The 72,089-nt window shown below is 40.6% G+C and overlaps 2 protein-coding genes and 1 long non-coding RNA gene across 5 annotated transcripts in view; 1 reads left to right on the forward strand and 2 right to left on the reverse strand.

Annotated features, from left to right (window-relative positions):
* Positions 1–7,815: 7,815 nt before the first annotated feature.
* Positions 7,816–10,674, reverse strand: LOC111221306. Its single transcript, XR_002665086.1, has 3 exons — positions 10,525–10,674; positions 8,120–8,187; positions 7,816–7,980 (listed from the first exon to the last, which is right to left on the reverse strand). It is a non-coding gene; the product is annotated as an uncharacterized LOC111221306 (long non-coding RNA).
* A 19,506-nt stretch (positions 10,675–30,180) lies between these two features.
* LOC111221300 (solute carrier family 41 member 1-like) lies at positions 30,181–56,164 on the forward strand. 2 transcript variants are annotated; one of them, XM_022744653.1, is made up of 11 exons: positions 30,181–30,475; positions 31,580–31,935; positions 40,021–40,128; positions 41,572–41,643; positions 41,810–41,954; positions 43,439–43,585; positions 44,757–44,901; positions 46,043–46,122; positions 49,697–49,831; positions 50,466–50,614; positions 52,165–56,164. In XM_022744653.1, the coding sequence occupies exons 2-11, from the start codon at positions 31,624–31,626 to the stop codon at positions 52,336–52,338; spliced, it is 1,467 nt and encodes a 488-aa protein (XP_022600374.1). In that variant the 5' UTR covers positions 30,181–30,475; positions 31,580–31,623; the 3' UTR covers positions 52,339–56,164. The 2 variants fall into 2 exon arrangements, with proteins under 2 accessions (XP_022600374.1, XP_022600375.1); XM_022744654.1 differs by having other exon boundaries at positions 30,181–30,298.
* Positions 56,165–61,824: 5,660 nt separating this feature from the next.
* LOC111221304 (carbohydrate sulfotransferase 11-like) overlaps positions 61,825–72,089 on the reverse strand; it is an 18,727-nt gene continuing 8,462 nt past the window's right edge. The window contains exons 2-4 of one of the 2 annotated variants that reach the window (XM_022744660.1): positions 66,921–66,997; positions 64,387–64,548; positions 61,825–64,130 (exon numbers count right to left, since the gene is read on the reverse strand). In XM_022744660.1, the coding sequence (XP_022600381.1) occupies positions 63,447–64,130; positions 64,387–64,548; positions 66,921–66,997 (923 nt within the window). In that variant the 3' untranslated portion in view covers positions 61,825–63,446. Of the gene's footprint in view, positions 64,131–64,386; positions 64,552–66,920; positions 66,998–72,089 lie in introns of both variants that reach the window. The other variant, XM_022744659.1, reaches the window with a different exon arrangement.

The following is a 72,089-nucleotide window of genomic DNA, read 5'->3' on the forward strand; positions in this document are numbered from 1 at the left end:
AAAAGTATCTAGGGGATGCATATCCAGATTGTTTCTGTTAAGAAAAAAAAACTATTGGCTGATTCATCATAATCAGATTTTTTTAAACTTCAGCCTCTGTATCAGTCAGACTGCACTTAAGGAAAAATGCATTTAGTCGCATTCAACCACTGGTCAGTCGATCCATCTGTCTAACACGTGTGCAACATGTTCCAGAGCTTCCAGAGACGTCTCAGCAACTACTGGCCTGAGAGCCATTACATTTTGTATGAATATTCACGGTCTCTAGAGGATGACTGTTAATCACTTTGGTGACCTCTGAACTCTTCATCCAGTGCTGGCACGTCAAAATTTCCCTTTGACCATTGCTGTCTCTGTTTTAAAATAAAAAGGTTGCTTGATTTCAGTACAGGTTCCTGTTCGGTCCTTAAGTTTTGGGTCACCCTTGACATTTCCCCTAGTGCTGTCATGAGTCATAAATTCCCACTTGTGTACAAGACATTTCAAAATCCAGTGGGCAGATTGCCATGAAACTCACTGAGCGCATTCACAATCCTCTCACAACAACCTGTCTCAACTTCTGTCACCCTGTGAGCTCTCCTCTTGTGCCATCCATGAGGCAGATTGCCAAGACGTTTGCTGAGCACAGTAAACCCATCACGATTTTTAAACCTCTTTCTTTCTTCTAACCAATCAAGCAAACTTTACCTGTTTAGCAATTGTCCACAATTTGTTTGTTCCACATTGTTGGATGTCAGGATAATTGCAGAGCATCGAATTGAACCGCTATATAAACATCCAGGCAACAGCTACGCATCCAACTCAAGTCAAAGTGCTGAGTAGGACTGATTAGAAAGTCATCACATCCTCGTTCTAAACACCATTCGGGCTCAACTGCAACGGCACACAAGCCAAGCTATTCCAGTCATTAAAAATAAAGCAACAGTTAATTGCATCCTGAATGGCTGCCATTACTGCTGCACACATTTTTTTTTTCTGTTTTTCATACAGAGATCCTGCCATTATTCTACCATATACATTCAACATCTGGTTTCTATTTGTGTTGTGCGGAGAAGATGGTGATTGTGGTTCCTGTCAGCCGAGCTTTTTCCTCCTTTGTGTCTTTATTTCTTTGGTTTCTATTCAAACCTCTACATAGAAGTGTGTCTGTGTGTGTGTGCGTGCGCATGTGTTTATGTGTATGTGCGTGTGTGCGGGAGAGCAGAGGAAGAATGACAACAGTGTAATGCCTCTATCCTCTGCTGGCAACCGCCACAGAGAAGAAGAAAAAGCTGAGGATACTGTGGATACTTAATTCAGCATAGAACAAAAGATACTTTCATCATAATATTTCTCAGCTTTTCTGTCTCCATCTGCTGAAACATGCTGCGCTGCTGCTGCCATAAAAACACACACACACTCACTCAAACTTGCCAGCTTCGCTTTATTCCGAGGCCATAAGACAAATATACAGTAAAGAGGAAAGAAAAACAAAGAGACATGAGACCGATTTACTCACACAGATTAATGATCTTGTGTCTTATGTAACTGCACCATTTTACATTCCTGACTAAAGTCATTTTACCCTAAACTGTGTTCCACAGGAAGCAGGGAAACAAGATCACAGTCCAACAGATGATCCCCCCTTAGATTATGAGGGCAGTCTGGCCGATTTCAACACTCACCAGTATCTGTAACAGTTTAACAGACGTGCAGTGTGTGGTTACTACACGCACACACATCACACACTGAAAAATAAATTCATGAACACACATTTGAAGGTGTACTACATCAGAGCCGTAGCTACTCTAGACAGACATTATTGAAAATGTTAGGAGTTGTTGTATAATAATAATAATAACTCGAAAATTCCTGAAGAAATTTTGAATGCGCCTGCTGCTCGGTGCGTATCCATCACACACGTTTCGATCTCTACAGAGGAAGTGACTTTGAGTTTCATTCATGTTGTAGGGAATTATCCTAACTCTGACCTCAGATAAATAAAAACACTTCACGGGAAAGTAAAACCAGGAAATATATTTTTTTAAGAAGGGACTCAAAGGAGGTATTACTGATTGTTGTCCAAATCAGATATTAGTTTCCACTAAAAACATTACAGAATGAACATGCGATGCTCACATTTGAATTGAGAACTGCAGGCTTCAATATTTGTTGAGTGGAGTCATGTTTTTGTGGCCAAGTAATCAGTGGCAGTGATAAAGGAACCTGTGTATCAGCATCAGTCACCCTGTCTTCAAGAAATTATATTCATATAGCCTACTGCATTTCGCTGCTTTATTAGTAATGTAATATCTTTTCAAAATTATTATTATTGATGTATTTTTCCACAGAATGAGAATATATTTTGTCCCTATCAACAGGAGGAATGATTATAGCATGAAAAATCTCCGCCAGCGTTCACATGGGCACCTCAACATTAACACACTGAAGACACACTGTTAGTGAACTTATCTGCTGTGTTTACTGCCTGTAAGTCATTCATTTTTGCAACAATGTCCACTAATTGTAACATTCAGGGTTTAGTAATGTGGTTCTTCTGTAATGCCAATTAGCACCACAAGGTGGTGCCTCCCTCCGTTTTGATGTGAGCCGAGCGCAGAGCACACTGATCTGATCGACATCTGCCAGACTGACATGTGCCTCCTCTGTAACGAGCCGGTGCGGGTTATGGTCAATGTTCAGCACTGCAGTGTTGATTTCCTCATTCAGCTGTTGTCAGTCGACTCTCTAAGCTAACTGGCTATCCTGCGAACTTTATGCTGCTTATTTATGGTTAACCTTAGGCAGTGGTGATCCTATGGGGGGGCCAAGTAAAAAAGCCCATCGAGACCTATTAACAAACCCCCCCCCCCCACCCCCCCAAATGCAAGACTATTGCCAGAGTGTACAATTTTCAGATGTTCCCTAAACGCCTCACATGCAGGAAATGGGTAGATGCTATAGCACACATTATCAGGGCCCCCCACGGCAACAGCAGTGTACTGTATAGTGTCTTTGTGGGGGTTTATAGATAAATATACTATGTGAGGGGCCATCGCGGGCCCCCTTTGCAATTGGGGACCCCAAGCATTTGCCTGGTTTGCCTCTCCTGACGTTGCACCTTTGTGCTTAGGTACTTGGTAGGTTGGGGAAAGGTTTTGGTCTTGGTCAGATGTTGAAAAGAATTGAACAGCGGCTTAAAACACGTGACAAATTCACTTTTTAGACACTTAACCAAAGCCACAATCTCTCCGTGATCTATGTGTTTTTGGTGCTTTAACCTAACCTCCTGGAGGACTCAGGACAACTTGTGTGCAGCACAAAACAGCCGTATTTAATTCGTTTGAAAAAATATTGCCACTAGACATAATCCAAGCATGATCCAGGTTTCCCATTAAGTGTAACTGGCAAATCAAATTAGCAGTATGATTTGTAGAAGACAGGTTAACATTGTTTGGCAGCGAGTCTTACCTTGCTTTCACACCAAATGGTAAAGTGTGACATTACTCAGCGTAAGGCCGTTATTAAGAAAGTAGTGGTGACACTCTCTTGGCCTGCTGTACAAACCACAGCTACAAGCACAGCCCTTATTTTCCACCAGGTTTTGCGGCTTAAGTTCAACTAAATTCACTGATCTCCAAGGCATTATGGTATTAGAGGGAGAGGCAGACAATAAGGACTATGCCAGTGTCAATGTAGAGAATTTTGGGGTGTCCTGGTGGCCTACAGGTTTAGGATAGTGACTGTGTGATTGCAACATCCCTGATTCGAGCCTGGCTCTGGACATTTGTGCATGTCATTGCCTTTCTCTCCCTTTGTCTCCCCAGTTTTCCTGTTTTTCTCTACTGTGTCTGAAAGGCAAAACTTGCCCTAAAAACGGCAGATTTTTGTGCGTTGCTGAATTTGTAGAGTCATCAGATCAGGCTGGAAAGAATAGTGACGCCAGGTTACAACATAAATACTGTGATAGTTCCTCATACTTATGCTCTGCAAGCTGTGTCTATTCTTTTGCATTTGGTTTGGAAATGGTGTAAGGAGGAGGGTCAATGTGAATGGATGGGTGCATATAATATCTGGCTGAAAGACCAGAGACCAGGTTCTGTGTCTTTTATCCATAGAGACAATCCAAGCCTTCGACTTCTCTAATCTTAACTTAGTCCGACTAATGAAAGGTAATTTGTTAATTCATGTTGTGAAATCCTGGTTCCGTCCTTTGTTGTTTTCTCTCATCAAATGAGATTATTTATGCCTCCTGCTTATATAACTGAAGCTCCAATCTGCTGCCAGTACGTCATGTCAACAGTGTTTGTCTAGACATGGCTTACCCAGAATGCTCTCTGGCATTAATTGCAGTGTTTCGAAATGCGGTCCGTTGGTTACTTTCCTTTTGTTTGACTTTGTTTGTTCATGCTGTGCAGGCGCGAATGAGATTTTATGTTTCACTAGTCAGGGTTTCATCAATCATTCATCAGCTCTGTATTTTGTAACCATGAACACAACATCAGGCCAGAGAGAAAATCAGAGAGAGAGAGAGAGAGAGAGAGTAATTTCTCTCAGTTTAAGTGAGGTTGTGTTTTTCTTCACAAGCACCATATCATTTGTCCTGGAATCTGAACATCTTTGACTCCTCTTGAGGGTAGAAAGGCTTGTATTGTGGCTGGGGAGGAATGGCCGGAGGAGGAGGGAGGAGATGTGATGGAGGCTAAACAAACAAAAGAAACAGCAGAGGGAAAAAAAAAAACATCTTCAGTGTGAGTGCTCATAAACAGGAGCTTTCATAAAACTACTGAGGAAAGACTTTCATAAGAGTGGCTACTGTTCTTTTCTATTCTTTGAGTTTTGCTGCATCTCTCTCATCATGAGATTTTTTTTTCTTTGGTTTGGAAATGCTTTGAGCATTAATGGCATCTGCAGAATGTCCTGCAGACTGCAAAGCATGGGGAATACCATGTATCTTCAGACTGAGGAAGGTCAATAAATATCACAGAGAGTCACAGGAATAAAATATGAAATGTGAAAGACAGTTTCTGCCTCCCTTGGTGGTGATAACAATCTGTAAACTGACCATCAGAAATGCCTCCGATGCTGCCTAAAGCACTGGATCAGGAATTGGTGTGTGCGCAAGTCTTTGCACCGATCCGATTCCATATAACCTGCTGATAAACTGAAATCAATTCTTCATCGTTCTAAAACAGAAGTGTACACAGGAAGCTTCACTGAACCACTGGTAACTGCTGTTATAGAGCGGCGAAGAAGAATTGACTTCCAGTAAACTCACTAATAGTCCAGGTCCATACCCAGATGCTGTCCTATCCAGACCTAGACCTTTTATTGACAATCATTACATTTTGAGTGTTTCTGTTTTAACTGGTACATGTCACTAGTCACATAATGAGACGAGAGACAGTTGGAGAAATAAGTCGGAGAGCCTCAGCATTATGACAGTTTTCAATTTTAAATTCTTTTTCCATATGTTGTCATGTATGAAAGAACTGAAAATGAATATTGTAAGCGGACTTTTGCATTTGTATAGGGACGATTTTCTCCCAAGCTTTTTGATCCATATAAGCAGTTTAAAGATTCTATGACATTCAAGTATTTGTTCATGTTTTACAAAGGATTTGACCTGAGTCCTACAATGACAGCAGTCACGTCAAATCCATACGGGGCTTTTCCAACTCATTGGTATCCGGGCGGTACTCAGATATTGGCCGATATAAAAGTTCAGGTATCAGAATCTGTATCAATACGGACAAAAATTGAAATCAGAACATTTCTACTTCTACACCATGTCAATGACGCATTTCATTCACACCTATAACGAAGTTGTCAGAATGCTTCAACCGAAGCACTTGTGGGACGATCGAACAGCATCTGAAACCACCTGTTCCAAGGTTTGATCTGAAAGTCTGGAAATTTCCTCACATACTGTAACAAACGAAAAGGGGAACACCACTGATTTCAAACATCAAAGTCTATTCCGAGGTTTTGGGGAGTGCTAGAAAGTTAGAAAGAGGTGAACTTACCAGACCTCTGTGCCTCTGCCTCATCTCTGCTCGAGGCTACAGTAAACTGCTACCTGCATAACACACCTGAACCTGTATGTAGGTGCCAGGTTTGGATGCAGGGAATTACAAAGATATTAAATCTGATTCTGCTGTATCAGTGTTTATACTTTTGCTAAATCAGGGGGAGAAATTGTTTAAGATATCTTTGCTCCCATCAGCACACACATGGCTTGTATCTAATTATGAACATTCACTGAGTTGTTTCAACTTGTCATTTGAGAAAACGTTGCCTTTTTTTTTTTTAAATGTGCAGTTTAGATAATGTAATCTCTATGAAATATATCTGACCAACTTCAGGATTGTTGCTGCCTGTGTGATTGTCTGACCACATGTATTTGTTCCCTACTGGACCTATTTTTAGTATTGTTGCTGCATTCCCAGATCTCAGCAATTATTTTGATTAGTACAGTGCTATTCTAACCGATTGAACTGGTAGATGTCATAAATATTGGAGGTTAAGAGCTTGACTTGATTAAAGAAAAAAGTGCCACAGGAACGAGTCCTATATTTTAGCACATCCACTTCCCTTGTCCAGAAGTCGATGTGTTTTTTGGTTAGATGCCTGAAATAAGGTCTGTGGTTAACACAAGCTCAAGTGTTTTATTCTACGACGTAAAGTGCGTCGGTAAATACACCAGTCTTGATTTTTTCTTAAGCTTTTGTTTGTCTTTAAAAAGGCTGGTCGGTAGCAAGTGGCTAAATGCAACTACAGAGGTTGTAGGGGACCGTTCAACGTCATCATGCCGAACACGAAATCTGATCAAACCACCAGTCCACCATTATAGCTCCATTGTGTTTATACAAACTATTACTATATTTCTAAGAGGAAATGCTTTTGTAGAAGAGGTGAGCACTAAATAAATAAATTCTATGGTATCACTGAGATGTTTTCTTCTCAAGTAACAAGTTCTGTGACGTCCTTAGATGTACTCTCCATAGAACCTATATTCCTGATTGCCCCCACTCCCTGAGGCGTGTTGTTGGAGGCACCCTGCGGGGCATGTCTGAGGGTGTCTGGTACCAAGTGGTTGACCACAGAGAGTCCTGCCAAGCCATTGTAATGTTAAAACAACCACTGCATTCCTTGCACTGCAGTACAAGCACTGAGCCCGGCTTGGAAAGTTACCGACTTGGGGCCCATGATTTCCCAAAGCTCCTTGGACCTCAGATAATAGCTGCTCTGTAGTAAAACTAATAGATAAAGATTATCTTTGGGAGAAAAGGACTTTGTGAACCCAGAGTTTTGATTTGGTTCAGAAAGAGTACAGTAGGATAACACTGGAAGGCATCAGATTGAGATATAAAAAACAACTTTGACACATGGGTATGATCCTGTATTAAACCCAAATCTCCATGTATTCTAGGATTGAGAAGACACGACCAAATAACTCGTTTTTTATCATCCACTGAGTCAGTTTGCCAAACCTGCCGGAAAGCCAACAAGATTTAGAATAATCTTCACCTCAGATTGTTGGATTCTTATCCAACCCAGGACTCTGAGGTACAGCACTTAATAATCTTTCAATTATCAAAATGATGATGGTGACAGGGGCTATATGTAACAGTGATGATGGCTATGGTAATGGTAACTGGTGATATTGCTGTTATATATAGATATTTTAGTTGGAACAGTTTTCTGGGGCCAGCGTGGTGGAACAGTCGCCTCACAGCAAGAAGGTTGTGGTTTTCGAACCTGCCGGCCGGCTGGGGCCTCTCTGCTGCATGTTCTCCTCCTGCCTGTGAGGGTTTCCTCTCGGTCGTCCGACTTCTTCCCACACTCCAAAGACATCTAGGTTTACGTTAATTGGTGACTCTAAATTGTCCGTAGGTGTGTATGTGAGCGTGAATGGTGGTTTGACTCTATATGTCAGTCCTGACTGGCCACTTGTCCAGTGTGTACCGCGGCCTCACCCAGTGTTAGCTTCCCGTGACCCTAAAAGGATAAGTGGTATGCCTAATGAATGAACTGTGTTTTATTTTTAATGTCAAGCACCTTAAGCTGCATTTTGTATATGAATAGTGCAACACAAATAAAATGTATTATTATTATTATCATTATTATTATTACCCACCTTTCAATTCAATTCAATTGAAAAGGCACATAAAACACACCAGATATACACAACCAGGGCAGGACAACCTGTACATATTAAGAAATTAAAAAAACAAACAAAACAATTATAATGACATGAAAAAAAACATCAACAATGGTGCAAAACAATAACCTGTAATATTATAATGAGAATGACAATAACATGAGAGAGTGACATTAATAGTGCAACTAAATAACAATAACTTCCCATTCACAAATAACTGACTAATTGACTGTACACACATACGACTGTATATACATGTGTGTTACATATAGTGTAGGTGCATATTTGTCCTATGAGTTATACTGTATTGGTAAGCCTATGAAACATATGAAAGAAAGGAAAGAGCAGCCCTCTTGCTGTTTTGCTGACTTTGTGAGTTGTTTCTGCCTATTTAGCAGAAATCATAGGAGTGTGGTGTGAACTCATGCATCAACACTTATAATAAAACAATTTTTCTCAGTAACAGTATCATTTTACAGCCATTAGGCTACACTTTCAAACATAAATTGGAGACTTTAAAGTGATTATGATGACTGTAGGGGATTCATTTCTCTGGTGCATTCTGGTGGAGAAAAATGGATCAGCACTGGAACATATTGTAATGTGTGTCTGTAGTTTGTGATGGTATAATATAATTTAAAATCAATCTTAGCTGTATAAGTTGTTTTTGTTTGCTGGGTCAAATTGTTCTAAAAATGATTTGGTTTTAAAGGAGGAAAAGTTAAATTCACCCTTTGCCTGAAGGCCCACAAGAAAACTTGCCAGTGTGTCATTTGTAAACTTAAAAACACACACACACACATACACACACACTGGCAAAGAAACACCTTCTGCTGGCTGAATAACTGTGTGTGTGTGTGTGTGTGTGTGTGTTCTCCATCATACAAGTTCCTCATTAACCTGAGATCTGAACCTGTGACCTCCTCAGTCACATTTCCAGCCCCCTGTGCCAGCCCTCTCAGCTCAGTGCCCAGTTGACTAACAAACTCGAGCCGATTCATTATTAACGCCGCTGGCAGCGGCTCCGCGGCACGCAGGAACCTGGAAACTAAATATCTCAACCTGAAGCTGTTTTACGTATATAGCGGCATTTATAAGCCACCAGTGGAGATTTTACTGTAGCTTTTCTATTCTGTTTTGAATCATATGCTCTGTAGTAGCTCATTAATTTTCCTGTAGTAAAAAGGTCTTTGTCAGGCCAATGTGAACACGTTCTGCTGCCATTTTATTTTCTATCCGCACAAACATACAGTCACTCGACCACATGCATTTGATTTGCATATAGCTCGATCTCTAAACACATGATTTGAATGAATTACTTTGGACTTTAGATAGTGCCAATCTTAGACCTGTAATTGGGCTTAATTTCCTGCATGTTGTCCAAATCAGATACTGCAAGTTGGACATTACACACACAGTCAGAAACCTGGCAGACACACAGCGGTACTTTGTGTTGACTGTGAGTCCTGGTACAAATCCCACTTCAGATATCAGTTTGGGGCTCCTGCTGTGTCAAACAGAGCATCTTTCAGTTACAAAAAAAAAAAAAAGGGGTGGATAAATATTCGTATTCTCTCAACACATCCACAGACACAAAGTCCATCCTTTATCTTCTCCCGTTTCCCTTTTCTCTATCATCTTCCCATCTGTGTCCCATGTCAGACGAGCCCTTCAGACTAGGCCACACACTCGCACACTCAGCCCATTCACCAGATTAAATTGAATCTTTTTTTCTTTTTTGCGTAATTGCCGCAGTGCCGTGTACTGCCAAGTGTTTGTTTGAATTGGAGGGGGCTTCTGGTGCGTTCAGTGATAGGCAATCTCATCGTGCCTCCTACTCCCAGCCTGTCTCCCAGGCCGAATCCCCAACCCACTCACAACTTAAAATATATATAACAGAAATGGCTTCAGTTCTACAACAGAAACATGCTATGTCCTGGATGTAATAGTGTCATTATAATGTATTGCTAAAACATTTTTTTTTTTTTATAGGTAAGCCCACTTTCCAAAGATTCATTAATACACATAAACACATCAGAGGAGAAAGTGAGGATGAAAATGCTGGAGCTGAGTGTTAATGGAGGCTTGAGGGTTTTTAACGCTGGGTGAAATGACCAGTTGTTTCCATTTAGGGTTTGGCTTCTGGGGTAAATCAGTCCGATTAAAGGGGGCAAGGAGCAGCCATTCCGCCTTTCCACCCTGCTGCCTTCAAGCAGAGCTTTGTCTCGACCATCAATCTGATTCCATTAGCTGCTCCATCCAGCTGACAGATTCTTATTTAACTTTACTGGATGTCCATTTAAAAAAAAGGGTGTGGACTAGGGGCTCTAAAAGCTTTTCATTGCCCTGGAGCCTGCATGAAAAATAGACTAGTTTCTTACCCCAAGTCTCAAATAATTCCGAAGTCATTCAGCGAGGCCTTCACCAGACGCAGGCCTGCAGTCCTTCTTGCATTCTGGGCATCAGCAACGAGGCTGTCAGCTGCTTAAAAAGACTGTCACTCAAGCAGGAAACCTGGACTCAGGCCACAGTGTCAGCAAACATCCTCTCTGCTGAAGTGTCAGTGAGTAAAACACCAGCTGCATCTGAACTCTTTCAGTCTGTGTCGTAATAAAAATGAAATTCGACACCAGCGGTGCAATGCATGATGGTGAGCAACACTGTCACTGTGGTGATGCTAACCGCGTTATAATGAGTGTTACACCGCGTTCACATCACACTGCAGACAGTATAGCAGTATGGCCATTAAATGTGGGTTTCATTACCTTGAATGATGAACTTTGACTTGAGGGAGGCGTCTATATACTTTGCTTATTCAGGCACATCCGTATGGTTAAGCACTAAGTCAAATATATTGGACTTTTCCAGTTGTTTTTTTTACAGTGCAGTCAGAAAGTTTCCAGACCCCTTCACTTTTTGCATCTATTGTTATTGTGCAGCCTCATGCTAAAATCATTTAAAATCAGTCTACACTCAATATCCCATAATGACGAAGTGAAATCAGAATTTTAGAAATTTTATCAAATTAGTGAAAAGGAAAAATTATAATATCACAATGACATAAGTACTCAGACCCTTTACCTTTACTTCTTCTCTGCTGATCCTCGGATCATCGGTGGGCAGCCATTTTCAGGTCTCTCCAGACTTGCTTCCATTGAGTTCAAGTCAGGGCTCTGGCTGGACCAGTCAAGGACATTCACAGAGTTGTCCCTAAGCCGCCTCTGCATTGTTTTAACTGTGTGCTTTGAGTCATTTTCCTGTTGGAAGGTGAACCTTCAGCCCAGTCTGAGGTCCTGGGTGCATCTGGACAGCATGCCTTCCTCTGTCACCACCATGCTTCACTGTTGGGATGGTATTGTGTAGGAGCCGAATTTTTATATCAAGATATCGTGCAAATGTTATCTTATGTTATCTGTAGTGTAGATATGATGATAGATGTCATATATTCAGTGTTGTAGTTACAGGGCTGTTGTGATGGAATATACTTTATTCTTATAATAAATATAGTTTAATTTATAAATATAATATAAATTAGTTTCCTTGGTTGTACGGCAATTAGGAGCACGCCTAAGTGCACGCATCATACCTGGAGCCTCCGGGCAAGTTTGGATTGCAGGATTCCCTTTACGAGCATTTCCTCTGGAAATGAAACTCAGAATTGAAGACAAAGGGTTCAATCTTGGTTTCATCAGACCAGCGAATCTTGTTCCACACAATCTGAGAACCTCTGAGCAGCCTTCATTTATCTTTCACTGAGGAAAGGCTTCTCTCTGGCTGCTCTGCAGTCACTCTGACAGTGCTTCAGAGTGGTCTGGCTGTGTGAGACTAATTAGCCACTGATGAGACACACCTGGGAGATGCCAGCAGAGCAACAGTGGAAATGTTGAGTTGTACCACACTGAGACCATTCAGAGAGGGTGAATTGTTTGATTTGTTATTTTTTGACTGTGCCATTGAACTTTTCACATAAAGTAAAACTTTAAATGCCAACAGCAAGAGGAGCAAAAGGCAGAGGAGAACTACGAGCCTGACTGACTGCCGCTGTCACCATCAGAAAGTCAAGTCGCAAAGGTGAAACACAGTTCAGACCTACAGGTGAGTCTACGGTATAAATACACCTACAGAATAAAGTGTATGTACTTACTGCACTGAAAGTTATTGAAGTAGCATGTTCCCAGCTGGCTAGTGTGTTAGCAGTTAGCCTGTCAGCTATGTGTTTTGCTAGCTAAGCCTTGCAAGTGTTCATTATGTCACTCAGTGGCACCAGCAGAGGAAGAAGTATTCAGTTATTTTTACTTAAATAAAAGTACTAACACAACAATGTAGAAAAAAAAAATACTATTTTAACAAGTGGTAATCTCCATGGCTTTATAATAAATCTTATAAGCTTTATAAGCTTTATTAAGACTTAAAGTTAAACATAATTGAAGGTGTGCTGCTTTGAGTGACAGGTGGGTGCACTTATCCTTGCATGCATGGTCTCGGCTCCACACACGCCCCACCTCTTTGCCCATTTTTGGATTAGACGGGAGTTAGGCGGAGTCAGGCCCTGACAAGATGGCGACGGCGTGGCAGAAACAGAAACATATGGATGATGTCACAAAGCCTACGTCTTTATTTACAGTCTTTGTGAACTGTCAGGAAAATGTAATGAAAAGTAAAAAATCCCCTGTGACTAAAATATTATTATATATGACATTATTATCATGTAGCAATTTACTGTAGCAGTTGGTTGAGGGGGACCAAATGTAACTTCTTTTTAAACAGGTTGGTAGTTTATTCCAGTGGTTCAGCCTCCTCCGGATGGTCACAAGAAAAATCTGTGGTGTCCTGGGACGATCAGTGGGACAGAAAAACCTCATCTGTAAAAAAATTATATTCATTACTTTTTCATGAATTGGACTTTTCTTGGGGAAATATTGGTTAATTTGTATCTTCATTTGCCTCAAAAACTTATTTAAATGAAGCCAACTGATCATTTTGAAGGGGAAATGTGTTTGGTGGAGCTGCAAACAGCTCAAACATCTGACACATGGCAAGAAGCCAAACTAGACAATGCTTTTGTCACACTTAAAAAAATAAGTGGATCCTATGTTCTGAAAAGGAGCTATAAATAAATAATTATAGTGGAGTCATGAAATGTAGTGGTGCACAAGTACAGTAAACATACAGTACTTATGTTAGTGCTGGACTCAGACTCTGACATTTGACGATGTTAACAGAATGAGAACATGAAAAAAACCAAAGCTGTAAACTGGTATTTCAGAAAAACAAAACTGTTTAAAACCTCCTGTTAAATGTTTTGGAAACTCTGTTGTAGGGAACATCTGATACACAGAAGAAGGAGAAGAAGGTTTTAAGACTTTCTGTTTCAACACTTTCTTCTCCTGAGTCTGTTAGTTTGCATAAGTATTTGCCTCCCATGCAGACGACGCTTGTATTTGGGTTTATATGTCTTTTCACTGGGAGCGGGTGCCTTCAATATTGAGGCCTGGGATAGTGTTTGTTATAAAACAGGACCTCTCCTGGGATATCTGCTTTCTCTGTTACACAGGAATGTATAGAAATTGAGACCTTTGCGAAGACTTCAGGGTAAGGCATCCAAGAGAGAAGACAGAGGTAGGAAAGCACACACACACACACACACACACACACCCACACGCACAGAAAAAAAAAAGAGAGAGAGTTGTATGAGTGTAAAGTGTGCCTGAGTTTTGTCTTGAAGGCAGAGCTTTAAACACTACCACATGCTACGAATCCAGCAGAGTGAGACAGTGTGTGCTTATGCAACCATACACACATGGCTGTGTCTGTGGGTACAGTTGTGTTTGTGTATTTATACTCACTTATCGGAGTATATGAGATATGAGAGAGGAAGAAAGAAAGAAAGAAAGAAAGAAAGAAAGAGAGTATGACGGAGGTTTGACTGTAGTTTTATTATCCAATGTTGATGGCTCCGGCTAATTTAAAGACTGATTAGGCTGCACTTGGCAGAAAACCACGAGGCTCTGTTCCCCTGCTCAAAGTCAATAAGAAACACAGTCAAAGAGTTTCAGTGCTGTTTAACACAGTTACTCACACACTCAAAACGTTGCTTTATTATAATGCACAATAGTTCTGTGGGAGAATTATGTAAGAAGATTCATCGGCCAGTGAGAAAATCTGTTTTCCAGAGACTGTCATGATCGGCCAACATTTCCTGGTTAGCGTTACACTTTCTCCTGAGGTCGGGCTATTCTCTGCCACTCGTGTGTGTGAGTGTGGGTAGATACATGTGTGTATGTGTGTTCCATGGTCAATTTTCTCCACTTTTATATGAATGTCAGACCAGCCCTGGACATTTCCAAAAGAAACCATTCATTCAGTAAAATGATCCCATCGCATCACGCTCCAGAACCACAATGAGAAGCGAAAATCGCATCCAGCACATCTCACAGGGCGGATGTTTTCCAATAGATTCGATAGATAATCCTTTAGGTGAATGGTGGAGAGAAGATGGTGTCTATATGTTGGGGAACGTGGAGGAATGAGTGTTTGACACTTTAAGAACCCCTCATTAAAAACAGCTGAAGAAAGAATTAATTTGATGTGTTGGGCAAATGGCACAGACTCACACTGTATATAGTAGTGCTATACTTCACTGTGGGGAGGACATTTAAGGGGCTTTACACACTTAAAATTGTTAATTCACATAAATTCTTCTTGGAATATAATACAAGAGATCGTTCCAACAGTACTCATATCGTGTGTAAAAACTGCTTTTTTCTGCTCAAAGTGAACTTGGACATGTCCGTTTGGATTTGATAGTTTGGTTTAGCCAAATTCTCTTGCCCCACTCTGAGGTTCGGGGGGGTATTTGAGGGTGTAGTTTCCCTTTTTAAAGGGGTTTCTTTAGCCGAACAAGTCAGAATGTAAGAGTAGCACAGGCACAGAAGAGCTGACTAAGCAATGAAAGTTGGTTGCAGAGCAGTGTCTGACTAAAGTTTGCTAACATTAGCTGCTGGTCATATCAGATGAAGTGAGGTTGAGTGTTTTATTTGTTATGAATCCAACTTGTCATTTCTAAGAGAAAGATGTTTAATTTCATCTTTCAGAAATTGCAAAGCCTCACACAATGTTCCTGTCACACAGGATGGAGCTAAGTTTAAGTGAACGATAGATGGTTTCCCTTTTCTATAGGGTTAAAAAAACAAAAACATTGGTAGATCTGTTTGGATGCAAGTTTAGCCACTGTGAGACCACGGTGACCAAAATGATATAGCTTCTGAGTAAAAGTTTTGGGTAAGAATTGGATGAAATGACGGTGTATTTGAAAAGTGGTTTTGTTGCCTAATCCATATGTGTTTGTGTGTGTGTGTGTGTGTGTGTAATCTGAGTGAAGTTTTTATAATCTACTGAACAGATCTGGTTTTACCATCTGTGACTAACAGAGTGTGTATGCAGCTTTGCTTTGCCATTGATTATATCAAGTAACAGCCTGGGGTCCTGCTGGGACTGTGAATGCTACTTGGCGAAGAGAGGAAGAGGTTCCACTGTTGTATGCACAACAAATAGTTCTCTCTCTCTCCCTCGGATACATTCACTTTGATGGTTCTCCAGAGTGTGAGTCACCACAGAGAGAAAATGAAAAGCGGTTCAGTGACATTCTTCTGCGTCATTTTGTGTACTTAACGCTTGGACTCAAACAAGCAGATTTCCAAACAGAAACTGCAGACGTGGTCAGGGAGCCTCATTCAAGGGAGCACTTTCACACTCAAAGCAAAGCAAAGCCACACACACACACACACACACACACACACACACAGAAAACACACACACACACACAGAAAACACACACACACAGAAAACACACACACACACACACACACAGAAAACACACATTCACAAACACCACTTATATCTCACTCATCTTATGCCCTTCAGAGTTTTTACTTTGAGTGCTGAGAAATGTTGAAGCCATACACCCTCTGGCTCACCTTATTTGCCGCTGGGCTGTGTGTGTATGTGTGCGCACCAGTTAATGCAGTTTACTTGGCAAAGGAAAAGTGTGAGGACACAGACGCACAGACGTTGACACATCACACCACCACTGAGCACAATCAGGCCGGTGGCTAGACGCACTATGGACAAGCGATGATATTGTACCAGTTTGGTTTTGTCTACTGGTTTTGCACAATCAGCAACTTGAACGGAAACAAAATAACAATCAATTTATTCATTATTGATTTGTGAATTTGGTTTTGGATAAAGACAGAGGCAGGAAATGTTTCATGTCCTGGATCAGTTGTAGGCTGTGGCAGAATGAAACAAACTTTATAGTGACCTTATGTGGAAGTGATTTCAGGTTTATTTACAGGGACAAAAGAACTATTACTAAAGCATCCAGCAGTATTAGAGTGCAGGAAGCTGGAGTAGTAAAATATGGTAATACTGACATTCCAACAACATAAAAATACTAATACTAATTGATGTGCAGCTGTTGCTCGTGGTTGTTTTGTTAGGCCTCTGTGATAGCAGAGTCACAGAGGGTTGGTTGTAGATGTTTTTTTCCTCTGCTCAGTTTTACAACCTTTTCTGCACTCTGGCCTGTTTCCCTTTGCTCACAGCAGGCCGCTGGCTCTGTGGGAGGAATCAAAGAGTCTGCTCACTTCATTATATAAGAGCACTGCAGCTTGTTATCGACTTTTCTGAACCGTCTTTCAGACTTTTAACTTCCACAAGCTAGTAGTAGTAGTGGTTGTTGTGTTGGTAGGAATGTTATTATTAGCAGTATTAGCATAAATAATAGTAGAAGTAGTAGTAGTGGCAGTTCACTAACACCAGTGTTCATTTTGTCAACCGAAGTAAGGATTAAAATATTAATTGAAAAGCTTTTTTCATCATAAAATATAAATAAAAAGTGGCTTTTGAAAGCCATTATGAAATGAATTACAATTTTCATAAACAAATTGGATGACTTTGTCATGACCTGGCTGCTGATCGGTAAAATGTATCATCGGCCACCCAAAGCTCTTCTTTGGAGGTTGGTTTAGATGCTTGACCTGTTGCACTGATAAGCAGCACTTTGCATTTCAGTATCATTAACCCTCATTAACCCTGACTAACCTGCAATTGACCAGAACAATATTGTAACCATGGAAACAGTATACATCAACGATGGAGGCGGCTGCTTTAAAGGCAAAAATGAGACAAAAATCTCACTGACTGAAACTAGAAGAAATGCTTTTAGTTTTCTTGACTGAAACGTGATTAAAACAATAACAGTTACTTTGTAAAGGTGGATGACATGAAGGCTCCCAAAAGTGAAGCCGCTTATTTTCAGGACATTTTTGGCTTCATTTTTATATAGTTCATCATTCATCTTTATGTAGTGCAACTCCATTTCATAGTGATTCAGTTGATGTTGTCAAACATGCAGACAAATAAACGGGAGAGCATCTGTGAGTTTCACAATTACACAATCAGTCATTAGAAAGAAGCAAGCAACACCTGCTGCTCTCAACTATGAAAAAAATGAGTGATTAAGTGCTGGAAAGGGAAACAACAGAGTGCATGAGTCAGGCGTGTGTTTATGAGTGGGCAGAGTAATCCTGATAAATGCACTGACTGCCTCCCTGCAGGCAGGACACGTCAGTTGACCCTTCTCACACAACCCCACTGACCCTGAAACTTTGAGCTTCTCCGCAAGTGCTGGTGCACCGTGCACCCTGAGACCCCCGTCCCCTTACAAAATGCCGAACAGAAGACTCTTTGACCCTGACGCTTGAACCCAATCATTTCAAACTGCAGTGTCACGTAACTTGAATCTTCATGCACTTGCAGGACGTAGATTAGTAATTGAGTTATTTATAAAACTGGCATTAGCTCATTCCAATTTAACAAGTAATAGATCTTTTTCAGTTTACCAGTCAATCAACCTCAATGTCACATTTTACACATCTCAGTTTATATATTTGTTATCCAAACAATGACTGTGTGAAAGGCCTTTCCTGGAAGAAAAAATCCTGTATCGCACATGAAGGGCATTTCATTTATTTACAAAAAACACCAGATTAGGTTTAGTATGAGCACTGGTTGCCACCATGTCTGAAATATATACATCATATCAAGTTCTATGAGATATTTTAATTTCCATTTCCAAAAAAGTTAAAAAGCGAAAAGATACCAAATTACAACGCTGGAATCAAGAAATTATATACGTTTATTTCTATTTACCTTACATTATTTTTCCAGTCGGTGACAATACTAATGGGATTTTTTATTAGTACCCTCTTGATTTTGAAGTGTCAAAACACTGCATATTGGGCATGTAACTGAGGAGTGTGTGATGAAAGAATATCCTAAAGCAAAGGTGTTGGCACACACAACTATGTGAGGATCTGCAGTCATCCATCATACTGTAAACCTCAGCAGAATTATGCAACATGTCCCTTTAACTGCATAGACACTCGACAGCAGCGAATCAACAGATGTCCCATGTGAACTCCTTCAGTGAAAGCTGACACACATTCCCGCTACACATGCACATACATATTGAATGTATCTGCAGGCACGCAGACTAGATATGTCTCTTACATCCTGCCACTGATATCCATGTGACAGCTGTATCTACAAGAGGCTTTGAGAGTGAGAAATGTTACTGATTGTCAGAGTGACACCTTAAACCCCAAGCCCTTTTTAAAAAAAGAGAAATATTTTAGTGAACCAATCAAACCCCTCTGTGAAAAATAGACAAATGCAGAGTCAGTGGACAAGAGCCAGCTTCATTTGTCGATAACGTGATACACAGCACATAAATCATCGCTGAAGATGGTGAATGTCATGGTCAGACTGGACAAACACGGAGCTTTTCGGGGCAAAGATTCGCTGTTGGGCCCTTTTGGCTCCCTACACTGACCCACCATCCTCTGTGCATTGTTTACTGTATGTACCCTGTCACCTCCAAGTTCCTACTGAGTACAGACCACACATTAGATTATACATAGCAGCTTCATGACGGGCCAGAAAACCAGAGACCAACCAGGGCTGAAATAATTCGGCTATACTTGGCTCCAGGTTTTCTGTGTCAGTTGGTTTGTGGTAAGTTGATATAACACAGTTTTGTTCAGGAATATGCACCATGAGAGCAAATTCCAAATTTTAGCTCCAGGCCTCTCAACAAGACTCGGCCACAAGATCAGCTAATAATGCAGAATCCTCCCAAGTGCGTGGAACAAATTACCGAATAATCACCAATGACCAAAACTAGTTGGTTAATCAGTGACTTAAAAAAAATGGCAAAATCTTGCTGCCCCTCGTTGTTTGATGCCGTGGCAGAAGACAAAAAGTTGATTCTGGCACCTTGAATATTATATTTAGCCTTAGTCTTTAAGAGAATACATATTCAGTTTCATCACACTTTAGTCATTTAATTAAAGGGTTAGTCTCTATTGTAAACTAAGGTCAGTATACAGACACTGTATTCTCCAGTGGATGGATTAATGACACTGGTTATCCTATCCTCTGACTTTTCCTGACAATTGTTTATTTTGTGAAATATCTCAACAGTTATTGGATGGATTGTCATGACATTTGACACATTGGTTTGTAAATGAATGTCCCTCAGGATGAATTTATAATCACTTTGGTGACCCCTTAACTTTCCATCAAGCGCCATCATCAGGTCATTTGCTCTGGACACTTTGGTTTATGACTGAATATTAAAAATGTGATGACATTCCCGTCAGCCTCAGCAGCTCATGAACTAGGATGGTGAACATGGTAAACATTACACTTGTTTAGCATCAGCATATTAGCATTGTCACCATGAGCGTGTTAGCAGCTGTGCCTAAATAGAGCCAGACTCTTTAAGGTCTTACATTTGACCAAGGTTTCTTTGAAAAACTTGACTGTACAATTTTAAAGTACTAAATACAGCAATATTTGCAGGAGGCAAGATTTTTTGTTGTGATTTTTTTTTTAAATTTTTTATTGACTTTAAAAAACTTTTAATGCCTGAACCACATCTGACATGACATGAGTTTCTTTTTTCTGTCATGTCAATAAATACATCTTTTTCACAGCAAACATTTTGGCTGTTACAGCTGGCAAAGCACAGGTGAATATCTGGTGAGCACCTGTCTTTTTCCTGCAAATTACCCGAAGTTCCTACATGAGCAAGCACATGGCGACAGTGGCGAGGAAAAACTTCCTTTTAAGGGGAAGAAACCTCGAGCAGAACCGGGCTCAGGGTGGGGGCGGCCATCTGCCTCGACCGGTGGGTTTGTCATGTCTGCTGTGAAAAAGGTTCTTTGGCTTTCAGTGGGTGGGTGGAGAGGAGGATGGGGGGGTGGGGGGGTGGGTGGATGGGGGACTTTGGGGTAGGTGGGGGAGTTGAGGGTGGGCGTGTAGATAGGGGGTTGGGGGGTTGGGTGGCAGTTTAGAAGCCGCTGTTGGATGAGGGCCCGTATGGCTTCTTCCACTTCCTTGGTTTCCTCAACCCCAGAAAGTGGCGGATTTTCTTCCAGACTGAAGCCTGTGGTGTTCTCCCACAGAGGATCTCCTCAGATACATCAGTCTCCGTGGGTCCAGGATCTTCCTGGTTCTTCTCGCTCTGAAGGCTGGTGATGATCTCTTGGGGGCTTGGAGGCTGGTTGGTCTTCATGAGCTCTGTGGAGACCTCACGCTTGAGTGAAAACTGCGTGTTGAACAGAGTTGTCAGCTCCTCCATCTCTCTCCACAGGGAAATTTCACTCTTAGCAGCATTTTGCTGCACAAGTCTGAACTCCTCCGCCATCTTTTGTCGGAGGGCGTCCTGCTCAGCCCTCAGGTTTCTCTCCAGGAGCAGGTCCTCTGACACCCTGTCAGCATGAGCTTTCATTTCCTTCTCAAGCTCACGCTGAAGGTTGTCAGCCTGCTGTCTGGCGGTGAGGACGTCAGCTTCATACCTGTGGGTGACCTCTTGGTATGAAGCCCTCAGTTTCTCTAGTTCTTCTAGGAGAGCCTTGTTTTTGTCCTGCTCCCCCTGGAGCTCAGCTGCAAACTTTCCTGGGCGATCAAATGCGCCACCTGCAGTTCCTCATAGTCTTTTTGCAGGAGTTTCTTTTTCTTCTGTCTGATCGTGTTTCGCACTTGAGAGGCGATCTTTGTGGTGCTGAGGGTTTCTGCATCGGTGTATTTTTGGAGCCTCTCCAGCGCTCTCCTGGTCTCCTTCTCCCTGTTGATATACATCTCTTTCAGGGATTTCTGTTGGGTCAACTGCTGCTTGATCTGATCCAACTCTTGGGAAAGTTGGATTCTCCAGTTTTGTTCGTTTATGCAGTTGGCCCTCGCCTTAGCCAGCAGGTCATTAAGCTTCCAAATTTCTTGATGAAGCTCTTGGACCTCCATCCAGTAGTCTTGATTTCTCCGTGTGACCTTTCTCGTGGTCCTCCTGTTTTGGCGCTGGAAGGTAGAAGTCGCCATCTTTTCAGGTAGTAGAAATCAGTGTCGACTTGGGGAAGATACTGTAAATCTTTTTGCAGTTTGTTTATGGACAGATGTCTGAGTAATGAACTGAACTCACAGTGGTGTGTCACTTAGTCAAAGGTTTGAAGTGATATGGTTATCTGAAGAGCTGCTGCCTTTGAAACAGCAGAGATCTCACATGTACGTAGTGATGTCACAATACACATAGAATGGAATTATTCACTTGACGTTGAAACTACAGTAAGTGGCCATGTAGTATCACTGTAAAAATGGGACATATTTTACTGGATCAAGTCAATAAGATGCACAGCTTCATTTCTCACATCAGTTTCATTGAGGGATGATTTTCATTTTTAGTTTTTTTTAAACCTGGATATGATAACTGTTCAATCGAGCTGATTTGATATGTTTTTGCTTTCATTATTTAATATTAGGAAATGAATAGAGAATGAAAAGAAATGAAGTTCTACAGCAGGCATGTTCAAAGTCCGGCCCACAGCCCAATCGTGGCCCGCTGACCAATTTTAAATGGCCCGCAGCTTGTCTCTCAAAATATACAATACATGGCCCAACACACATTATTGGATAATGAAAGAAGTTCACTTTGCATTTTTTCCCATGCACTTGCTGCTAGGTAGAAGTTGTGGCCACAGCAAAGAAGCGTAAAGTCGACAGCGAGGGCCACCACTTCAGGAGCAGTGGAAAGTTGAATACTTTTTCACTGAGAGCCAAAACTGTTGCGTTTGTCTCATTTGCCAAGAGACCATCGCTGTTATGATAGAGTTCAATTTGAAGAGACATTACGAGACTAAGCATAATTCAGACCCCCAGGTGTTTTCACATCGTCAAATCTTGCCCCCATTCAAAAAATTTTTGGAGACCCCTTTTGTGGAGCATGTACCTCAGCAGTGCTTTGATAGACACTCTGGACACAGGCAGGTCAATAATAGGTTTCACTTGTACAGTTGCTGCAACACCAGATCTCACTTTCATCATCAGTGAGGGAAACACTGTGCAGGCTGAAGGACACAGGCGCTCTGCACTCACATTCAGGAGTATTTCCCTGGTGCTTTGCTGCACCTCCAAACTCTCTGTCTTCTTTTTAACTGGTGTTAATGCAGCGTTCTTTCTCTGGGTGGAAGTCTCTGCTGGCTGCTGCTGGTGAAAATAAGCAGCAGCTTATCTCAGTTGGCCTCCTGGGCAACAGATTCCCTCTTCTTAAATAATTTCAGGACACTGTTATCCTTCCTCTCAGTGGAATCGTTTTAACAGTGATGTGAGGATTTTTTTAATATGAATTATATGCCAGAAGAGGAAGCTAAAACCATGGGAAGTGCAAACTGAATTATATATCAAATTATGACTAATAATACATTATTAGTGATAATAATAATAATGTGATATTCTTCCTTTGGTTTTGATATAATTCACAGGAACAGGAGAGACAAAGCAAAGCAATTTGAATGAGTTATACATTGCCACTGGGGGAGATGGATCCCCTCACACATACAGCAGACCTACTTTGTAAGGACAAATATAAATTATAAAAAATGCACAGCATCATTTCATCAGTTTGATTTATTTGGCATTTTCATCTGGCAGCGAGGTAATAATTTGAAGCTTTGTAAGCGAGCTGCTCTTTGTAGCGTAGTGATGGCTTCCAGATACAGATCCAGCTCCAAGCTATCAAAAACACTGACTCACTTTTGTGTTGTAAGTAAAGATAACAAGTCGTTTGGACCAATGTTCAATAAGTTAAAATTTTATTGGTTTGTTGCCATGAAATCTGGAGTCTTTTCAATTTGTTCTTTTGAACAGTTTTTAGCTCAACCAGTGAAGTTGGTAACAGGAGACAGTCGTAGTAGCTGTAATTACACATGGAGGTGTCGCAAGAGTGGGTGAAATACTGTTAGTGTGCGCTCTCGAGTGTGTGTGTGTGTGTGTGTGTGTGTGTGTGTGTGTGTGTGTGTGTGTGTGTGTGTGTGTGTGTGTGTGTGTGTGTGTGTGTGTGTGTGTGAGTGTCGTGGGAGTATCACAAGGCCAACAGCTGCTGGTGTGACCAGCAACAGGTGCTCCAAGGTAAACCAGAGGTACATCAGAGAGAGAGAGAGAGAGAGAGAGAGAGAGAGAGAGCGAGAGAGAGACACTGAGACAAATATGTTTTTGCTGATACCTTCACCTAAACTACTCTATGTCTGCCTACATCATATATATGTGTGTACGTCCCATTAAAACAACTTCAGTGAATAAGTCGATCTTGGCAGTCTGTAAATCTGTTTGTTTTTATGCTAATGCTTCGTATCCTTCAGTGTAACCTTGTCTCAGCCCGACATGCAGCAGACAGACAGTCAGACAGACAGACAGACAGACAGACAGACAGGCAAGAATCCAGACAGACAAATGGACAGTCAGACTAGTAAATAAAAAGACAGGACAGATGTTTCATTATGAAACAGATGTTAAGAAGACAGGCGAGAAGGCAGAGACAGAAACAGACAGACCACTGATTGACTGACTGAAGGACTGATAGTGTGACTGGCAACAGGGGACAGGGACATTTATTTATAGCAACATTACAAGTTTCCATGATAGTTTCCACCACGCAGGCCAGAGCCTCTCGAAGCACATGGCTATCTGTCAACCACTGCGCTTATCACCACACAAGTACCAAAGCTACTCTGTTCGCAGCAGCTTATTAAACGCTGCATGACCCAAGACCCTCGCTGTCCTGCACGACGTTAATTAATTGATTTTCCCTGGTAGATTGAATCAGCAGCGTGGTCAGCTATATGCATAAGTACACACAGTGTTCCCCTCACTCTCCCCTCGGACAACAAAGACAACAAGCTTTTGGGAAGTTTTGGAGTTTATAAAGTAAACTTAAACTACTGAGAATGAAATTGCTTGTGTTTCCCAGTAGCTTCATCAGGTGCTCCTGATTCCTCGACACAGTGTGCTAAATGGAGCCTGCTACAACTCTCATGGCATGCTATAGCATTGGCATGGAGCCTACAGTATCCCTCAGCTTAATATGTGTTATATAAGCGCTGGTATGGAGCACTGGCGCAATGGTTCACAATTGACACATACCTGATTATGGAGCTGGATTTAAGATGAGATATCCTGACTTTTAGTTGCTAGTATGGTTTAGCTCCAACAGCACTGGAGCCTTCAATTCCCATTATGTGACTCAATTGCATCTTTTTGTTAGAACCTTTCTGCCTGTTAAACACTCACACCTTTCAAACTTACACACTCCGGGTTTATAAGACAGAGTTTCTGTAAAGCAAATATCTTCTCTCCTACAGGCTTCAGCTACAGTAAAATAACCCTGAAGACATCACCAGCTGACTGGACAATAGGTTCATCCAGAGCCATAGATGACATTAAATAACTCAAATTATAACTACAAGTCAGAGTATAAAACATTAAGAAAGAACTGATCTCTATGTGAAACATCCAGTTTCCTTTCATATCTCTTTAAAGCAGTTTTAAAACTGGAAAATAATTCTTTATTAGCGTTATTAAAATTATATGATGTTTTACACTAAAATACTCAAAGCTAACACAATGGAAATAATTTGGGCGTTTGCACATGGCTTTGTACACATTTCCCCAAAATAAAAAAGTAAACTGTTTGGTATCTTTAGAGACTTTGGGATTTCCAATGTGATTTAAAGGCTGCTGATTTTTTGACCAAAACGAACCATGTGTTGGTCCCTCAGTACTGTTTGACTTCCTGAGCCTGTGTCACTGATTTAAACCCATTTGTCCTCACTGACGATGTAAATCCTTGAAAACAGCTCACAGATATATAGTTTGATTTTTAAAGATGGCTCGATAAATATCTAAAAACAGCTGGTCACTGTAGGTTTTAGTAAATGTTATTCAAACGCGAGGACATAGTGCATTTGGTGGGTGGATTAATACACATGTGCTGGTTTAGGGAGTGTTTACAGCATCAGGATGGGAAATGTGTCTGTTCCAAAACAACAGTGTGACTCACTGATCTGATTTATTTGTAACAGTTTAGTTTTACAGCATTACTTGTTATTATGATCCGTTTATTGATGATTCTGATCTTTCTATGGGTTTTGTTGACAGTAAAAATGTAGAGCAATGCCAAAACCAGGTTCAATGTGTTTGAACGCAGCATGATTGTCCTGCTGCTGGTTCAGAGATAGATTCTCATCTCTAATTATAAAAGTGTAGAAGATGAAAGTCCAATGTCCAACCCAACATCCAGTGAGTTATAGGGTTTCCTGCCACCTGTGCCATTTCAGCTGCAGTGATGTTTGTAACTACTGAAAGTGACCAAAAGCAGATCAGGACTGAAAGATTGTCACATTAGATTGGTGGAATGATATGTGGATTTTATCCCAGCCAAGTAACTGCATCGTTCAGAGATTACACATGTCATATCTCTTTCTACATAAACTGACAATGTGACAATGGTCAAGCCAAGCAATTTGGATAGCACTGCTACTACAGTGTAACTATAAAAAGCACTGCCACAGAAGCTGGCGTTACTTGTCTGCAATGCTCTGTTAGAAAGAAAAATGCCTTTTTGAATGATGTAACTCCTACATGAAGTTCTTGCATGTACATGCATGTGCACTGCATCTGCATGAAGGCGTTAATGAGGTGCTGAAAATGCCAAGGCTCACACAGCCACGGTGATCTGAAGCCAAAGAAAAAGAACACCGCAAAACACATACGGTACACATGGGAAGGCAATTTTAGTCTTTCCTGGTTTTGATTATAGTTAATATGAGTTGAAAATAAACAGTGAGGGGCTGTAAACCAGATTTCCATAACCTCCAGGGGCTTTCCACCTCTGAATAGAAGGATATAGGAATCCATAACTATAACATGGATCGTGTTACTATAAACTTAAATAAGACCAGTACTTAAAGCCTGTTACAGACAGATCATCCTTACAGACCACCATGTTGTTGATACCACCAAGACTCAACTGCACCTGATTTTTTTTTTTTCACTTTAAGATCTTGGAAAATTGCTCTTCATACTTGTCGACTCCAATATAGTGAACATTTTTACAAGACTCTTTGTTTTGATTGCAACAGTTAGGAGCAGGTCTAAACTGTTCAAGTGTAGGCTACTTATAAAAACAAAGTCTCTCCACCGGGGTCTGTTTTTAGCTTCAGTATAATGTTGCAAGTGGGTGATAATTTTGCCAGGCAATTGCCTGTTTTAAAAAGTGCCTAAAAGTAACAGGGACATGAACTGGATGCATCTGTCTCTTTAGTCCATGCTACCACCTAGTGGTGAAATTGTGTACTGTTAGTAAGTGAGAAAGCGGTAACATTCAATACTGTCATCTGCTGGTGGTTAATTATCAGTGTTTGCTACAGAGCAGCAGGAATAAAAACACTAGTGCTGGGATGATGATCTTGTCTATAGATACAAGATCAGGAGGAGGATCAGGATGTCCTGCAGCCTCACCAGAAACAATGGAAAGGATAGTAAGTCGTACTCTGCAGCGATGTGGTCTAAATGATTACCATATGGTTTCCTATTGAGCTGCCTGGATGTTGATTCATCTACAGCCAGTGCTTCATAATGCACCATGTCAGTAAGATAAATACTGAATCAATTCAGTGCAGTTTATTGGGGTGAACTGTCCATATGGTAAAAACCCAGCAGAGGTAATTTCACTTTATATCCCAAAGCAAATTACAGCTTCGTGAGACACATATGTTGTACCCTCAGTGCTGTCAAATATGCTGCAGCAAAAAGCACATTTGCATTCACATTTCATTTCCATACGGAGCCAGATGTGAAGGGACAGCTCACTGAACAGGTTCAGTGCTATAAGTATGTAGGTAAATAACTGATAATCAGCTGACATTCAATGACAACACCAGCATCATTCCCCATGGAGACAATCAAGTTGAAGTTGAAGTTGAAGATAGTTCCCTCCAGGGTTGGTGGAGACCAAAAACAGAGATAAAAGGAGGGTGAAGAGAAACACTACTCCTAATGAATGCTAATGTCCACTGTATGTGTGTCACGAGCTTGAGGTAAGTAGGGGTAAGGGGTGGACCCAAATGCGGAGAAGGTAGCAGTGTCAAAGAATTTATTCCAAAAAAACCAAAGTCCAAACATGAGTCGCCGAAACACACATTAAACCTCACAACCAACAAACAATGACACCACCAAGACAAGACAGAACAAGGGCTCTTTAAAAGGAACGGAACTGATTAACAATGGAGAACAGGTGGGGAAGCAGACACAGGTGGGACACATCAGGGATGATTAACAAAAGGAAGCAAAACTAGAACTCAGACACTGGGGTGACATGACTATCAAAACAAAACAGGAAGTGCACAGGGAAACAGAGCACAAGACAGGAAAGACTAAACTAACCAGAAACACCCAAACCAGAAATACTCAAAACCCAGAACAGAAACCCAAAACACAGAAAACCCAACCAAGAAAGTTCAAAAACCAAAAACCTGGAGCCTCCAGGCTGAGACCATGACAATGTGTAAATAAGATACAGTTTTATAACACATTTGCCATATCAACTTTATAAGATGATACGTCTTGTTGTTACCCTGCTCCCCAGTAGCTAAAATAATAATAATCAAAGCAGGTTAAATAACCTCTACATAATCTGGAGTTGACATCGCACACACACACATGGCATCACAAACCTGGATAATGTGTTTACATGGCACAGTATCCCAGTTTCTGGGTTACTAGGTTACATATTTGTGTTTTTCAGAACTGGGATGAGGCTTTATTTATAAAGGTTTATAGAACCAGGACGGGATGTTTACCTCCACAAAAGCACAACCAGGATACTCTAAAAAAAAAACACAGGACAGGATCCTATTATTTATTGTTTAGCTATAGGAAGAGGGTAAATATTGTTCTGCACAGATTTTCTTCACACCAGTGAGGCTTAATGTAGCTGTACCACTACAGTGCAGTAGCTGACACAATACATTACATATTACTGGTACCGTTATGACTAACAACCAGCAGTTAGTTAGTTATCAGATACAGTTTCAGTGTAGAAGTAAAAGAAGAAATTCTCTCTCTGTCACCCGCGTGAATGAAATACACAAGTGAGGTTTCTATTTAGACCCAGACCACGAGGGTATTAACAACATCACCATGACATAACCATTAAAAGTCACAGCATGCGCAGAGCGAGGTGTCATATTACAAGCAACAGTGAGCTCCTGTAACAAGATAATGATGCTGCTCTGTGTTACACATGCAGGTCAGTGTACGGAAACAAATCACCCACGCCATGAAAAAAAGAAAATGGCTCAATTTTGGGCTTTAAGGGCTGACACTGGAACAAAAGACTGACAATTTGACTAATGTTTTAGTAAGTAAAAAAGAATCCAGTCTGTCATACAGGTTAATGGCCCCACTAATGAAGGGGAATTCTGCAGGAATGCTGAACATGACGAGACTGTTGTAAAGTTTATTCTTTCCATGAATGAAAGAGTGAAACTGCTGTAGCTGTCTGCTGCTGTCACCAGTCCACCAGAGATGGAAAGAGACAGGAGGGGGATATCCTTATCTGCTAATGCCATGAAATTCAAGACGGTGCCCCATGATGCATGCGCACTGGCTCATACACCGCATACACAAACACACACACACACACACACAGACACACACACACACACACACACACACACACACACACACATACACACACACACACAGACACACACAGAGACACACTGGGAGCTTTACACAGAAACGTACATACAAAAATGCACGAGCAAACGGAAAGCAGGACATACACATAGCCTTAATATAGACTCAAACGCATACACACAGCATAGCAAGCATACACAGTTTATTTTTGAGAGCTCAGCCGTGCACACACACACACTCACAAGATCCGGAGACAAAGGTAAGAGCGATAAATCAAATCTCAGCTTCTAACACACAAACTTATCTCCACTGTGTGTATCATAGGCTTGATTCAGTTATGGAGCCAGATAAAAACTTGTAGTAATGAGCTTTTCAAACACAAGTTAATGAGTGTGTGTTGACTGAGCATGTGTGTTCATTATCAGCGGTGCCTGCCACAGACTTTTTCTTAACTGCAGAGACACAGGAGCGACTATGGCTGTGCAGTGGATGTCTTACATGCCAGTCACTGTGATTTCACTGGTGTTTTCTCCCACTAAAACCCACAGTGGTTTCATCAGCAGTGTCCAGGAAATTATTTTATTATTATTATGTCCTTTTCACACAGGCTACAGTATAGCTATCAAATCTGTATTATGACCTCAATATGTTCTGTCCAAAAAGAGAGTTGGACCCTTTACCCTATTAGTTTATACTAATTTAAGATTCATCCATCTTTTACAACTAACACACAGTAAAACACAAACACAGTCAACACTACATGTAACACTGGGATTCCTTCACAGTCCATGAAAGCACATTTTATTTTCTCACTCTCTCCACAGGGGGGCGGCGCTTCACGTTGCCACTATTTTACTTCTGTTTCTATCCAATCAGAGAGCGCCTGGTTGTTGGTTACCATTGGTTACCGGGGCAGTGGCATTATGGGATGTACACATGGCAGCCTTCAGTGGCGGAATGTTTGTCAGTGAATCTGTGCGCTCGTGTCTTTCGTCTCACGGACCTGCAGATGAAGTTTTGACATTTCGCGAGGTTTCCGGGACTCTGTCGTCGACATCGTGTGTATGGATGTTTTTATTCCTCGTTTTAAGGCGCCGGTAGCCTGACGTGATTTGGAGGGCTGTCAGCCCCCATCATGTAAACAGATGCTCCAGCGCTCAGTTAAACCACCGCCGCACATCAGATTCAATATGCAAAACTCGTATGAAGCATCAAAGAGAAAAGCAGCTTTCAGGCGAGGTAATACCGAGCATCAAGTTCATCAGAGCGTCACCTCGAATAAAGTTTTAAAATCCTGCAGTTAATTCTGTACAACAGGATTCCTCATCCACTTATTGCATATACTATTAATGTAATTAATTAATGTAAGACTGACTTTACACTTAATCCTTCACATTGTAAAAGTCAAACTGATGACTGACTGACTGCTCTCAGACTTCTGGTTATTTAAGGTTGTGTAACACAAAGTGTGTGTTTACACAAGAAAGTACACATCAGATATTTTTTTTACGGTATCAGTTTAATCACTGAAAACATAGAAAGCAAGTACTTAGTGGTTCTTCACCTTAGCAGTGTTTTAATACTGAGAAAATACACGACAATATCCTTGTCTATAAAAGTAAGAACACAGTGGCAGCTGGGCACTTTGCATTAGCAAAGAGTTTTGCACATGTGTGAAACTGAATTTAAGAAAAAAATGTAAAAGCTTATAATTCAGATTTAGTAAGAACCATTTGATCTGAAACATTTGAAGGATTGAAGGATCTGAGGATGATTAAAAATATTAACATTAAAAATATGTTTGATGTGAATGATGTAATTTTTGGGTCGTGTGTAGGGAGAGAGACATATTGTTCTGACAACTAGCTGACTAAAGACAAAAAAGAGTCAAAATTAGAACTGAATATATTGATAATACAGAAAGTTAAATAATTAAAATGGAGTGTAAATAGTAATATAAAGCTGTATTCTTTCCTGTGAAATCACTTAATAAAATTAATCAAACAAAAAATGTGTCTGACTCATCTACTTACATTATCTATGACTAGTTCATTTTATTTTGCAGCTCCTTGGCTATTATCTATTTCCTGTTTAACTCACAACATTGTGTGTGTTTAACGTCAGTGGATCTTAACTGATGTTGACAGAATGGAAGTAAAGGAAATGATAATGATCTCTAGATTTCTACCAGCTCATCCAACTGACTGTGTTACTTTTTGATGTATATGAAGTTTTATTTTTGACTTGTCTGTTAACCTTTTACTCCTTTTTACATTTGGGGTTACAAATGTGATAAAACAACAGTTTCCCCTCTTAATGTCCCATTTAATTCTGTGTTCCCAGATTAAAACAACACCGTCCCAACTGTCACAGCCACCACTGCCACCATGCCTGGTGAGGACAAACCACCACAGCAGACCCGGCAGAGGAGAAAGAACAAAAAGTCGCGCTCTAAGGGGAAGAGCGTCGGTGGGAGTCCCAGTGCCGGCCCGGGAGGCAGCGTAGATGGACAGGATGACCTCCTCTTACCTCCGGTCCTCCAGCCTCCCCCGAAGAAGCAGCCAGTGGAGAGGCCGAAGGTGCCGGTGGCCAAGGTGGAGGAGGAGTCGTCCATAGTTATTTGTCTCCAGGTGCTTTTTCCCTACCTGCTGGCTGGGATGGGCATGGTGATGGCCGGCATGGTGCTGGACAGTGTACAGGTGAGTGTCTCAACAATCAGCCTTGGAATCTATGATACCCCTGATGCTCTTACCTGGTAGAGTGCGTACCATAAAGGGTTAGTCCTAACCGCAGCAACCCCCTCCACCCCCCCACCCCCCCCTCTCGATAGCGACCGTAAAAACCAAAAACAAGCCACACTCTGCGCTCTGTGTTTTCATCGAGAAATATTGTATTAGAAAATTGTTGTTGTTGTACTTTAAGAAAACCAGCTGATCTCAGCTGCTGTGAAGGTTTTCACAGGAGTCTTTGTTGTAGACGTCACCTGAGGGCTCTCTATTCTTTGAGTGCGTTTGTGTGTCCGTGTCTTCCCTTTTGATTGATGTCGAGTCGATACCTGTGCGGGTGTGTGTGTGTGTGTGTGTGAGTGTGAGAGAACTAGCTGTGTCTTCATCCTCTGCCAGGCATCCCTGGCATTCGGAGTGCAGCCAGCTGGGCTCAGGGAAATCAGACACACTGCTGTCTGCTTTATGATGAGCTGGTAGCTCTTTCTTCCTCTCTGTCGTCCTCTGATAAACACACGTCTATCCTTGTATGGCTCGTTCCATTCTCTCCATCTGTTGCTCATAAGTATTTCCTCCACTGTCTCCTCTTCAGAGTGCGTTACCCTCCTGCATCTGATGGAGGGCGATTAGTCACAGGTTTGGCTGAGCGCTGTGTCTCAAAGCACAGGGGACGTAGAAGGACACGGAGAGCAGGCTGTCTGAAACGGAAAAGAGATAAAGACAAGAATACTTCTCTGTCAGTTATTAGGATTATTACTGTGGCCTGTGGCTGGGGATCCTTTGTCATACCTGTAACTGTAGTCCTACATGTCACGTCCTACACTCTGCATCTGCCAACAGGCTCTTTCAGTTTCACTGGTTTCTGATTGCGTTCCAAGTTGTGGCTCACTCAGATTTACTTTGGGCCTTTGGGCTGCATTACACAATTATGGAAATATATTTCTGACGCCTCCATAACATTACTTGTTGGCTTGAAATGGACTGGGACCTCTCATCATTCTTTCCTGTTCCGGCTCAACTACTCATCTTTGTCAGTCCATTTAGATATACCACCTGTACAGTATGTTCTGTAAATTGGTGTTGTGGTGGTAAAGTTACAGTAAACCCACTGTAAAGGTGTTTGTTGTTGGTCAGCCTCCCAGAGGATTGGGGCGTCCATGTTTGAAACTAGAGGTGAGTGAACTGGCCAAAATATCATATGACAGTCTTTTTGTGTAAAATCTTAATCTACGATCTGAATCACGAGTAACCTCATTTAGTTGAACTCATGTGCTCACATGATTAGTTTTGCATATGGTTGATGGCCTGGACACAAAACTCAAGGCTAAAGGCCCAACTCACAAATATCTGCATCCTCTTTCCGCTCTGATTTTATTTTGAAAGTCCTGACTGGAAGTTGTGATTTCGTATCTTTCCTTTGTTTTGATGCTTCTTTCGGATGTTTGTCCCCTCGCCGCTATTCTTCACCCACAATGCTGTCTTATTTATTTATGAGGTGATATATATATAAGTGTTTAAATCAGAAAGTTCAGTCGTTGCTAACCAACTAGCCCTGGCTCGTCCCGCTTTGTGTTACCTTGCCTTCAGGCAGGTTTCTGGTCCCGTGGACAGACTGTAACTCCACCATCGTGGACCGCAGCTAGTGACGGTGGCCTGATTTCACTCTGGTGGAGAATTGGTAGATGAGCAGCTATGCCAAGCTCACTGAGGCTGTAGAGCAGAACAAGGACAGCCGTTGCCAGCTGCAGTTAGCGGGCTACCTGTTTACCAGCTAACAATGGTCTGGTTAGCAACGATTGGACTTTTAAAATCAAATATCTAAATATAGCAGCTTGTAATGATGCAATCTGTAGGATTCGTCTGAAAAGTAAGTCATATGCCAAAGATCATCCATGATATAAGATCATCAGATCACCCACCCCTAATTGAGACAAACGGATATGATGCCAAACTGTTCTAACACAGAAGAGTGTGGGGTGTTGATTATATTTATTTTATTGCATACAAATGATAAATGAGAAGGGTGTGTAGGTGAGAGAAAGAAAGAAAGACACATCATGTGTCAGTCTAAGGATGCATCCACAGTGATGATGCATGGATCTTCTTGTCTACTGTACAATGTGATGATTGATCAAAAATGATTTATTTATTCTCTATTCTTCAAAAGCCGGGTTGGAAAGTGCTTCACAATCACCGGAGAGATCATAAAAATGATTTGATTTTGAATGATCAAACACTCGATCACCATGAGTCTTAAACTTTTAAGTTTTATGTCATGATTCTACATCATTCTTGACTTTTGGAGAAAACTATGCCAACTCATGGTCCACTTACTAACTTATTTTGAAGCATTCATTCGTAACACACTGTCATCGAGTCTGCTCAGTTGTCATGGAGATGAATCATGTGACACAAATGTCAATGTCTTATTTCATCCATAATACTTTTACCTTTAGCTTTGGAAAAAGCTAGTAAGCAGACCTTGAGTTTACAGTACTACATTTATATTGTTTACTGTCATACAACACATGCAAATTAGATAAACACAAACATGATTGGAGTGAATATTTGTTCAAATATAAACAACATTTTGATATTTTACAGAAATAAATAAGTCAATTATTATTATTATTATTATTATTATTATTATTATTATTATTATTATTATTATTATCATTAAAACTGTTAGTGCCCTGAGGTTGATTCTTAATTCTTACATAGGTGAAGGAAAAAAATAAACAATGAATGTGCGATGTACATTTTACATTTGCTGCTGACGTGGGGATTAAATGTATGATTTGATAATAATAACAAGGAAAAGAAAACCCATTACCTCCATTCAAAAAAAGAGAGTGAGAGCAAAAAAATGTTCGGATGTAAGAGAAAAACGTGAAGAGAAAAGTAATTCCTGTGATGCTATGAAATCAATATTTTAGGTCAGTCCAGCTTCTTAAAAGCTGGGCAGCGTTCAGTCACACAGCATCGTATGATTGTTTGGTCTTACATGTGGTGTTATAGAAAAAGCTGATACAGTACCAGGATCACAGTGTGAATGTACAGTAGCAGGTGAACCGGACGTGGAGATGGAGGGACTGGACAGAGAGAATGAATGAGTCACGATAGGGAGAGAGGGATAGAAAAGATAGAGAGAGAGAGAGAGAGAGAAAAAAGAGGGATGCTGGGGAGAGAGAAATGCAGCAAGACTGGCCGACGTAGAAAGAGGGATGTCACATGGCAAGAGGGAGGTAGGATGAGAGGCAGACACGCAGCAAGAAAATAGGAGGAGGGAGAGTGTGAGGCGGTAAGCCGGTCATTTCCCTCATGAGTTTGCATGTCGGGCAGCGCAGACAGCCCTGCCTCTTTCTCTGCTACGTCACAGCAGAGCAGAGCAGAGCAGAGGGAGCAGGACTACCCTGATGCTGACAGGAGGAAAGAAACACTCCAGCCTGCCAGGAGCTGGCTGCTGCATCTCGTCAGTGGACCTCTCGCATCACTTACTGACATTATGGAGCTTTTTTCGTCTTCCTCTTCACTCCCAAAAGAGAGGAATGGGCCGGAATGACAAAGACATGAAGGGATCCTGCCGCTTCTAACTCTCAAGACCTTTTGGACAATTCTTCATCCTCTTGCCGCTGTCAATCATTTTGCTGTCACGGCAAGCGCTGCTATCACTTACAGGATACAGCTGTGCCTTTTACACTGGAGGTCAAGTGGATTCCAGACAGGATTAAAAGGATTCAGAACGACATCCAACAAACATTAAACTCAACTGAAAGGGCTTTGAATCACATCAAATGGATTCTCATGTAGATCCGACTTAATCAGGACTCCTTTGTGAGGTTCATTCTCTTTAACCTGTGTGTGGACGTCAAACCCATCTGACTAACCTTTACTTAAAGAGACTGGTGGATGTGGAGTATCTTTGTTTGTAGAGAACGTTACGACCTATGAATCAGAAATGGTGTTAATGACTGTGTTCCCCAGTGGTGCTGACAAAAGGATACCTCATCACTGCTGACTCACCACTGGGCCAAAGATGCCACACTCCGTTGCCCTGAAGTTAGAGTTGAAGCCTTTAACTTTGATTTTGCCTGAGAAACAAAATGGAACAAATGGAAAATGAAGGGACAATCGTCTACACATTTACAATTAGATTTTCTCTTCTGAACATCTGAAGTCATGGCAGCAGCTGATTTCTCCAGAGGTCAAAAGGGTTTATATAAGCTGATTGTTTCACTTGTTCACAGTCAAGAATGAATCAAGAACAACCTTTGTAATCCCTCAAGAGCGGAGCAACCATTCACAAATTCTGTCTCTCAGCTCTTCAAGAGAGACCTGAGTGACTGCTTGAAACATTTGCCCTTGACCTGTTTTAAACCAAGGAAAACAACATTGATTGGTTTCTTCTTCAGCATTCACCCTGCTCACTCCTCGTCTTAACACCCTAACAACCTTTACATTTGGATAGTCGCACTAACAATGGGATAACAATACGTTTAAATAAGTGATTAAATAAACCTTCGTTCAACATGGTGGTGACTCGTCTGGAGCTGGAGCTACGCTACCAGGGCAAAAAGTTACGTGGCGTGACGTGGAAGTTGACTCGATCGGAACATGGTTTCCTACCAGAGAGCTCCTGGCTGATCGCTGCTCAGGTTATGGTGCCGTACCTGGTGTCGGGGCTCGGCATGGTCTCCGCTGGTATCGTTATGGACCTTATACAAGTATGGAAGTCTAACAAAGAATATGTTTTGAGAGATTGATTGACAGGTTGATGGATAGGGTTGGGTACCATCTAAAGTAAATGATATTAGTGCCAATACCATAACCGAATTTGATGCTGATACCAAAACAATATGATTTTATGAATACTTATTTGACATATACAAATTCAAATTTTTGTTTTGTGGCTTAATCCCTTTTTTTTTGCCAATTCCCAGTTTTAACATCCAGTACAACTTCTTGTAATTTGATGCTTTCTACAAAATGTGCACATGGCACCTACTGAATGTGAAGGGGAGGGAAAGATTGTGGTTACGACAAAACTGTGGTTAAGGTATGGTAAGGGCTGGGAAACACTTTAGCATAGTATGTAATTTTCTGCTGCTAGAGGTCTCTTAATCAAAATAGTAACAAGAGTTTGGTGACATCATGAAGTAGCGTGGGGTCATGGGAGTTGTTGTCTTCACCACCATTGCCGTCATTGCAGTCAGCTACTCCCGGTTAGGATTCCCTCACTGTCAGTCGTCCAGGAGGTTTTTACCGGTAGTAGAATTATCCACAGAGGTCTCCTCCTCTCCAAAACAAACACACTCGCTGATTAAACCTGGTAAAAAAACGCTGAATAAAGCAGTTACTCAGTGCTGTGGACACTTTTCAGTTGGTACCAAAGAAGCGTTGAGGTTATTGAGGGAGGCGTTATTGGGGGGATCGGCGAATGGTTGGTTGGACTGACTTTACATAAAGAGTTTATCATGGTGGCACAGATTGATGAATAATATAGAGTGTACAGACTTACTGTGTACAGACTGCCATAAACATTTGAATGGGTCATTGGAGTATTAAGAATGACCCAGTAACAGTGAAGTGGGAGGCAGAGATGGACTGTGCCTGCAGCCCGGGTGAGTGTGGTCTCAGCCGGTATCATTTCATATCCACAAGTATAAATTAGGGGTCAGTGACGTTGGCTTTTTATTACATATTGGATATTTGCCAGTCATTCCCATCTACCTTGTTCATGACTCAGGCAGCTCTCTGACCTCAGTCTTTTATGTGTGGAGGGAGTGACGAGGGAAAAGTGGCTGATGGTTAATGGAGGGAAGATGGAGCACAGTTTTTCCTTCAAAAACAGGCAAGACAACTGGATGGATAATCGAATCAATAGATGGATTTATCTATGGCTTGATGGAGTGATGGATGGATGGATGGAAATATTGAAGCAGGTACAACAGGTACAACATATACATTCATTTTAACGGTCCTGCTTCTCTCATTAGCAGTGCTATTTCCTGTTCAACAGACGGATCCCTGTGTAACATGCAGCTTTCTGAGCTTTCCAAATCTGATTTAGATGTGGGAGACAGAGGAGAGCCTTGGGATAAAAGTGAACAGTTAATTTAATTAGTGGATGAAGGATGAAAGAGAGGAGGCCAGAGAGAGGTAAAAGAAACCTTGATACCATGGTATCACTAAGAAAAGAAGAGTTGATTCTGCAGTAGAGGGAAACGTCCACACTGTTCGCCGTAGTTCCAATATTTCTTACTTCAGTGTGGATATAAAATACACATGCTGATGATATAACAGTGGTGTCTCCAGTGATGAAGAATTTATATCAGTAATTGTATTGACATTTAGAGCAAAAATAAAATCAACATTGTTTTTTTTTTCCTCCTGAGAGATCTTGAATAGATCAGTGTTTTGGCTTCTGGCCCATTACAGCCCAGCAGCAGCAGCAGCAGCAGCAGCAGCAGCAGTAGTATTAAGGCAGAAGTGGGCCACGTCCCAAGATAGCCTCCCAGTGACAGGCGTCAGCTAGACCTACCAGTCCAGAACCTTAGCGTGATGCGTATAAATAGATACACACACGAGCGCGCAGACCGAGGCACAAAAAGCACAACTCTACCTCCACTTATCCCTCCAGTCTCCCGCCTGGACTTGTCTGCCCCTCTCAAACCTCATCACTGCCACCACGCCTTTGACATGGTACAGCTCAAAAGGCAGAAATTATATTATTGGTAATGGAAATACGGCATCTATGTTTGTGTCATGTAGTAATTCATCACGCCACACAGATTTAATGTTTAAATCTGCCACATGTTTCATGGAGGTTGTGATTTATTCAACTGTTTTCCACTTTGTTGTATTGTGTTTTTAAAAACTTTTTTTTGCAATATTTCAACGTTTTTAAAAATGTCCAGCATTTCCACTCAAGCTTATTTATGTGCACATTGAAAGATGACATGCAGCATTTTTTCTGGTGCATTTGTTTGGGGGTTCTCCTAATGGAAGTGTTTTGGGCTGTTGTCAGCCAAGTTTTCTAAACGTAAGCTGTAAATTTTACTTCTAAAAATCTCTAAACTTGCAACAGCCACTCGACTCACTCGTTAACTCTGTTGGGATGGTGATATGAACCTGCAGTAATTTTGGGCTCATGGGAAATGTGTCTTTTTTCCTCATATCTTGGCTGATCATTGGAGCTAAGAAGAAGCATATCCACTGTACTTAGCTGTACACCTTGCCTTTGTGTTTTTGCTCCTCTCTAAAAGCAGCTACATCTGCTGCAAAAATGAATCTTTCCAGGTTCATACAAGGACACACTTGCTAAAAAGACAATTCTTCTGCAGTGTGCACAGGTGAACATGCACGATGTTTTTCACACCAGCCGTTAAATAATGCATCATGTCTAGTTATATGTGGTAGAGAAGCTCCTGGATCATGATTGTTGTTTATATTATACTAATATTGATCATTTATTCATTTTATAACAAACTCCTTATCTGACTCTTTTTCCTTCCTCCTACTTCTTTCCTTCCTCCATTTCCGGCCTGCTCTGTCAGTCCATCCTCTCATCTTTAATTCCCTGCCTCCCCGCCTGCCTGTGCTCTACATCACTCTGCTCTTGGCAGCCGCGTTGTGTTTTTTTTTTTTTATATGTGCATCTATTTAAAGATCTAAACCGTCTTGGACCTGCCAACTGGAGTTGTAGTTAGAAAATATGAGGCAGACTCTGTGAACTGTACCGCTTCTAAACCCAGTGAACCTGCGCGTTGTGGCGTGGCGTCAGGCGAAGCCCAGAGAGGCGGGAGCAGGAAAAGTAGGCTACTGGGTTAGTCCAGAATATGTTATGTGCTTATTTAACAGCATCAGGAGGGGACGAGGTTCAGAAAGTTCATCTGTGATGATGGAGATGACACTGATGATTTGTGGAACAGAAATATGTCGGTATTAAGATGGAAGAATCGTTATTGACTGAATTTATATTTGTGTGTTTAATGTTTTTGTGTGAAGTTCTGCAACAGTGTGCTCAGTATTTTATTTTATTGTCCCATGTGTGTCTTCCAGCACTGGGAGGTGTTTAAGGTGATAACGGAGGTTTTCATCCTGGTGCCTGCGCTGGTCGGACTCAAAGGAAACCTGGAGATGACCTTGGCTGCTCGCCTCTCCACTGCTGTAAGAAGGGCTGGCTGTTCTACATTTTCATGCAGTTTCATATGTGTTTCAAAACACACAAACTTTATTCAAACCCTTTGCTTGTTGAAACAGAGAACTGTATGTCACTACTACAGTCTGTCATGCACAGTTGATTCAGTTATAAAGTCACACTCAGGAGAATGTATATGTTGTCATTAGAAACTAATATTGTTGGCAAAATGAGGTCTGTTTATCTTAGTCCGAGCTGCACAAGGGTCACCAAGTAAGCTACTTTAACCTTAAGCTGTTAAATGGGCTTTTATAATGAGTAATGTGTAATGCAACATGTTAAATTATTCAGAAAGACAAGGGATCATGTTTTAGTATTTGGCTCTTAGGCAGATGCTGCAGCAGTTTGTAGTTTATTTTACAACCTGCCTGAGTCTAATTCTCAAAGTATTTATCTGTCGTCCGTGTAGGTTATGATCACACTTTACTGACCGACGTCAGCGCTGAGATGTGGGGACACGGTGACGCTGCTGCTGTAGTGTCCAATAGAGAAAGAAACACAAGCAACCAAACTATCAGTTTTGACTCCGGAAACTCGTTTCAACAAGCCCACACATTACAGTGTAATTATTTAGTACTTATGGGGTTTAAAACAACAACATACTTCAGTTGGTACCTACCAGTACCTCTTTCCCATTCAACTGAATGATAACATGGTCTCAGACTTTTGGACCCCGCTGTATATCAGGGCAAACGTGTAGGTACAGGTGGAGAAGAGACAAAGAGGGTGAGTGTAAGAGCGTAAGAAATAAATTACACATGCTGAATATTAACAGGGTACAGTAGTAACATTATTTTTTAACAGGACGGGAAAAATGAGGCAGCACTCCCCATAATGGAGCACCATATGTCAAATAATATTCCAAAGAAGTGCCGTTATATCTGTAGCAATGAGATAGTTATGCGTTTTAACAATGATGATGAATGCAGAGGAACAGTGATGTTGTTCTGAGGTCTGATGTGAAGCCCAACCTCGTGTCATAGCTGTAGCAAAAGGAAGTACTGACTAAGCCCAGTGGTACTGTATCCTGTAATGATTTAATGTGCACTGCATAATTATAAAAGTACTTACAGTGTGATGTATTACCACAGCCGACCTATATCCTTTGTTACTGCCTCTTATTTCTTGTACTTGTTCCCTTGTTCCTACTAGTAGGTACCAGGTATTATTTCATTGGTAATTACACTGTAATCTGTGGGTTGTAATTTAAACTGCTACCCAAAACTTTAGAAAAGATTTTCAGTTTCAGTTTCAGTTTTTAAGTGTCTGCTCGTCTGCCTGTTTAAACAATGAGCTATAATGTTCCATACTAACATGTTTCAATACTTAATCATGTCAAAACTAAATCTACATCTACTACATCTGAACAGTTGAACCTTCCTTATTGAAATTGGTGTCTCTTGTGTTTTTAGGCCAACACAGGTCAAATGGACGACCCTGATAAACAATGGACGATGGTGTGCAGCAATCTGGCACTAATACAGGTAACTTCTATTTACTGCACACATTCACACAGCTTACTGTTTTCCTCCTGGTGAACTGAACATCTTTGGGGTTTGGGCATTTTTTTTCTTATTGTTTTTCTAATTCTACTGTTGATTGGTGTACTGCAGATGAATGAAGTCCTCTGTCTCTCCTCATTCTCTGCAGGTTCAGGCCACAGTGGTGGGCTTCCTCGCAGCAGTGGCAGCCGTGTGTTTAGGAGCCATTTCCAGAGGAGGCGTTGAACTGGACCAGGCGGCTGTTCTGTGCGCCAGCAGCATCACCACTGCCTTTGTAGCTGCTCTGTCTTTAGGTCAGTGACCTGCAACACTTTCACTGTTTTGCCTCAGAAACATCTATTGCAGTATTTTACAGCAGAGTTTCAGTTTGCAGCACAGCTTCACTGCCACGTTCTTGCACACCAGAAAGTCTTAAATCAAATCTGTGACTATGACAGAACCAAATGCCACTCACATCCCACTGTATACGGTGTATATACTGTACATGCCACCAGAACATCTTCAGTGCAGCTTCAGTGTCTGAACTCTACTGGAGGGATGAACACCATTTTTCCAAAAGATATTATACTGCTGGTGCTGTTTAACCTGATGAAGGTCAGAGGACCTAGATGTTGTAAATAAAGTGAGTGACTTTTTGGTTCTTTCACAAAACTCTGAACACAAATTGCTATACCACTAACTCATGCCAGTGACTTAACAGATGAATGAAAGCGTCTGTATCACATTAGATAATGCATCACACACAGCCTCAAAATCATTTTATCACACAATTTGTTTCATTTTAAAACAACATTCACATCATTATCAGATAATGCTGTGAAAAGATCATTAATTCTTATCAAAACCGAGAACGTAAATAGCCGCAAGGAAGTGAGTATTTTATTTGAAATGACCCCTGAAAACATTCATATTATTTATTTAAGATGCTACATCCCTGTAAATATAGATAATAAAGGTTAAATTGACAGATTTATATTAAATGCTCTGTAATGCATTCACTACATCAGTTTTGTCTCTTGCCGTGTTGCTAATATGAGGTGTTTGTGTTCAGAGGACTTACTGTTTTGTTAGTGTTAGTGTTTTTACAATTGCAAAAGTGCAAAACACTATCAGAGTAGGGCAAAAGAAAATCATATTGCATTTATATTGACAGATGAGGTGTCATGAGTCACGATTTCAGTGGGAATAGTGATTTTTACATTTCCTTCATGACGATATCGTGTAGATGATTCAGATTATAAAACCTCCTTTTAATGCATAAATAGAAAAGAACAGATTCATGTCTCATAGTTATAGTAAACAAACCCAGCAGGTTTTTTTGCTGAGCATCTATTCTCACATTTTCCCTCACAAAATGTAATTACTGTATTATCTATAATTCATCCTCTCCACAGATGTTCTCGTGTTAATCAGGCTCGAAGAGTGAGGAAACTAAACTGGTTCTTTTTTTTTTGCAACGTTTCGTCTGAGCGAGTAGAACTCTCTGCTGACTCTGCCACTTCAACACGTCTCTATAAATCAGTTTTCTGATGTACAACACATTTTTCGTTTTGCTCAGTTCTAAATGCAGCTTGTCTGAATCTGGGTTTGTCCTTTCTGTGAGGCTGCTTGATGTTTTGGAAATTGTGTGTTGATAGAGAAAAACCAACAGACTTTAGCTGAAAGCGTTCATCAGCATTATGTTGTCTTGTTGCCCTAACGATTGATTCCGATTCTCATTCATCTTATTTTCTGTTTTTGTCTCGTCACACTCGCTCCACTCCCCCCGCCCCCGTAGGCCTGGTGATGATCGGAGTGATCATCGGCTCCAGGAAGGTGGGAATCAACCCTGACAACGTGGCCACCCCCATCGCTGCCAGCCTGGGGGATTTGATCACCCTGTCCCTGCTGGCCGGGGTCAGCAGCACACTCTACGAGTATATAGGTGAGCTGAACTCAGATCAGATTTATGACTCTGTGCCACACTTGTCAGTGCTGCTCTGGTGTGTTATGGCTATCAGTCAGTCAATTCAGTCACTTCAATATTTTGTGCACCGTCTGAATGTGATGAGAATTTATCGGTTCCCTTCAACTTGACAAATCTGGATTTATGATGTTTATTTGAGATCGATCTTATAATGTGACTTTATTACTGATGCTGAGTCAAACAAGAGGAAACATATTGACCATTACAGAACATCATGCAGGTAACCAGAACACAAGATGGCAGCAAAACTCTGATTTATTTTCCCAGTCATCTGTGTGTGTGTGTGTGTGTGTGTGTGTGTGTGTTCCTGCTTTAGTATAGCACTTTAAATAAGTGTGTTCATACTGTTTCTTCTCTTTGTTCCAAGCTTCTTAATGTATGTGGCCTGTCCCTGATCTATTCAAGGGCCTGTCTGTGTACGTGTGTGTGTGTGTGTGTGTGTGTGAGAGTCTCTTTGATGTTTGTCAAAGTGTTTGTGTACATGTGAATGAAAGCCTTGTAAATGTTGATTTAGATCATATTATTTCTAGTCAGATGTAGGAAAAACCTTTTTTTTTTCTTTTACTTCACACAGATATTTATGAGTAGAAAATTCCTGCTACAATTTCTGCCTCGCTGAAGCTTACAATAAAGATTTTTTTAATGCAATCCAATACAACAGCCCTGCTGGAACATTAAGCTCATAATGTTCAGTTTTTGTTGACATTGTTGGAAATGTGTAAATTAGTTCATATGATTGTTACTGAGGTCACGGTTACAGATGGTGGTGTAGTGGACGACATTATATTGAGACATTGAGAGTCGATGGCAGTGTCAACAAAGACAGAACATTGTTAGCATCACACAAGTTGACTTTACAGCAGAATAATTGTATTGAATCACATTAGATTGTGCAATTGTGCTTAATAAAGTGGACACAGAGTACATAGTCAGTTATTGCCTTTACTGTGTCCTCTCCATCTACTGGACCGTTAAACAAATGATACTACTTTATGGGTGAGGAAATCACATTGTAATTCATGGATTCATCTGAAAATCTAGTAAAGATGGACAATATATTTCACAGATGGACAATATATTTCACAGACGTTTATTTCTTCACCGCCTCATACCTGTTCCTGTTCCACAGATATATGGTACCTGTCCCCCCTGGTGTGTCTGGTCTTCCTGGCCCTGATCCCTCTGTGGGTGTTGGTGGCTCGACAGAGCCCCCAGATCAGGGAGGTTCTCCGCTCAGGGTGGCAGCCTGTGATAGTGGCCATGTCTATTAGCAGGTATAATATATAGAAATTCACACACTTTGATTTATTTAGTGGGAATGTATACTGAGGCTTTAAGTTCAAGATTTGTGATGAAGCTGAATCAAAAATAAAAACTGACAGACTTGAATAAAACAAAATTACTTAGACATTTGATTTCTATATAAGTGGTACTTTGAAACTTTATGTTGCAGGAAAAATCATTTTGTACACATCAATCTATTCTTTTCCCAGGAGTATATAATTACAAACTGCAGAGTCCCAATCTGTGGCTCATATGGTAGAAAAAAACAGATTGAACTGAGCAGACTAAATAATAAACTGTGTGAACGAACTGCTAATGTGAGTGCAGGCTTCTGTGTTATGCATCTGGAATCAGAATGAAACCAGGAAATAGTTAGTTATAACAATAACTACAGGGTGATTATAATTTCCCTGTTTTTAAGTAATGCAGTGCAGCATTCAATTGTCATACCGACTAGATGAAAGCACAGACTAATAACAGGTGTCAGAAAAACTGTGAAAATACAACAGTATCCAACACTACATACTGCACTGACTAAAAGGCAAGTCAGAGCTATTGTCCAGTTCCTCTGACTGTTAAATGAAGTTAGACATCAAAATATAACCTGGCCTGGATCACAGATAAATGATGCATTAACAACCAAACACTACTTGCACAGTGTCTTGCACTTTTAAGGTGGAATGTTTTCTTGTGTGTTACTCAATCTAAGATTGACATTTGGAAATCAATCAGTTTCATTTGTTTTTAGTATCTTTCTTGCATGATCGGATCTTCAAGCTCTTAAAGATGTATATAAATTTCAACTGGATTCTGTGAACTGTGGATATTTTATGTCATCACTGGCGGAGCACTGCTCCGGTGTGCTCCAGCAGCACTACACCTATGGTCAGAGGTCTTTTCGATCCTATGAGTGCAACTTGGCTGTCTGTCTGTGCAGATTGCAGATCTAAGAAATCCTGGTAGTAAGATGTTCAGTGAGTAAAACATAAGTCAGCCCTCTGAAGTGGTAATTAAACAGCTGAAGCAGGATAAGCTTTAATGTGAAAGGTTTCTGCAGGTCTGACATCAGGCTGGGAAACCCCGCCAGTACCTGCATGTGATTCTGATTCCCTCTGTGTTTGTGATTTCCAGTTTCGGAGGACTCATACTGGACAAGACAGTGAGTGATCCCAACTTTGAGGGCATGGCAGTCTTCACGCCCGTCATTAACGGTAAGCTGATTGGTCTTTAAAGCTAAATGAAGCCACAAGGAGGAATCACACAGAGTTACATTTGTATTTTAGCCTTTCAGTGGATGTAGTCCAGAGTGATGCATCGTTAAGATTAAAGCAGCAGTTTTTCAGCAGTGAGCACGGTAACCCTCAGGTGCATTCAAAGAAAAACATATCACTCATCTATGGAAGGATCATAATGAACATGGCAAAAGATGACATCACAACTGTATTGATATTGACATTATATTGATCTAAAAACAGGAATAAAAGAGGTTAGTGTGGTGGAGGTAGAGGCGAAGAGAGTGAAAGTTAAATCAAAGCAAAGAAAATACACATAAACTAACAACTTTCATTTCTGTCATATTTGATCAAATAGCCAAACCTGTTCCTGTCTCTAAATTTATACAATGACATTTGGAGGAACAGGTTGTTTATTCTTTGGGAGCTTCTAGTATGAATCTGAGCAGCAAATCAAACATTGAGTTAAAAATGCAGAAGAGCAGAATAGTAATGTTTCTTTAGATTTGGTGTTGAGTGTGTCACTAATCCCCATTAACACACCTAGGGTTCTTAAAATAACTTTTCAGATTGATTTCCTTCCTCCCACACAGCTGCGGGCAGCTGATTGTTGTTATTATTTATTTATCTATTTTTATTTATTCATCTTTTCTCACTCACAAGTTCTGTTTCATGGTCGTGCAGTTGCATACAGAAAGGATGCCTGACATGACTTTAGAAAGGTGCTGTGAAGCATTGTTTACATCAGTGGTGTAATCAGAAAACTAAAAACAGAAGACATACAATTATGTAACAAAAAGGTTCATGTGTATTTGATTATTTCTTTAATGGAAAAGTTTCCTGCCCAGCAAGTTCCTCTGAAGCCTTAAAGTGTGCATCAACAAGTAGGGGCCTAGGTCTGAGAGATAAACATGTTTATTAAAAAGAAAAAGAGGAAAAACATTTTTTAATTGCACAACAGAAGCAAATTTCTCAAATGTTTTGAAATAGCAAGCATCTGTACAAAACTGTTTCCTGAATAAATTACAGTGAGTAAATGGAAAAAATTATGGTTTAAAAACAGGAACTATCTGATCAAAATAAGTGAAAAAGACTATATCTCAGTCAGTTTCTTTCAATTTAATTTAAATTGCCATGGTGAAATGAACTGAAACCAGTGGCCGTCTGGAAGGTAGGAAGTCTTAAATCATATGTGATACTTTGGAAAATGTTTGGCTCTAATATTAAAGTAATACATAATTTAGAATCACTGGGCTAAAACATAAGGAGCTGCCAAAACGTCCAGTAAATGAAGCCTTAAAACCACTGGAACATTTTGAGAAGCACCATTTCAGACGCACCAAGGCCAACATGTGGAGCATCAAGCTGCTCTGATGATTCACTCTGAAGTTCCTGTTTTGCTGTCTCATCAAAAATGTATGAGTTGTCTTAACAATACAGGAAGCTGTAGAGCTCATCAGCTCAGCCAGTTTCATGGAGCAGTTATAGGAACCATTTGAGCTTTTTCTAAAATCCAACTTCAAACAGTGGTTGTCCAGTCATAGCTTAGCAACTGTAACTAGGCACAGTAGGTCTCTGAGGCTTTGGATTTCTCGACTTGGAGAAACTTAAGGAATAATTTTAGCAAACATTAGCATGTCAGTTTAACTAGCTTACTACCTACAGTAGCAACCGAACCCAGCATTACCTCCACGGCCAAGGAGCATTTCATCACACTACTGTATTTGGCTGGGTTACAGGTTATGTTACAAAGAAAGAAGAAGAAGAAGAAGAACTTAAAAAAAAGTTTACGCTAACATTAGCCATGCTGTTTGCACTCCAGAAACTCCAGCAAAATTAATTATTCGAAATAGCGACATTCAAACACATCAGTTACTGTTCAACCTAAAAGACTTTTTCTCTTGTAATGTTAAAAGTAAAACTTTTTTTAAAATACCAGCAATAAATTCAAACTTCTCTCTTACTTATTTGGACTAATTAGCGCTGCACTGCAATAAAAGACATCTAACATGTAGCTTTAGCCTCAGTCTGTAGCATTACTTTATGCATGTAGCCACGGACAAATGTAATAATCCTTCTGCAGGATTCTTGTTTTAAAACTGCACTGATCTTGTAAACTGACCTGTGTGCAGTTCCTAACAGTTTAATTTAACTTTTTGGATTTGCATGCATCTTTTTTCTCCATGAGAAAATCACAATCAACCGTAGAAATCAAGAGAGCGATGCTGTTTCAGACTGATGAAGAATCCTCTCAGACGTAGAGGAGTGGAGGCAAAGAAATAAGCAGCCTTCAGAAGAAGTGGTTTGGCTATGAGGTGATGCATGCAGGGATCCGCTGAGTATAAGAAAGAAGTCGATTTAAACCACTAATGGTGCACACCCAGTGCCCTGGCATAGCTGACAGGGCCTTTAATAACCAGACTCTCGCTGTCACTGTTTCTCATTTCATCTCTTCCCATCTCCCACTGTTTCTCTATCTCCCTCTCTCCATTCCTGTGAATTTCTAAATTCACCAATCTGGTTTGAATTTCCTATTTTTCCCTCACTGGCTTGCATATAAACCAGTTTTATGTTTTACTAAAAAGTTCCTCCAGTCTTTTCCATCTCACAAAGAACATCTGTGCCGTTTTGTGGGGTAAATAACTTGGAAAGGTGTTTGATGTAACTGAATTAGGCACAGATACCCTTGTCAACACTAAAATTAAAATGGACTGCAACCAGTGGGATCTGGAAAATTTGTTTTGCATTCAGAAGAAACTTGGCTTTGAAGAAGTGAAGCGAATGGCCCAACTCTCACTAGAAAGATAAAATCTTACATCTCTTAGCATTTAACCCATGTTAAAGCCTCTTTGGTTGCTTTGAAGCACGTAACATCTGGAAAGATTTAAAAATCTGAAAATGACTTATCAAACAGATCAGACATCTTGACACAAGGGCAGTTAGAAACAAGCTATTTACCAGAATTTGAGAAAAGGCACGTAATGATTCTAGCACTACCAGGGTCATGACTCATGTTTCACTGTCGGAACCATACGGCTGCATGCGGTTGACTTTCTTTCCATACGTACGTGTTGCTGCTTGGTATCAGGTTTGTATTCATCTCGGTTACTGCGACTCCACCGGCCAGGTCTTTGCTGTGCTTTGGCCTGTGTGGCTTATTAAGATGGACTCTGCTCTATCAACCGTGGCCAGATCACGGCCCAGCCAAGCTTGTGTCATTACTTGGCTTAATTTGTGTGCAGGCGATGATGAAGGAGATTAAGCGTTACTGATTTTAAAAGCTTGTTTACTGTCCCTTGTTTGGAAGAACTTTCTGTCTCATGATAATGACAGTAACAAATCAATATCAGCTTTTCAAATCAATGTGTGAGAAAACAAAAGGTCTTTGTCACTTTTTTGTGCTTTCTTGAGTACACAATAAATCTTTGCTTTTCTTTTATTGCAGAAATAAAGTTACAACCAGTCGATTGAAGTGGTTGCTCTGTATTGTGTCACAGCTTCATTCTTATACTCATTGATTTACTGATTGTGCTTTTCTTCCTCCCCCGTGTAGGAGTGGGTGGTAACTTGGTGGCCATCCAGGCCAGTAGGATCTCCACCTACCTGCACTTTTGGAGCATCCCGGGCGTGCTGCCCTATAAGATGAGGCAGCACTGGCCCAATCCCTGTATCACCTTCTTCTCCTCAGGTAGCCCTGCCATAATGGACACACACACTGTGGCCATATGCATAAAATCTTAGGTATTTAACCAAAGTGCTTACACAGGATGTCTTAGAATAAGAGTGACTGTATCTAATGTAATGTAATTTGAATTCTTATACAACAGATGTTCTGGTGCAAATGCATTCATCTCCAAAAAAGAATCTGTTCCTGTGCGTTATGAATTTATAACATGTGCAGACATTCTGCTCTGTGTTAGGGTCTTGAACAGTATTTTCATATTGGCAGTAGATTAAAACGGGGCAACTCCATGGCTGATTGGTTGGTTCACATACCACATGGGCGTAAAAAGCCCTGAGCAGCAGGTTCGGCTCAGGGCGGGCCGGGCTGTTTATTGCATGTCACTCCCCTACTCTCTCCCCCAGTGCTTCCTGTCTGTCTTCATCGTCAAATAAAAGCATATAAATGCCCCAAATAATAACTTTTAAACATAAATATGCCAAAAACAAACATTGATCAAAAGACTGTGTAATGTGAAAATTGTCGCTTGTGGTAACGAACACACAGAAAATTATCACCTGACTTTAGAGTTCCCCTCATAGTCTTGCAGGTCATTGTTTTGGTTGGATATTCTTTCAGCTCTCCTCTCTGTGTCTCCCAGGGGTGAACTCCAAGTCTGCACGCGTGCTGCTGATGCTGGTTATCCCCGGTCACCTGGTCTTCCTCTACGCCATCTCTCTGCTGCAGGGAGAGGAGGCGCCTATCTCCATAGCCTTCACCGTCTGCTACCTGTGTGCTGCTCTGCTACAGGTAAGCTGGTGCAGTTCCATACACACATGTTTGTGATGTTTCCATGTTCCTCTTTTACTGCAGTAAAACAGAAGAAGTGTTAACTACCATTGGCATCTTCCTGCCAGTGGTGGTCAACGCTGAATGGTTTCTCATGAACTCACTGGCCCTCAGTTGGCCCTGAAGTTTCACACGGCTTTCTGATACAAACTGTGGAAACCAGTCATCAGAAGGTACATTGTAAGACTTTGTACAGTCTGATAAAAATGGCTGCTGCCACCTGTTACCTAGCTGTGAACTGGCCGGTGCCAGATGTTGGTGTTTCAGCGGGTGAGTGAGATAGAGAGTTGTTCCAGGACAGAACCAAAAGTACACCGCACTCCTGACCTCCCCAACATAACATCACCTCAGCTGCTAAGTGTTTATACAAACCTGACACTCATTAAACACACAATGTTTGATGGTGGTGTTTGTATTCTTGCACAGAATTAGACGTTGTGTTCTTTGGTATCAAGTCAAGGACTGTTTGTAAATCCCAATAAACTCTTGGAGATTCAAACAAAGCTCAGACTTCATAGTTGCCTGAGTCCAGAAAAGTTGACTGAGACCTTAAAGGATTTCACTGCTTGGAAGATTCGTAGGAAGCTGCTATTGAGATCACTCGCCTGGGTAATGTGACGAAATAACACACACAAAACATACACAGGCGCAGTGAGAAGTACACCAATACCCTTTTTAAACTAAAATTAACGCATATATGTGGGTTTTTAAATGCACTGAGCGTGAGCTGCTAGCTGCTATGCAGACTTGTTGTATCTCATCTGCAGGCTGGTGCTCCTGTAAGTGTCAGAGCCTCTGTGTGAGATGCTTCAGTTGGTAAATGTGTGTTTTTAAAACTTATTTCAGGACTGTGCTCACTCCTGCAGCCCCTAACACAGCACACTCTCAGCGAGCTTGCATGGCGGCTAGCCGCTAGTTAGCAAGTTTAGCACAGCCATGCCGTGGGTAGCCTTTAGACAATGTAAAAATGAAGTGTAGCTGCAGTGTTTCTGGTTTAATAGCACCGTGCTGCGCAGGTGACAGGTCTGTCTACATGCTTACATCACTGCTGATTGGAGCTGGAGCCAATAAATACCCCTGACTACTGCAGAGTCATTTGACCCAGGACTGAATGCTGATTGTACAGGGGCTTCATCAGAGGAATATGTAGCAACTTCACATCATGGAAGCATATCATCTGTGCAGGCCAGCAGAAATGTTTTTCAGCGCTGTGAACAATTATTTTGGTGAAATTAGTTTGAACCTGAATAGAAGCATCATAGAAGAAGCTGTACTATGCATTAAGGCTAGAGGTTGTGGAGATTGATGTATTTCGTACACTTACTGGAATTTTTGTACAGCCAGATGTCATCGGATGTTAGTGGGTTTTCTGTCCACATGCAGAAATACCCCTGCTACTCCATCACTGAACTAGTCATGTGCTTGCGTATATGCTGGTGATTTCAGTTTTAAAAATCTTTTCTTTTCTTTTTTTTCTATATCATTTTTTTTCTGTTTTCTTCTCTCTTTAGGTGGCTATCCTCCTTTATGTTGCTGACCTCATTGTCCGCTTGATGTGGAGAAGGAGTCTGGACCCAGACAACTTCTCCATCCCCTACCTGACCGCCCTGGGCGACCTGCTGGGCACTGGCTTCCTGGCCTTGTGCTTCCGCTGTGTCTCACTTGCTCAGAGCCTGGGTCTATGAATTTTCCCCTGTACCATGAACTCTTAGCCAGCCACTGTCTTGTTGCACCGATTTTGTTTGCACAGAGATGCTTTTGATTGGACAATAAAGCATTTTCTAATCTTTATCACTGGGCCAGTTCATCCCAAGGAATTTGTCACAAATTCAGACCTTTACACTGGTGGAGAGACAGCACATGTGACACCCACCCACTTACACCCATCCATCTGGGTGTAAAGTTTGCTGCCTGAAAATGTCCGGCCCTCAGCTGGATCTGATTCTTTTATTCAAGTGCAAAAGACTTCAAAGTATTTGGAAGTTTTACTTCTCTCCTTCAGAACATCTGCTACACTTTTTTAGTTAAAAATCATTCCTCTTTATTTCTGTGGTCTAATTTTCCTGCACTAACAACAGTTTGGTGGGTCTGTGCTCACCTCGTCTCTTAGCTCATCTCTTTGGCTTCATCAGAGGAATATGTAGCAGCAGAACATCATAGCAGCAGAACATCATGGCAGCATATCAACTGTGCAGGCCAGTAGAAATGTTTTTCAATGGCCTTCACTGTGAACAAACGGTTTGTTTGTGGAAATTTGTTTGAACTTGAATAGAACAAACAGACTTAAAGCAGCCCTCATTTGGGTGGGCTGTACTATGCATTAAGGCTAGAGGTTGTGGAGGTTGATACATGTCGTACAGTAACTGAAATTTTCATGGATGTATGTCCAATATATGAGTTTGGATCCATCTTTATTTTTTTAGAACAAATGGGACAGATGGTTTTTGTCATGCACAAAAGTAACACATCACATGAAAAAAAAACTGAATCTCCATTATTATCCATATAATGTACTTCATGAGAGTCTAATAACCAAAATCCCCCATTTTTCTACAGTTTTTGCTGAATTAATTTTTAAGTTTTTTGAGATAGAGCTGTCTGACCGACAGATGGCAGGAGGTATTTTCATGGCCAAACCCAAGTGGCAGGTTGCACAATGGAAACAGTGTGATTAGGAGGAAGACTATTAGTAGTTGTGGTTGGAGATTGTATCAGTCATAAACATCATGCAGAGAACAGTGCAGAGCAGCTCCACCTCATGTACTAATAGTAAATGGTGACTGATGTGCAGGAGGTGCAGAATCATCATATCATTCTATAGTGTACCTGAATAAATAATGGCAGATACAGTAACATATTTAGTCGCTCTGTTTGTTGGAGAATTATTACATAGTGTTTTTTTGTGAAATGAGGTGAGGATCCAAACAAAACAAAACTTATCATAAAGACTGTTTGACTTCGGGAGGGGTGGAGGGCATACACCAGCAAGTTTTTGACAATTATAATTGATGTGTTTGTGTCCAGCATCCCCACTCACTGTGTCTATGATGGCACCTACTGGCATCAATAGTGAGGATTAAAAATTATTCCAGACTAGTGCAATAAAATCAAAATCCATGAAAAGATACTGTTAAAGAAATGATTTGACCTTTTGGAAGATAGACTTATCTGCAAAGAGTTAAATGAGGAGATTGATGAGATTGATAACACTATGTTAAAAATTAGTTTACGGCCAGCTAATGTAGTTTAGCACAAAGACTGGAAAAGGGGAAACAGCTAGCCTTGCTCTGTGCAAAAGGTAACAAAATCTCTTACCAACATTTACTAAAACATATGTCTCTTGTTTAAGTGTAAAAACAAAAATTCACTAATTTTTGTGGTTATGTGCAAACCTATTTTTTGGCCCGGAAGTTCAGTTTTTGTATGGATTAAACAAATGAGATGTAACGTGTTAATTAGTAAAATCTAGAGGTGCTTGTAGGTGCCTGGATTCTGACAATGGCAGGCTAGTTCTTTCCTCCTGTTTCCACTCTTCCAGGTTGAATATAAATTGGTATCGATCTTCTCATCTAACGCTTGGCAAGAAAGCAAATAACATTTTCTTCCAAAATCTCAAACCTTTCCTTTAATGGCCAGAAAAATTATTTGCTAAAGCTACAGTAATAGGCCTGTAAACATTGATGGCTGTTACTTCTAACACACTTCTTCACTGGGATCTATTTGATCCCAGTGAAAAGACTACATTTCTGACTTAAAGCCCCCATGATCCCTCACAAAAACTGTTTCCAGAATACCTAATATGCAGATGATGTATTGCTTTTTGTTGCACATAGATATACAATGCCATTAAACTGGCACATGCAAATGATACAGTAATAAATATAAATAAGCAATGAGATTGTTTTTCAGATTCTACATCATAACAGAAACTGTTTAAAGACCCAGATGTTACCTTCTAAAGCGCTCTGAAAAATGTCACCACACATCTCACTATTTGTAGAGCAATGTCAATATTGAACAAATATTTTGCAATATTTAATTTATTGTGAATTTTGTGCTGCCACTCAATCTAAAAAAAACAAACAGCAATGAACTTACACAGATGACTTCTACATGTATTTGTTTTCAACCATCAGCCCAGGTTTATGTGTTTACATTGATTATTTAGCTGCAGAGGATCTTGGGTATTCCCTCACTTACTGCCTTACTGCTCATTATAACGTAAGAACCATGAAACCTCATCATTACTGTAGTGAGTGCATATACATGCACACGTTACTCTTTAGTGTGTTCAGACAGACAGCGAGGTGAATTGACCTTGTGTCATCCGCACACAAGCTGGAACTCACCTTTAACTCCAGTTCTTTATATTTTACTCCAGTCTCTCTCCCTTTTTCCTCTCATCTTGTCACTACATAGCCAACATTAGCATTAACAGCTGTTTACTCACCAGTCTAGGAGAAAAGTTGTGAGTTCAGCATCAAACTTAATTCTTTTACTTACCAAGAGCTTTTTCCAGCAGTGGAAATCAACTCTTGCCTTTATCACGTCTTTTCTTCAACTGAGCGCGTTAACCAGCTAGTCGTGGCCCATCTCGTCACTTTGTGATAGCGAGTTAATGTAGCCTCCAATCTGCCCTGTAGACCCTGATTAACTCTTGCAACGATGGCCAAAGCTTTGTCAAGCAACAGTCACCATCACTTTCAGCGGCCGAGTCCCTTTAACACCGTCCTGGGCGAATTTGTGTCTCTTCTTTCTAACTAATTTCATCCTTCCATTGACTTTGTTTACAATCACATCATGTCTAACATTCACCTCGCATTCTGTTTGAAGTAACACCTATTATTCAATTAACAGTTAAAGTCATGTTTAAGCATCTCCATATTCAAATTGTGTATAATTTCAGCTGACATAAATACACAAAAAGATAACAATTAATATATAACTGCAAAAACCACAGTATTCTGGATTCAGAACTTAAATGTCTGAAGTACACTGGCCAGCTCTCTAACCTTGCTGTCATACTGGTGTATGAGCTTCATATCAAAGATTTACACTATATCTCTAAAACAAGAAAGAAATACAAACGTGTGTGTAAATGCACTCATTAAAATCACATGGAACATGTTTGCTGTTTGCTGTTACTCGTTGTACCTATTTTTAGAGACAAACCTCATAAACACTGAAATCTGAGGCACTTCTGAAAACAACCTGTCTGAATATTAGTGTGAGGTATTTCAGTGTTAATAGTGCTTTGCTAAAAGCTTTTATTGTGACACTGTTACACAGTACTTTCTACACTAGAGGGTAATGAAATCTTAAGATGTACTATTTGAGTCACAGTTTATTTCACTCGAGCTTACTGAGATTAATGTGTTAACTGTGATACTGTGAGAATTAGAGTTAAGGTAGTGTAGTACCAGCACGAAAGTGTGTCTTAATCGATTGGGCTGGATGATATAACCTGTCACATTTATATCGGTAATGGATGTAATCTTTTTTTTCTTTTTTTTTTTTTTTTTTTAAATACATCATTGTATTTATGTCCATTATTGTGTTGGGTTGCTTCTTATGTTTGTTCCAATATAATTAACAGTTTGACCAGTTAATAATTCTAGACCTTTGGACATTATTGATTGGTTAAATGTCCATTAGAAGTCACTGGTTTCTGTTGCTATTCTTAAACTAAATATATGGAATTTATGGTTTTATAGCTTGCTTGAATTTTTGAGTTAGTAATACTTAGTTTGTAATAACGGTGCTCATTTAAAAGGAGTAGGCTAGTTCAGTGTTTGGGGAAACATGTTTATTAATCTATTGCCAAGGTTTAGATGAGAAAAGTGCAAGACGCCAAAACAAAACTGGTTCTATTCCAGAAGTAAAAAAATCCCATTGACATTTCTGACATTTCTAAATCGTGCAAATAACTAAAAGTCCAGTGTTGGAACACGTAGCTTTTAGCATACTGTATGTCATGTGGCTCACTCTATATGTTTAGATAAGGAAAGAAAAAAAAAGATCTGATGGCCATTAAAAATTTCTGCTTTCAGCGGCCTTGAAGGAACACCATTTCCCAGAAGCTTTAGAGCACCACGGACTCATGCTCATAAAAACAGTAGCACCACAGGATTAACCATTGTAGTAGTTTTTATATGGATTGTAATCCCAAGAATACTTAAGTTTCCTAAAAATACACATTAAAGAAATACTGAATGGATGAGTTACAGAGGCTACTGTGCCTGATACCTCGGGTTTCTATACCTATGTATGCTAAATCTGAAAGTAAAGCTAAAGCCAGTGGACAATTAGCTGAGCTTAACTTGTTCTACAATCAAAGTAATTAAATAAAAGAGACAAGATGCTTTTTACATGGAGTTTCATGCTGTAATGTTGGTGTGACGTAATGGGCCAGTAACTGTAGGACTGAAGGTAAATAGCTCCAGTGTGTAACTCCCTGTAAAACTACAACTGGTCATTTTTACTTAAAAAGATATACTGTATAAGGTATATAATAATTTAGACAAAACTATGCCGTTTCCCCCTGCTTTCCCGCAGTCTTTATGCTAAGTAAGCTAAGCTAACTGCCTGCTAGCTATAGCTTTATATTTAGCAAACACACAGGAGTGGCTTCAATCTTCTCACCTGACTCTTAGCAAGACAGTTAATAAGCATGTTTCCCAAAATGTTCAACTATAACCTTAAAAAAAATATCTGGTTTATCATCCAGCCCTGTTATGTCAAAGAGTGTGATGGCAAAAATCTCATTGCAAACTTGCACTTTTGGTTTAATAGTTGCCTTGAAAACAAAATCAATGTTTAAAATTAACTGTGTCTTAGCTAAAATGTCGTCATCTACAACCATGTCAATGTCAACAAATAGCTTTATCCGCGGTGTTGCAGCAGTCCTTTCTCTCTTGCTTTCTGTAGACAAAACTTTGTACTGTACTTCAATGTTGACACTGCCACATGAAGACTGTAGGGGCTTCTAAAATGCCTTCATTTTCTAATCTTTGCTGTGTTCACTGTCACCCGAGCTTCCACTCCCAGTGTGTTGTCTTATGTGTGCGCAAAGATCAAGTGTGGAATCAAAAACATGACAAATGTTTGGTGAGTGTTTGTGATTTTTGTGGCTATGAACAATTATATTTTAATAAAAACCAACAGTGTTATGGAATCTGTGTTACTTTGACACCATCACGTAATTTATTATAAAAAAAAACTGGACACTAAAGCCGTTATTGCTACTGTATGTGTATGATTTTATTATGTTTTTACTTTGGCTCCATCAAATGAAACATCAAGTTAGTTAGTCAGGTTTCCATCCACAAGTAGCTCAAATTTTAACCACATTTCCAGAAAATTGAGGAAGATGCAAAAAAGTTTCCATCCACTGCTGTTATATAAATATTAGGAATTGGTCTCGTTGAGATAAACAGCTCGTGGCGCTAACTGCAGCCAGTAATGTGGCTTTAAATCGGTAAGTCCCTCATCCAAAGGGACTTAAAAATCAAACTTAAGGCAAGAGTCAGAGAAAGGATCGGCACACTGTGCTAACAGCTTCCAGCAATTTCAATAAAGCAACGTTTGGATCTGCAGGGATCTTTATCAGACTCTGTCAAAGCTCCATCACAAAGAAGTCTATGTCTATATGACACTGAAATTCAGCCTATGTTTCAAGTTGTTTTTATTCTCTCTATAGAGGCATGCCCAGCTCTGCTCTGATTGGTTCAGCCTGAGGGCAATTTGACTCTCAATCATGTAGATCATAATCACCTGGGTGATGAATGTTTGTGTCTATATAAAGCCTGTTCTGCTTTGTGATGGTGCTTTGACAGTAGCTGATGAAGATCCCTATAGATCCAAATGCTGCTTTATTAAAATTGCTGGGAGGTATTAGCTCAGTGTGCGGATTCTGTTTCTTACTCTTGCCTTAAGGAGAAGAGGCTGCAGGAATATGACATAATTGAAAGTGCACCATGGAATCTCCTATGATAGAAAATAACAGGAACATGATGGAAACATGGCATTTATGTCTGTTTTGTGTTAATTTGAGGAGGGTTATTGCTCCACACTCATCTGCTGCTATTTTTCTTCAATGGATGTTTAAGTCACATGCTTTATGTTAGATGTGATTTATCCACTGTTTATCTGTTTCCATTGTACTGTTGGGTTTTGCTTTACCAACACCAACCTTTCTACATCAGCCTTGCTGAATTTTTTTTTGCAATACTTGAGTTTTTTCCAATTTTTTAAGGTTTCCACTCAGGTTTTTTTTTTTTCTTTGAAAATGTGCATAAAAACAGCAGGGTGGAAACTCTGACTGGCCACAATGCAACACTTCAACTACAGCATTGTTTGGGATTGTTTCACTTTCTTTTTTTTCTTTTTTTTTTTTTTATGAGCACACACACACACTATCAGAGTCATTTCAAATATGCTACACTAACCCATTAAATTGCAATCTCTTTTGATTACAATGACAGATCTGTTGAAACATGTCACTATCACAACTGGCATGTCTAAAACTCTACATGTAACACCCCTCCCACTGTCTTGGAGGTTGTCCTTGCCAACCTCAGCACGCAATTGTTTGACATTGGAGGGCCGTCAGCTGATGCAGTTCACCTGGGCCTTCCAGACTATAACAGCTGGCCCATGTGCTTACTTGCTTTTCCAACTGCTGACATCCATTTATGTTGGTGTTATATTTTGCTTTTACAACACATATGCTACTCATCCACGCGCTGATTTCATGGCTGCTTCCACACCCCACTGCTCATTTGTCTCACTCTTTAGTGATAATAAATTGTTTGTCTTCAGTACAGCCTTTGTGTGGACTCCCTTCTTATCACATTCACTGAACCCGTCTGTGACAGGGGCTATTTGTAAGTTTTCTCCGTGGCGAATGTGGTTTCTTGCCAGGAGCAGGCGGTGGTGATTGTCACTTGACAAGAGCTTCAGCCATTGTTGCATTTACAAGACAAGAGGTTATAATATGTTTCTGAGCAGAGCTGCATCATTGGTGAGAAAAGGAATGAAGTTTGATGCAGAACTCGCAGCATTTCTTCTAGACTGGTAAGTAAACAGCTGTTAATGCTAAGGTTAGCTGTGTAGCGATAGCAAAACTTACAAATAGCTCCTTTTTAAATACTCCTGGCTTGTTCATTCAGCACTGCAGGCAACCATAAGTATTGCACTGAGGATAGTAAAAGGTCATCTTTGTCCAGTATAACTCAGTGGAAATCTTCCTCTACCATCAGCAGAGGAAAAAAAAACCTTTTTGAGAGAATATCTTTATAACTAATATCATGAGTTTAACATATGTGTGTTTGTAAAGGGAAACAATATAAGACGACACACACAGTGTGTTGCTGTTAACAAACTGTATTTGTTGAAACTTCAACGTAACCAGACAGTCAATCATCACATTCACAGCTTCGTGGCACAAGTAAACTGGTACTTGAGATCCTCTCAGATTGTGCTGGGTTCACAGTGACTCACCATGTCACCAGTCTGACTAAAGGAACATCTCTACAGAAAATGTCTGACTAGCTGTGCTCATACACAGCAGCGTCTGGGTATTTGAGATGGAAATACAGCATGTGTAGTCTCTGTGAAAGAACGAGCTACTTGTTATTTGTATTCTGTATTTTCCAGGATAAAAAAAAAGGAAATTAAAAGGTAAAACATATATTTTGTGCAGCATGTCATTGAGCCAGTAGGAAGAAAAAAAACTTTAAGGGTGTGATTGGTTTTTGGCAAGTTGCAGCTTCTTGCAAATTATGGCTTAAATCACACACTGCTACAAAGGAGAGCATTAAAAATGAAAACCCTGTAATCCATGGCAATCATGCAATCATAGCCAACAGAAAAATAAAAAAAGTGGCATAAACTCGATGGCACAAATTTTAAGGCTAGAATAAAAACAGGAAGTCACTTATAAAAACACATAACTTTTAACACATTACCCACACTCAGATACACACAGATATTGCACCTTTCAAAGCAAGAAAAACATAATGTTTCCAGAATTGGCCTGCGCTGACCTGTCTAACAAAAAATGAAATATTTTATTTAAAAAATCTGGAAGATAAAGAGTCTAAGCTGTTTCCTGCCACTTTGGTGCCAACTTGTCTTGACATGCACTAGGATAATTTTTTTTAGAGCAAAACTGCAACTAATATCCGTCCTGTGGGACGTGTCTACTTAAATGGAGAAGTTGACTTTATTTGTTTGAGGTGAAATTCTTGTTTTTCTCAGGAATGACCCGCTAAACAAAGACATGACAGGTCCAATTCATCCAGGCTAGATTTGTTGTAGTAATTAGAGACAGTGTAGTTATTTTGTTAGACCGATGTAGTACTTATTTTTAAACAAAGATCCAACTGGGAATGAAACATAAACTGAAATCATAAATTATATTTAGTAGATGTAGACACAGGCTTCCTCACAAAACACGAAAATAGGCCACACTGATCATCAGATGTATAAGATGGTAACTGTGTCCATGCCACAGGCCAGATGGTGGCATTTTACAGCAACATTTTGTTTTACGTGCCTCTTATTTTCCTAATTATTCAGTAGAAGGTTTTCTGAAAAGAACTGTGTAATTTAGTACTAATTATAGACACAGATTTCCAGAGGATTTCTTCTTTGGTAAGACTGTTCTTTTGGACCCAAGTAAATATTTATTAATTAATCATTTATGATTGGAATCTTTGCTTTTCAGTTGAATCCCATGCTCTCCTGTACAACTGCACAGTTTCTGTGCAGTTTCACCGTTTTTGTTTTTAACGTTAATAGAACAAACAAAGAAACTTTGTTTTTTAGGAAAAGCTGGAAAACAAAACATTAACATTTATACTTTGGCAGATAATTTCAGGTCAGTTCTATATGCACTCCAAGTCCATTGTTTTCCTCAAACAACACTCTTTAATTCTTTTTTCTTGAAAGATGTTTTTCTGGCAGTCACAGATACACAAACAACCGACAAGTCAAATTAACTACACAAAGTTTTTTAAATATTGGTTTTGCAAATTGCCTGGCAGATATGACTGTATCAGTTTATATGATGTAAATCTATTGGATGATTTTACTTCTAGTTTCAAGAACACTGGCGAGCTCATGAACAGTTAAAAAAAAGTCTGTGATATCACTTTTTTTTTTTTTTTTTTTTTTTTTTATTCTACGTATTCTTCCTCCTAGTCAAACCTTGGCACCTACATTACCCACAATGCAACTCAACCACTGATACTTCGATCAGAGACTCAGATATGTTATACTGGTAGCGGCTAATGTGGCATTGAGTGACAAAAGGCTCTATATAACTTTTCTCACAACACCTGCTAACAGACTTTGATGTGTAAAAACTGGAATTTCTCTTTAAATATTTCAAACTCTATGAAGCCATTTGTTAAAACTGACACTTCTGCAGCTCAGGTCATTTATTAAACAGTTTCCAACATTAACCTCTGTACTTTTAGCTTAAATTCACTGACACTGCTGAACAAGGCCGTTCAGTGCAGTGGAGATGACTGGAGGTGGATTAACCCCTCGTGTGCCTGCTGTCACCCTAACAAGGGGAGCTCTGAGCGGCAGTAGTGCTGGTGCTGCACCCAGCCCCGACCACAGCTATGTGGTTGTTTGTTCAGCCTACCTGCCCAGAGCTAAATACAGACAGCGATAGAGGAGGGATGGCAATGAGCTTTTACTGAAACTGAGGAGTGACTGCAGGTTTCCCTGGAAATAATTCTCGCATACAAATTTAAAGACGGAGTCAACGAGTGCAGAGACGAGCAAGATAAGACCTGGATGTAGCTTTTCAGCTCGGGTCTGATCAGAGAAGTTACAAAAAAAAAAAAAGAAAAGTGTGATATGATAAGCACAGAGTTGCTCAGAAGAGATTTCTATTTGGCATCAGTATATGTGCAAAAGCCAAAACAGCAAGTAACTTTCCATGCAAGTTAAAGTTGAAACCCTTATTCTTTCATATAAAATTAATCTTAACAACATCATGAGCCAAATCCGCACACTTCCACAATAAATACTTTATGCTCTGACATACATAAATAAAGGCCTTCCAGAGATACTGTGCTGTAGGTGCTTTGAAATAATCCGCTGCGTTCAGTTTCACAGTCAGCATGTTCACCTGTTTACCCACGCCAGAGGAGAACCTGCTCCTCAAGTGTGACTTTAAGTTATGGCTCAGAAAAAACCAAAGCCATGGGAAATCTGTTTTTGTAGTGGGCACGGCAGGAAGGCTGGTAAGGCACGTTACACCAACTCGACGACCACATGTAAGGAGTCAAAGAAAGGTTTGCTCAATTTGACAAATTTCTAGGCGAGAAATGGCAAAAATAAATACTGATTTCTAAGTGAACCTAAAGCAAACAATTTGTCTATTCTGCTAAACATCAAAACATTCAAAGGTTCCTCCCGATTAAAACTTTTCACACTTGGCAGAAAATCTACAAATGTGACATATTTTTGGTAGATTACAGCACGAACTGTCAGTCTTTTCCTTCTCAGGAAGAAATTTGGTTCCATTTAGAAAGTTCCATTCACATGAAACCAGAAAATCAAGTCATTCTCCACAGCCTTCAGTTTCTGCTTGAGAGTAGTAGTGACAAGTCTGTGCCTGTGATGGACCACCCGACGCAGGGGTGAAAATCGTCCGTGGCAACCGAAAAGTGCAAAATTGTCATTGCTGAAAAAATATGAATGGGATGTGAAAGGAAAGATATCAAAACCGATCCAGTCACGGCACTGACGCCAGTCGCTGTCTCTCCGCCTCTCATCGAGTCCTGAGATACTCTGGTGTGGAGTAGTTGAAGAGTAGGAAGTCCATTCGATACAGGTTGAACAGTTTCTTCTGGTAGAATGGATTGATGTTCTTAAAGAAGCTTGCTGCCATGTTGCCATCAGTTCTGGTGCTTTTACCAGACGTTGGAAATTTAAGCGTCCCCTCCACTCCGGCCAAACTGAGCACAGCCTGAGCGTCCGGCTCCAGAGTCTCGTACTTCCCCACCACATCGTAGTGGATCAGACAGGGGTGGCAGAGGGAGTGCACCCGCTCCCAGTGCTCATTCAAAGGTTCCTCTCGCTGGGTCCGAGGATCCACAAGATACTGGACAAACTCTTGGAAAGAAACGTTATTGCCTTTCTCCAGCGCTTCAGGCTCCGGGTTGAGCCGGTGCCGGCGGATGATCTTGGTTCCGTAGCGCTTGTGGAAAGCCGTGTTGTAGCGGCGTGTGAACTTGTTCCTGTAGGCGGACACCAGGCGCTCGAAGGGCTCCCGCACAAAGATGAACTTGAGGTAGCTGCGAAGGCGCTGGTTTATCTCGGGGACGGAGAACTCGGAGAGTGTGCGGAGGTTACCGGCTACGTGCGCCTCGTTGGCAGGGATGGCAAGGGGGTCGGTGTAACGGCCGTCACTGGTGAGGACCATGAGGACACGCTTCCAGTTGGTGCAGGCTACCTGGAAGTCATAAAAGGGAGGAAGATTTTTCTTTTAAGCAAAAATACACATTTGTGCATAGAAATACTTATAGGGCCAAATCAGTGGTCAAAGTACAATAACAAATAACTGTATTCTTTTATCTTTTTAATGCCCCACTCCACATCCCCCCCCCCCCCTCCCCCCTTCAACCCTCCCCTCCCTGTAAGACAAACTCTGAAGAGACTGAAAACCTCTAGAATTTCAGCTGCACTAACTTAAAGTAATGGTAACCAACCTTGGGTACATAGCAGTAAATAAGGCTGTGTTTATCATCCACAATGAGGTGTTTGAGATCCTCAGGCGAAAGCACCCGGCGCTTCCTCGTGTGGCTCAGACACTCCTGCTCCAACAGCTCCCTGCGGCCTTGGAGGGACCTCTGAGCTGCCAACAGATCCAGCTGCTTGTGATGAGGACGATGTAGTACGGATGACAGAGGGAGCAAACAGGCCATTGAGGGAGGAAGAAGCACAAACAGAAACACCTCCTAAAAATTGCTGCAGTGCCAGTTTTCTGTCCAGAGGAAGACTCAGATTTTTACACAGTTTTAATATTTTGAGACAAGTGGATTGCATCAATATCTTGAAGCAGTTTACAAAAACTGCATACTGTAATATTTTATAAAGTTTACGGCTGACTCAAAGGCAGTACACTTAGTATGGTCCTTATTAAAAGAGCTATTTGTCAGTTTTCTCTGCCGCCACACATGGTTTCTTGCTGGGAGCAGGTGGTGGTGATTGTTGCTTGACAAGAGCTTCAGCCATCGTTGCATTTACAACACAGGAAGTCGTAATACGTCCTCTGAGCAGCGCTACGTATTCAGGACACACTGGATGCTACAGTGACTCCCGGAAAGTGATAGGATGGGCTGGTTGGTCTGGGGCTAGCAGGTTAGCAGCACTTCAGTAGAGGAAGAAAAAAAAGTTGTGTAGTGGGTAACAAATATATTTACATAAAAGTAAACTAAATACAGGCGGGCAGCGTTAATATTATCATCATCGTAGATTCACATTCTAAATCATTTAATATCATCATCATCATAGATTCACATTGAGCCAAATAATGGGATGCCTACAGCGATGTAGGATAGCTGCTAGCTAGCTAACATCAAGATGGATGGCATAAAGGCAAAAATAGTCAGTGGTAAATATCAAAATGTGGTCAATACATCGTCGCAGGCCAAGTCGAACATATGGAAAAAATTTGGTGTGATCAGAAACTGTGAGAATAACGCTGTCATTGACTTCGCTGCTTGTGAAAAGTGCCATAAGGTATTAGCTTTTGATAGCTGCAAGCTAGGCACACTGTTACTGAAGAAACACACTGACAGTTGCAGGAGTACAGGTGATGTGACATTCTTCCAAAACTCTCAAACCGCCAACACGATGACAGGAAGTTCCATGACCCAGTTAGTGGTCAAATTTGCGTGTTGGGACATTAGATCGTTTGAAACTGTGTGTGGTGACGGTGTCAGTGAAAGTGGACAGGACTTGATTGTCATCAGTGCCCGAGGGGGAACGGAGGAAACCGTTGACTGATAGCAACAGGGAAGTTACTTTGGACATGTGGACAGATGATCGGTTATCTTTGTGTCACTTTGCATCATATCAGCAACAAGCGGGAGCTGACTGAGCGAGCGCAGATCTGAAAGGGACAGCACATAAAGCAAACAGACCAGTCATCATGTAAGCACTAGGTAAATACAAAGTGATGTATGTGACTGACAGAGGTCTAGACATAGTTGCAGCCCTCTGCACTGTAGCCCATGTTTAATCACGGGTCGGGTCGTTGGATTTATATTAACAGGTTGGGGCAGGTCCAGATTTGACTTGGAGATTATTGCGGTAACGGGTCCACAGCTAGAAACAGCTCTTGGCGAGTAAAGGAATGAAGTTTGATACTGAAATCGCAAAGTTTCTTCGAGACTGGTAAGTAAACAGCTGTTAACGCTAACGTTGGCTATATTTTAAAAGCTAAAACTTACATATATTTAAAGTTAGAAAAACAAACCAGTGGTATCTCTGCTGACTTGACTTGTTTATAGTGCAGGGCAGCTTGTTACTGTATGTGTTTGAAATGCAATCACTTCACTACACTGTATGTCACATGACAGGCTGCAATGTGACCTCAGTGGCCTTGAATCAATTCTACAAATCATATCCAATCAGCCACACACTGTATGTGACAATAAGCATCATCAGATGATCAGTGTTGAGGTTACTGTGACCTTCACGTGTTGATGTCCTACAGCGGAGACATGCACTGAGATGCCAAAACTGTCATACAATTATTTCCAGAGAAATCTGGGAATAGTAACTTTTTCCCCTTTCAATGTCAATAAATGTTCCACAGGAAAAGTAATATATTTGAGTTTAACATCTGCAAAGACTTCCTGGCAAAGACTTTTACACTACACAGTGTATATAAACATGATATAGTGTGCGAATAAGTGAGCTTTAGAGCTGCTGGTAGGCTAAGCTGCTGGCTGTAGCTTCACACTGAGAAGCTACAGATATGAGAGGGAGTATCTACCTCTTGGTCAGAATGCAAATAAGCCTATTTTCCAAAATTTTAAGCTATATCTTTAAGTAAATATGGTTTTGAAGTGGACAAACCCATTCAGTGCAGCAGCAGATGTCTGCATAGGTAGCCAAACATCAAAAATGAAAATCATTCTGGTAAACAAAAGACCCATTAAGCGAAAATAAGAATGTTTTTCAGGGGTTGTGTGGTGTTGTGTTATCAGTAATTATTCAATCATTACGCTCTCACCTGGTCTCCATTGTAGAGGGTCTGCAGCGGACTTCTCCTGATTTTCCCTGGTCTGCTGCCAGTCTTCACACCATATTCTACAGTGAGACAGGGGGAGATTAAAATCCACATTACTCTGACTGAGCTGTGCAGCAAACGAAGACCGTTTAACAGAAGACGTGTGTTTCTGTGATAACTTTATGAACTCCTGCTCCAGTTCATTTGACAGGATTTATGTGAAATGACTAACACCACAGTAAATCTGTTACATGTTGTGGGTTTTTATGTCAACAAGGGAACACGTCTGGTGAATTTTCACTGCGAGGTCTTTGTTGGCTTTGTTACCGCTGATTTAAGTTGGACCACATTATTGTTAGTTTACATAAGCCTTTATGTAGGTCACAAATGAGAAAAACCTTTTTACAATGTATTATATATTCACACAGAGGTTTGAATTACACTGTAAAGACCTCCAAATAGAATTATAAGGAAGGTCAGGCAGAGCCAACTTTCCAGCCCTCCTCTGGTTTTCTTTTGTCATGACGTGATTCTTTCTTATAAAAAAATCCTCCAACTTTCCATTTATAGATTTCATAGGTACTAGGTTTGGGCAGTGACTACCGAAATGGCATATGATGATGTCTACATTGCAATGGACGATGACAGGGAGGAGGTGAGGTTAAATGTGCAGAGCGAAACATGGTGAAAAAGGGTGAATAACAGACAGGAAAGTTCGCTCTGTAGGTAGATTTCAATCCTCAGTTTTGTGACACAAATAAAGACTTGCCCCCTGATTTACTAAGGCGACGCAAACCAGGTGGATTTAAAAATAAGTTTTATATTTGCGCCTAAATTAAAACATACTCAAATAAGCTGTTTTTCAGCTTATATTTCAAGCACAATGACCTATAGTAACTAAAATAAACAAGTCCATCATTTTTGAGCTCTGACTGACACTCAAAATATACATATGCATATATCAGTTCTATGGCTGATCCCCGGGGGAAATCCCCACAAATAAGTAAGAAATAAGAAATACGTTCTCAACACATTTTTCTACATTGTGGCAGAGACACTGGAACATGTGTGGCTGGGTGCTCCCTGCTATCAGTGTGGACCAGGCAGGGGGACGATGGCATTGTCCACTGGTCCAACCCTAATAAGAACAGTGTGTTCCTTCCAAACTCTCTCTGTAACCCTTACATAAGTTACACTTCTCCTCCTTTTAGTCTCTCTTTGATCTCACTGCAACTATTTTCTTAATCAGTTTTTTATTTTTTATTTGACTCTTGATTTGAGGAAATGAATCTATCCATAGCAAATTAACTGTAGAACTCAGTACAAAACAAAACAGATTTGGAGACAACCCACTGCCAATTTCCTAACATAACAGTACCAATGACTATAACTATGCATCACTGATAAGCTGTGGGTTTGAACAAAGCTTGCTTGTATGTACAATAATGTACCTGCTGGAGGCTCTGCCAGTTTGAAGAAGTTACAATATCTAGATGGAGACTTTGTCATCATCATCTCTCCTCCCTCCTCCTCCAGTCTTTTTTTATAAACACATCTGTCTTCTCCTTCCACCCCATTTCCACCCATTCCCATCCCCCTCCCCTCCAGGCCTGATGACAGTCAGTGTTGGTGTCTGCAGCTAATGGTACTAAGGAAGAACAGTGAATTGTTTTGCACATGTGGCTAAACAATGCGTAGCAGGGCTCGACAGCGCAGGCGTTTCACTAAAAGTAAATGTGTGAAAACTGTAAATGAGCATGTATGGGTACCACAAAATACAGCCCGAGCAGCCTCTATTTTTTTTTTTTTTTCTTTTCAACAAAAAGTTGATAACACAACAACAATGTTCATCATGTGATCCACTCAGTGCAAAGGGTCCCAAAGTCTGCTGTGGACCGTTGGTTGAGCTCAAGCTGCTGGACCAGTAATATGTTTTGTGTCTGAACAGACTGAACAGATTTTTATGGCATCAAGAACTGAGCAGAACTACTTTATTCCTGAGGTGTTCATACCATTCATGTTGTTTTATACAGTTCAAAATCAGTTTAAACTGAGTTTTCCATACATAATCAATCAGTTTCAAGTTAGGTAAATCTTACATTTGAACTTCTTATTTCACTCTTTTCAAGCTCATGGCCACACACTGTCTCAGTTGCGTACGCTGCAGTAACCGAGAATGGCTTCTCTACGAACAGCCGCCTACCTATCATCTACCAACAGCCTCCATTTCTGGAGCATCAATAAACTGTAGCAGGAACAGGAAATTGGACATCTGTAAATCGTAGATACAGAAAATAACCTGAGTTACACTCTCCCCCTCTAAACTGCATGAGTCTCTACATGCACATTGGTCACATGCCGCACCACCCACCACCACAAGTAAATTCTACACCTGTGGGAAACACTGTAAGAAATAAGAAGTAATTAAAAACCTAGTGTACATTTTGTATTCAAATAAGCTGAATCATTTTGCTTCTAAATGTCTCCTTGTGTACCTTTTTTTTCCTTGAAGAAAAACACATTTTTTGATAAATTTTCATTCCACACCTTTAAGTTCTTTATGTGCTCCTAAAGTGTCAGGACCTGCCTAGGATCGCTTTGCATCTTACACCAAGCTGAGATGAGAAAGAGGTGCAGCAAGATGGGGAACATGCTTTGTGTAGGGATTTGCATGAGGGAAACTACTTGAAAGAAAGCCTCCATACCGTCATATGGAAAGCATATCAGTTGGAACAAAGAGCAAAGTGAAGCGTTATTCTATGGAATCCTGATGGAGACAGAGGCTGTTTGCCTCCTACTGTTTCTCTTCCTGCTGAGGTGGCATCAAGCACATGAAGTGAAAGTTTCACTTTTGAAATGACACAGAAATATAATAAATCTCTGTCAGTTTGACACTTTAGTATCATGCTCTAAATCATAATGGCTTCTTGCTATTTTGAAGAAGAAAATAAAAAAAAAAAGGAGAACAATTACAGCGCTGGTGAGTCAGCAAATGCAATAAAACATGTAGTGAAAGAAGATCTGAGATAGACAGTGAGTCTGAGAGTGCCGTGATACAGCCTCTATCTGTCCCTCCTCTGCGTGAGCTCACATGAATCACCAAAAATCCTAAACTTCCTCTGGGTGAATCTGTGCCACATCATCTCAACACACAGAGATAGGCATCTAAGTCCTGCTGGACCCTGCTGAAAAGCTCTACTTGATACGTACAAAATCCACATCTTCAGCCATGTGTGGACACAGAGCACACATACAGTTACATCTCACCTCTATGTGCTATTTTATGAATATGATAAAGTATACATACATAAAAATGGTGATGAAAGAGTTTGTTACAATCCAGACAATCGCTGTTTGGATGAAATGATGAAGAGGTCACAGAAGCTGCACACTGACATCCCAGACATCTGAAACATAGAAGCTCATCATACACAGAAATCAGACTGTCTAAGTCCCAGGTACCACTGAATATAATGAATGAGGTGTCTAATCTCTCAGTCAACAGCACTGCCGTTCACATCCTAAGCAGCAAAGCCTTAAGCAAACTCAGGACGCTTCCTCAGGAAGCTGGAAAGTAGGTCAGGAGACACTTTTGGAGGCTATACTCATATTAACGGTTTATTGTGTTTTCAAGTATAAACACGACATGACAGAGAGGAAACATTTCATCCATTCTGATATGAGGGGAAGACAGGAACAGGGGACAGTAAAAGTCAAATACAGAGCTAAAGTCCTAAAACCTTGAAGTGCTGTAACTCGTTTAAAAAGGTCTGAAAAGATTGAGTGGTTTCAGACAATACACCATTTAATAAATCACATTCTGTTTGTATCTGCCCTGTAAAGGTAAGGTATAGGTAACATGCCAACAATTAGCTAATGGCTAAAAACTGAACTACACTGGTTTTGTCACAAAATCACAACGTGACTCCACTGCAAAGACTTGAAGCTTTTGTACCCAGGCTCCTGCCCATTAACTGAAGGTGCTCTGTTAGATTTCTAACTGAAGTTTTCTTCATGCTCACGCTGACAATTTGGGAACATTGTTTTACTTTCGAAAAGGCTGTGAGATGGCGATGATGGTCCATCAGGTTGGTAATCCACCATGTTGGTCCAGACTGAAATATGTCAACTTTTAGATGGACTGCCATTACATTTTGTACAGACATGAAGGATTCATGGTCCCCAGAGCCTGAACCCTACTGACGTTTACGATCCCTGACTTTTCCTATACCACCACCAGAGGGTCCAAGATAACACTTATCCAGTGAAATGCCACGAGATGTATTCGGTTAACTGGCACCAAATAGTGCTAATTACCAACTGTTAGCATGCTGCCTAGTTTACTATGGTAAATATTAAAAATCCCCAATGTGCCTAGATGCTCGGCTGGTATCATAATCAGAATCATCTGCACACAAGACCATTTGTTATTTGTGTGAGTATACATGGGTGTGAATGTGTAAGCTTGTTGAGGGGAGGATGGCGTCCTTGTTCTGAAGAGATAGTATTTCTTTCTGACATGCTACTTGATTTGTAGATCTGTCACTCTAAAACTTCAAGAGAAAAAGATCAGTAGAATGAGTTAGCTGGAGTTTATAGTAAAGAGTCTCTGTCCACTGGTCCTGTACGACATCAACCAGCCTAGAGTTTCTCTTCCATTAGCAGTGCTATCTTTTGTTGTGGATAAAAGGTTTAACTCAGGAATGATTTTCTGATTCGTTTTAATGCACCGAAGCTTTTACCTGCACCCACTCTGTCAGTGTTTTTCTCTGTCAAAATGAAAAGCACATGACTACTCCCCTTCTGATCATCACAAACCACATCTTTTTCTGTGTCGTGTGCTCTATCACATTCACCAGAAAACCACAACTTCCTCTCAGACACAGGAAGTGACACAACACTGACAGTTAAAGAAGAGCAGAAGAGGCCCAGGTCTTACTACACACACCAACAGACCCATTTTGAACCTGGATCTGACTGGTTTAACAGTCTGCAAAGCACGTCAAGCTGTGCTGTTATATTCCCAGACAAACAAAGTTCCATTAAGTCTATATACTGGTCTGGATCTTTATAAACAGACAGCACTATCTTGTGACTTATCAGCTCACAGAAAGACAGGGACAATGTTTGTTAAGAAGTTAACTAAAATGCTTTCACTGTGTGGGCCCAGTA

Source organism: Seriola dumerili, unplaced genomic scaffold, assembly GCF_002260705.1.
Source record: "Seriola dumerili isolate Sdu_G_001 unplaced genomic scaffold, Sdu_1.0 BDQW01000083.1, whole genome shotgun sequence".
Lineage (NCBI taxonomy): Eukaryota > Metazoa > Chordata > Actinopteri > Carangiformes > Carangidae > Seriola > Seriola dumerili.

Coding starts and splice junctions, on each gene's coding strand:
- LOC111221300 (XM_022744653.1), top strand. CDS start 31,624: ATGCCTGGTGAGGACAAACCACCACAGCAGACCCGGCAGAGGAGAAAG. Junction 40,129..41,571: donor CTGCTCGCCTCTCCACTGCT/GTAAGAAGGGCT, acceptor TTGTGTTTTTAG/GCCAACACAGGTCAAATGGA. Junction 50,615..52,164: donor TGTGTGCTGCTCTGCTACAG/GTAAGCTGGTGC, acceptor TTCTCTCTTTAG/GTGGCTATCCTCCTTTATGT.